The 60948-nt window shown below is 35.2% G+C and overlaps 1 protein-coding gene across 1 annotated transcript; it reads left to right on the forward strand.

Annotated features, from left to right (window-relative positions):
* Window positions 1-23134: 23134 nt before the first annotated feature.
* On the forward strand, window positions 23135-56594 carry LOC136034753 (ATPase ASNA1 homolog). Its single transcript, XM_065716133.1, has 7 exons — window positions 23135-23332; window positions 30384-30531; window positions 34147-34310; window positions 40489-40639; window positions 42696-42803; window positions 44506-44721; window positions 56160-56594. The coding sequence occupies exons 1-7, from the start codon at window positions 23217-23219 to the stop codon at window positions 56280-56282; spliced, it is 1026 nt and encodes a 341-aa protein (XP_065572205.1). The 5' UTR covers window positions 23135-23216; the 3' UTR covers window positions 56283-56594.
* The last annotated feature ends 4354 nt before the right edge of the window (window positions 56595-60948 follow it).

Below are 60948 nucleotides of genomic sequence, written 5' to 3' on the forward strand. Positions count from 1 at the left end.
TCTTTCTCTTTCTGCCTATTTGTCTAAGCAGCTGCTTGCCGGACTCTCTCTCCTCTCTCTCTCTCTCTCTCTCTCTCTCTCTCTCTCTCCTCTCTCTCTCTCCTCCTCTCTCTCTCTCTCTCCTCTCTCTCTCTCTCTCTCTCTCTCTCTCTATGTCTGTGTGTGAGCGGATGTTTATTGGTCTCCATGTCCATGTTTGTTTGTTTATGTGTCTGACTCTCTGTGTTTGCATGTGCTTCCCCCCCCCTCTTGCTCTCTCTCTCTCTCTCTCTCTCTCTCTCTCTCTCTCTCTCTCTCTCTCTCTCTCTCTCTCTTTCTCTCTCTGGGCCTTTGTGTCTAAGCGACAGTCTGTTTGATTCTCTCTCTCTCCCTGTGTGTTATGTAATTCCTATTTGTACTGAAAACGGTATGTGTTTTGAATAGAATTGGAAAGGACTAATAAAATAAAACTGGATATTTGGTATATAATAATACTAGTTTCTGAAATCTCATCACTTCAATATTTTATTTCACTATATTTTTCTTATTGTCAATGATGCAATTAGCACAAAAGAAAATATTTGTAAAATAATTCGTTTTCAGTAAAGTAACAATGACAAAGTAGGCTTTGGAATTTTATAGTTCGGAAAGTGGGCAGTGACCAAACTCTTACTTTTAGTTATTTCTGTTCCTCTTAAGCTTGATTTTCATATTCAACTTTGGTTTTGCTAGTTTTAAGTTCCATTTTTTAATATACCTGTTGAATGTTTGTTTCCTATGATTGTTTATTTAGTTGTCTCTGTTTGTGGAATTATTCTTGAATAATTTTTTTTTTAATTTCGATTGTATCCCTGAAAATTTGCTTTAGTTCTTGGTCCCTAGAAATCAAAGAAACATTTTCAAACAAAATTCCGATAGAGCCGACGTTAAATCTACAGGTTTGGAATTTTGCTTTAATTTTGCTCAACTTTACTAAATGCTTATCAAGAAGTTCTTTGTACCCTAAATTATATGGGCTTCCTAAGATACATAAGCCAAACCTGCCATTAGGACCAATTGTTACAAGTGCAAAGTCACCAACAAGTGCTCTTAGCAAGTGATTAGTGTTATTATGTAAACCACTCATGTCGGCACAAATTTCTTACATTAAGAATTCGTCAGAACTTGTGAAAAAACTAAAAGGAGGGGAAATTTCTTCGAATTATGTAATCTCAAGTTTCGACACAGTGTCAATATATATGAATATTGATGTAAATGCCGCATAAATTATTTTTGAAAGAAAGATATTCAGAAATTTGGACTTAATTAGTGGTAAAACATGCATTGGAATTTGGTGTAATTATGAATTAATTAGGTTTTCCAAAACGTTCAATATTTTTTTCAGTTTAGAGGGGGCTTTTTCAAAGAAGTAAATGGTTTACAAATGGGGCCCCTTTAAGTCCTTTATTAGCAAATTGTCTTGTAGAAAATATTGAAACAAGAGCGTTAGATTCATATTTTTTAAACACAAATTTTTAAGGAGATATATGGATGACATAATTTCAGTATGGAATTATGGGGAGGAGAAATTAAAGGTTTTTTAAAACATCTTAATTTTTGGGGAAGTGATTTAAAATTTACAATATAATTAGAACAGGATAAGAAACTTCCTTTTCTGGATGTTCTTCTTTTAAGAAATGAAAATAGTCTGGATTTTAAAATTTACAGAAAACCTACTAAGAACAATAGATATTTGTCGTTCCTCTCCGGTCACACTCGCCAAGTAAAAATTGGTTTAATCAAATCCTTAACTGACTGTACTTTTTAGAATTTGTTCTTTAAAATTCACTGAAGAGGAATTATTGTTGTTAAAAGAAATTTTGATAAGTAACCATTACCCAGGTTGGCTAATTGACCCGACTTTTTCAAAAAGAAGGAAAAAATTTCTAGAATTTCCTAACAATATCCTGGAAATAACAGAAAAGAAAGATCTTTTTGTTCTTTACCATAATGTTCCAGGGCTGAGTGAAAAGCTTAAAAGAGTTTTACAAAATAATTGTAGTTGTGTCCCTGTGTACCACCTATGAATATAGATAGATTTATATATGTGTTTTGAACTACGTAAAACTTGCGAATACACAACATTCGTGGCTTTCCCATTGTCTGTGCATATACAAAGCCTTATGTACTTATAATGACGTCATATGCAAACGCTCTTTTTAAAAACAAACAAACATGCATACACACAACTCGTTTTTATATAGATAGATAGATAGATAGATACAATACAAATTAACTGCGTAAAACTTGCGAATATACAACATTCTTCGCTGTCCCATTGTCAGTGCATATAAATAGATTGTCAGGTTTACCGACCCTCGAACATGCAACGTACAATTGTCTATGAGAAAAACAGTCAGTATTAAGATCTATACCACATTTTTCTAATGATAGACCTTGAGCTTTGTTGATGGTGATTGCAAATGCTAATCGAATTGGGAATTGCAATCTTTTAATACGAAATGATGGGAATTGCATTCCACGTGTAATACGAAGGCACTTCAGTATACAGCAGTTTTTTTGCAAAAGAATCATTTTTGCATAGCGAAAAGAAAGCAGTTAACTTTGTATCCGGTGGATTCAGGGCTCTTTGTTGCACGTTGGATTCCAGCCTGATATTGTACGATTTCGTCAATACCTTTGATTTCGGACTGCAAGCTAAAAACTGCCATGTCACTGCCTTTGTTGCCGTATTTACACATGTATTTGATTGCCTTTACGGAGTTACAGTATTCAACGTTTATGTGTGCATTAAAACTTGCGAATATACAACATTCTTGGCTTTCCCATTGTCTGTGCATATACAAAGCCTTATGTACTTATAATGACGTCATATGCAAACGCTCTTTTTACAAACAAACAAACATGCATACACACAACTCGTTTTTATATAGATAGATAGATAGATAGATAGATACAATACAAATTAACTGCGTAAAACTTGCGAATTTACAACATTCTTCGCTGTCCCATTGTCAGTGCATATAAATGGATTGTCAGGTTTACCGACCCTCGAACATGCGATGTACAATTGTCCATGAGAAAAACAGTCAGTATTAAGATCTATACCACATTTTTCTAATGATTGACATTGAGCTTTGTTGATGGTGATTGCAAATACTAATCGAATTGGGAATTGCAATCTTTTAAATTGAAAAGGCAGATCAGTTGGAATCATGGGAATGCGAGGAATAAGAACAGCCTCACCCTCAAAGGCCCTATCAAGATTGTGGCCTCTATTACGTTTTACATTGTTTTTTTTTTTTTTTACGGCAAGTCGCGTGCCATTGCAAAGCTTTGGTGGGTTTATGTTACGTAACAATATTATTGGTCCGCCTATTTTTAGTTGTAGCACGTGTGGTGGAAACCCTGAAAGATCGACGGAATTTAAAAATTCTGATGGATAATTAACCGCCTCATTCGGTTCAAAAACTGTGTCGACTGACTTGTAAAAGACTACCTGGTCTCAAATCTTGGTCAAAACAATATTAATTGAGTCCACTGGGAGCTTTCCGTTTCCAATTGCCAGCAATTGATCTGAAAATGTTTGACCAGAGTCATCGTTTTGCAATCGGACACGCATATTTGTAGTTAATTTTAATGTTTTTACGCGTGCCCATAAATTAGAATTTTTCAGGCAAGCATTCATTTCGTCTGCAGGGGTTGATCTAGCTAATATAGGTAATGTTTGCCTGAAATCTCCCGCAAGCAATATTAATGTGCTGCCAAAGGGTTTCGAATTCCCATGCAAATCTTTCAAACAATGATCCAGAGCCTCGAGCGATTTTTTGTGTGCCATTGTGCAATCGTCCCAAATAATAAGTTTGCATTGCTGCAATACTTCACCCATCCCAGGTGATTTGGAAATATTGCACGTGGGAGTTTCTGTAGAATGCAAATTCAGAGGCAATTTCAAAGCGGAATGAGCAGTTCTTCCACCAGGCAGTAACGTTGCGGCTATTCCGGACGACGCAATTGCCAACGCTTTATCATTTTTTGATCAAATTGATGCCAGAATCAGTTTTATCACAAACGTTTTACCAGTACCTCCTGGCGCATTCAAAAAGAAAATTTCTCCAATGTTGTTATCGACACAATGCATTATCGTATCATAAATGTCTTTTTGCTCCGATGTTAAATTGGAAATGTTTTTTTCTACATACGACAGTAGATCACTCGTACTGTAACTTTGTTCACGATCCAATTCTACACATGTCGAAACAGCAGCGGTACGATTAGGTGAAAGCATCCCCAAATCCTGAAGAGGTTTGTTTGCCATACATACGCACAAATTTTCTATAATAACTAAAGTGTAGTTACAAATTTCTGATGTAAAATCAAAAGTCATATCTGACTCTCTAACCGTTTTCGATGGAGTATATCTTCGGTCATTTTCGATTTATATTTTTCCCATAACTCCGTAGGAGTTGAAGGAGAGCAAGTTGTTAGTATGATTCCAAATAATGCACGAATTTGACTTGGAGTTGACGTTTCGCACGCGTCATTGATGCAGTTATCCCAGTGTTGGTCATTCTCCAATAAATTCAGAGCTTGGCATGCACTACGGTAAGTGTCATTCATAGTACCGTTTACAGTTCTTAAATACTCAAAGGACGTCGGACCGGGTACATTCACCAAAAGCAGGCGTAGAAAGAAGTATTCATGTTGATATGGGTGAACGGTGTAGAGTCTTCCTATCGTGGTATCTTTGAAGATGGTAGGTTGGCCGTCGACTGACTTACCCTGTTTTTGACGTTCAAATACTTTATTTTTGAATTCCACGTGTAATACGAAGGCACTTATCCGGTGGCACTTAACACTGTATCCGGTGGATTCAGGGCTCTTTGTTGCACGTTCGATTCCGAAAAATAAACACGTTGACCACTCTGTAAATGTACCGCTAAGTGAACAACAGCTGGAATACGTTCATGAATCGGAAATGAAAGAATTCGCCAAACAGCTTCATTACTGCGTATGTATCTTCCAGCCTGATATTGTACGATTTCGTCGATACCTTTGATTTCGGACTACAAGCCAAAAACTGCCATGTCACTGCCTTTGTTGACGTATTTACACATGTATTTGATTGCCTTTACGAAGTTACAGTATTCAACGTTTATGTGTGTATTAAATGTTTAACCCACTGGTTATCTACTTCGATGGTGGTACCGTTACGCTTCTTTATTATTGCTGTTTTACCACCATCTTCAGTAGATCTTCTTCTATATTGTGGGTAACCATCATTGCCAGTAATTGTGTTGGGTACTAAAAGTCGAGGATATTGCTTTGTGCACCTTTCTTTGGCCATGCATGGTGAATTTTCGTTCAGTGCACCGCAAGGTCCATGTATCATATTTTTTACAACAATATCATATAACCCCTTATCGATATTTTTATCAGGTATTTCAGCGGAAATCACATCATCAATTTCGTTAGAAGTAATTGTATAATGTAGCCAGATTAGTATATGTGCGTGTAGCAATCCTCGTTTTTGCCATTCCACTGAGTACAACCAGCATCGCACTGACCCAAACACTTCAAGTTTTACTATGTAGTTTATCAGTGATTTCAACTTTTGCCGGAAGACACGGGCCGTAATGTCATGTCTATGAACCGCCGATTGTCCTTGAAGTAAAAGCTGCTGTATCTCGTCCCAAGATTGATTACATGTAAATGTAGTAAATAAATCTGGACGACCATAGAGACAAACATACGCAATAGCATCTTGAGCATATTCATGCATTTGACGGGGACTGCCAGCATATGACGAAGGTAAAATCGTTAATCTTCCAACGTTTGTGGTATTAACGTCATTTACAACTGCATCTCACAAATGAATGTATTGTTCAGAGCGGAGCTTGGTCTGATTCAGACGGATAAATAGCAAACGTTCTGATTCAATTTTTGCATACATATCAACGACGTATTGGTGAAACAATTGACGGCATTTTAAATATAATTGTCTTCATCCTGCCGAATCATTAGTCTATAGGAATAATAATACATTGCACTACATTTCTTATTCATTTCTTTGTTAGTGGCTGGATTTATCAATTTAATATTAAAGTGATAGCCGTCGGCTCCATCCCAAAAAATGATAGGATATTGTAGGGCATCGTAGCATCGATGAGTTTCAGCAATTCTTACCAACTCATCGTTTCGCTTATGAAGAATAATATTTCGAGGTAAAAACTGATCACCGACTATAACGATTGCCACTTTGTCGATAGTTGGAGCATTGTATCTACGCACATGTTGGCCAGGAGGCGTTTTGTCAGCGGAAATAACAATTTTATGCGTATCAGTAGGCATCAAATCGATGGCTATTTTGAACAGACGCACTAAATTATTATTTTCGTGGAAAAGATGTTGCAATTGGGAAACGATTGTCCTTTCAATGTGGGAAAAAATTCGCAACGTGCATTCAATTCAGAATTTCTATCACTGATGAAGTACAGTTGTAAAAATTTATGATTCTCGCCTGAGAATGGTAGAAGGACCCTGCTCTATGATAAATTTGCCCTCTTACTTTGAAAATAGACATTTGTTGATCTGGATTTTCGATTTGGGCACCAAACGACGTCATTAGGAAACATGAGTTATATTTTCTGATCTGTGATAAAAAAAAAACGCTTAGATTCTGACATAGTTCCAGTAAGCAAAGTCTTCAATGGCTCTGGTGAAGAGCCATTAGAGGAAGTTTAACTTTTCCTGAGGCGCAACACATTCCCATTGTTTCACCATTGAATTTCAAGGCCTTGCAATAGGGACAAATTTTAGACATAGTCCCGATTCGAACACATCTACTCAAGCTATAATCATCGACTGGGCTGTACCTGAATGACAGGCGATAATTTTCTTGCTGTTCTTGTGATTCCTGGACACGCCTTCTTTTTTCACTTTCTCTTTTAGCAGCAAGTCTGGTTTCGCGTTGCTCTGGTAGTTCCTCGACACGCCTTCGTCGACGGAAATTGCACATTCCTAATCTGGCATTATCTCTTGAAGCAGCAAGCCTGTTTTCACGTTGCTCTTGTGATTCCTTGGCACGCTTTCTGTTCTTACTTTCTCTATCAGCCGCAAGTTTTTTGGCATAGACTCTTTGAGCAGCTTCCTCGGCTGTTGCCATTGTAGGTTCTTCAGTCATTTTACAATTAAACATTTTTCCGACCACGATCATCTAAGAATTAAAAATTTGTCTTTGAACGAATGTCTTAAATACCTTTAATGACGTCATCGTCATAACAAACATGACGACAACTAACTTCATGACGACATGAGATGATGACATGACGTCACTCGACAGAAATATATATATATATATATATATATATATATATATATATATATATATATATATATATATATATATATATATATATATATATATATATATATATATATATATATATATATATATATATATATACTAGCTGTTGGGGTAAAACTACGTAAAACTTGCGAATATGCAACATTCTTTGCTGTCCCATTGTCTGTGCATATAAATAGAATGTCAGGTTTAACGACTCTTGAACATGCAACATATAATGGTCCATGGGAAAACAATCCGTATTCAGATCTATACCTCACGATTCTAATGATTGCCCTTGAGCTTTGTTGATGGTGATTGCTAATCGACGATTTCCTTTGTCGCCATCATCATTTATATATCCCCCTGAGCCCCCCGGCGTCCCTGTTGTAGTTGTGTCCCTGTGTCCCGGTCGTCATGTCCCGGTGTCCCGGTCGTCATTTGTGTCCCGGTCTGTATATACTTTCGTTTTTGAATTGGTCTTTTTTTAGGTTTTAGTTTTTTACCTTTTTTTAGTTTTTTTTTCTTTTTTTTAGTTTTGTTTTTCTCCTTTATTTTTCATTTTTTTTTCCTTTTTCATTTTATTTTCTTTTTTAGTTTTTTTTAGCTTTTTTAGTTTTTTATTAGTTTTTAGTTTTTTTTTCTTTTTGGTTTTTTTGTAGTTTTTACCTTTTTTTTAGTTTTTAATTTTTTTTAACTTATGTCCTGGTCGTCATTTATACTCCCTGTGTCCCGGTCGTCATTTGTGTCCCGGTGCTTTGTTGATGTTGATTGCTAATCGAACATTCCTTGTGTCCCGGTCTTCATTTATATTCCCTATGTGCCGGTGTCCCGGTCGTCATTTGTGTCCCGATGTCCCGGTCTGTAATTTCGTCAGTCGAAAACATGACGTCAGTCGACACAGAAACATGACGTCACCTGACAGACACACAGACAGACAACTTATTTTTATATATATATATATATATATATATATATATATATATATATATATATATATATATATATATATATATATATATATATATATATATATATATATATATATATATATATATATATATATATATATATTCTTTTTAGTTTTTTTGTAGTTTTTACCTTTTTTAGTTTTTTTCTTCTTTTGTATTAATGCTAAAGCCAAGGTTCAAACCTGGAGCCTCTCGGACCTAGAACCTGAAACATAACGCTTTAACAACTCAGCTACTTCGGCTTGAATACATTCGTTTTGAGCAGCTTCCTCGGGTGTTGCCATTGTAGGTTCTTCAGTCATTTTACAATTAGAAATTTCTCTTTTAACGGTCTTCTTGCAATTAAAAATTTGTCTTTGAACGATATTCTTAAATACCTGTGTCCTGGTCGTCATTTATATTCCCTGTGTCCCGGTCGTCATTTGTGTCCCGGTATCCCAGTCTGTAATTTCTCTTTGAGTGTCCCGGTCGTTATTTATATTCCCTCTGTCCCGGTAGTCATTTGTGTCCCGGTCTGTAATTTCTCTTTGAGTGTTTTTTCTTTTTAGTATTTTTTAGTTTTTTACATTTTTTCTTTTTTCAGTTTTCTTTTTCTTCTTTATTTTTCAGCTTCACTATGAAATACATATCGCCGAACCTTTGTTTTTTTAACTAAAATCTGGTAGGCATTGATGACCTTATCCAAGTCAAAATCCCAAACCCAATCATCATCGCTATCATTTTCAGTTTTGATATGTTTTGACTCATCTAACTGCGCGGTTTTGCGTTCTTTAGCCTCAAGCCTGTTTCCTTGCTGTTCTTTTCTGACTTTCTCTATCAGCAGCAAGTTTTTTGGCATAGACTCTTTGAGCATCTTCATCGGCTTTTGCCATTGTAAGTTCATAAGTCATTTTAAACTTAAACATTAATAGATTTCTACGTGAACATATATGTCTTAAATATCTTTAATGACGTCACCGTCATAGCAAAAATGACGACAACTAACTTCATGACGTCAGTCGACACAGAAACATGACGTCACCTGACAGACAGACACACAGACAGACAACTTATTTTTATATATATAGATATATATATATATATATATATATATATATATATATATATATATATATATATATACTAGCTGTTGGGGTGGCGCTTCGCGCCACCCCAACACCTAGTTGGTGGGGGCGCTTCGCGCCCCCCCCCAAGCCCCCCCGCGCGCGTAAGTCGTTACGCGCCATATTAGTTACGCGCCATTGTAGTTGTGTCCCTATGTCCCACCTGTGAATATAGATATATATATATATATATGTTTTTAACTACGTAAAACTTGCGAATATACAACATTCTTTGCTGTCCCATTGTCTGTGCATATAAATAGATTGTTTACCGACTCTTGAAAATGCAACATATAATGGTCCATGGGAAAACAATCCGTATTCAGATCTATACCTCATGATTCTAATGATTGCCCTTGAGCTTTGTTGATGGTGATTGCTAATCTACCATTCCCTGTGTCGCCATCGTCATTTATATATCCCCTTGTGCCCCCCGGCATCCCCTTTGTAGTTTTGTCCCTGTGTCCCGGTCGTCATTTGTGTCCCGGTGTCCCAGTCTGTGATTTCTCTTTGAGTGTCCCGGGCGTCATTTATATTCCATGTGTCCCGGTGTCTCGGTCGTCATTTATATCCCCCTGTGCCCCCCGGCGTCCCCGTTGTAGTTGTGTCCCTGTGTCCCGGTCGTCATTTATATTCCCTGTGTCCCGGTCGTCATTTGTATCCCGGTGTCTCGGTCTGTATATACATTCGTTTTTTAGTTTTGTTTTTCTCCTTTATTTTTTTCCTTTTTTATTTTTTTTATTTTTTAGTTTATTTAGATTTTTAGATTTTTTAGTTTTTTTATTAGTTTTAATTTTTTTTTCTTTTTAGTTTTTTTGTAGTTTTTACCTTTTTTTTAGTTTTTTTAGTTTTTTTTTACTTATATCCTGGTCGTCATTTATACTCCCTGTGTCCCGGTCGTCATTTGTGTCCCGGTGCTTTGTTGATTGCTAATCGAACATTCCTTTTGTCCCGGTCGCTTTCTCTTTGAGTGTCGTCATTCATATTCCCTATGTGCCGGTGTCCCGGTCGTCATTTGTGTCCCGATGTCCCGGTCTGTAATTTCGTCAGTTGAAAACTTATGATGAAATAAATTTTTAATTTTTTCCCTTTTTTTGTTTTTAGTTTTTTTTATTGGTTTTTACCTTTTTTTAGGTTTTTTAGTTTTTTTCTTTTTTCTTTTTAGTTTTTTTTGAAGTTTTTATCTTTTTAGTTTTTTTATTTTTATTTATATTTTTTTAGTTTTCTTTTTCTCCTTTATTTTTCACTTTTTTCCTTTTTTTAGTTTTTTTTCATTTTTAGTTCTTTTAGTTTTTACCTTTTTTAGTTTTATTTAGTTTTTTTAGTTTTTTAGCTTTTTTTATTTTTTTTTATTAGTTTTTAGTTTATTTTATAGTTTTTTCCTTTTTTTAGTTTTTTTTTTAGTTTTTTATCTTTTTTTAGTTTCTTTTTTAGTTTTTAAGCTTTTTTAGATTTTTTTATTTTGTTTTCTTTTTTTTTGTAGTTTTTACCTTCTTTAGATTTTTGCTTCTTTTATTTTTTTAGCTTTTTTAGTTTTTTATCGTTTTTTCTTTTTAGTTTTTTTGTAGTTTTTATCTTTTTTATTTTTTTGTATTTTTATTCATATTTTTTTAGTTTTCTTTTTCTCTTTTATTTTTCAGTCTTTTCCTTTTTTTATTTTTTTTCTTTTTTAGTTTTTAATTTTTGTTTAGTTTTTTACCTTTTTTTAGTTTTTTTAGTTTTTTTAGTTTTTTAGTTTTTTTAGTTTTTTTATTAGTTTTTAGTTTTTTTTGTAGTTTTTGCCTTTTTTTAGTTTTTTCAGTTTTTTTTAGTTTTTAGTTTTTTACCTTTTTTTAGTTTTTTTTAGTTTTTTAGCTTTTTTAGTTTTTTTTTTCTTTTTAGTTTTTTTGTAGTTTTTACCTTTTTTAGTTTTTTTTCTTATTTTGTATTAGTGTGAAATAATTCAGACGTCATATGCGGACAAACATGACGTCACCTGATCCATCCACAGATCCACACACAGACAACTTATTTTTATATATATAGATATATACATATGTATATATTAATATCTTTATAAGAGACTTTATAACTATATATATAAGTGAGCAATAATTTTATATGTTTATTTGTTAATTTTATTTATTTATTTTTTTGACTAATAATTATAAATATAACTTTGTATACACACAACTGCCTGGGGAAGGCTCGAAAAGTATGATGATGGCCGGCTGCTATCTTCTAATTTTCAACCAATAAGAACAAATTGTTCAAAAAAAACCTAAAAAAGTAACAAAAGCACGCTCAACTAACAAGTAATACCGAAATCTTAAAAAAAAAAGAAAATTAACAACCCTCTCCAAATAAATGTTTCTTCAACTTTACTTTAAATCACCCAATGTGTTCGCAAATCTGACCAATGCTAAGCACTCGTAATTTCTCCAAAAATGACACGGTATTGTTCACATTTTCTACATAAATACCAAGAACACATGCTGTTTTATTTAGAAGAATCTGTACTCTTTTTAAAATTTGGATAAAAATTACTAAGCCCTAAGAACAAAACCATAAGAAACATAAGACGCAACAATAATGTGGTGCAGTAATAGAAGAACTGATAATTGTAAAACCTGCCTTTAATCGGCAAAAATCTTCAGAACTCTAGCAACTTTAGCCGCAACAAGATCACAATGGGGCCTCCCATAGAATTAATATCAAGCTGGAAGCCCAAATAACCTACTTCATGCACCTGTGACAAAGCTCTAGCATTAGCAAACATCTCCTCATCAACACTTGGCTGCTTACCAACTCTTCTAAATATCATAAAACTAGTTTTCTCAACATTCTCTGACAAAAGGCTCAAACTTGTAAATACAAAAAAAGACTTTGAGACCCTATTTGCTTTCAATACAAACTGTCAGTGGAACGACTAGACACAGTTAAAGCAGTATCATCTGCAAAAGCCTCAAGTAAACCCTCAAGTAAGTAGAAACGTATTGAACCAATACACACAAGATTAAAGACACATCACATTAAAAGGAAAGGAAAAACAGCATTTAATACAACTTGAAGAGATCTGACAATAAAAAAATATCAAACCACTTCAGATAGTTACCATGAACTCCGAGGGAATGTAGACGTTTCAGTAAAATTTCCAATTTCACTTTATCAAACGCTTTTCTAAAATCAATAAAAATACTCAAAGGAATTTGACCCTGCTCAAAGCATTTATTCACAGTATCACAGGGAGAGGCACAGCGCCCAAAGTTGAGTGACCTTTCCCTAAGCCAAACTGGGTGTAACTTAACATCCCAATTTTCGTATGGTAATCATAAAGCCTTTTATTCCCAATTTTTACAAATAATTTTGAAAACAGTGGTGGGATTGTAATGGGTCTAAACTTTTCAATGTCCAGCTTAGAGCCACTTTTGTGATGGGGGATGACATTTGGCCTTTTAAGTGCATCAAGGAATGCGCTGGTTTGGAGGGAAAGATAGATTATGAGGACGAGGCATGGTAGTAAATAACACATCACTGATTCAAAATCCTTAAAATTATTGTCATCTGCCTCTGCTGAATTAGATTTGATTGTTTTCACAACCTTCAGAATTTCGTCCCTAGTACACGGCTGAAATTCAATTTCACTTCCAGTTCCTCTACCATCCACAAATTCATAATCGAGGAAATCCCCATTAAAATTCATTAGGTACAGTAAATGTCTGTTCTGCCAAACCTATCTAATCCGTTCAATTTGCATAATTTTTAGTTCATTCTACATAATTTATACATCAAATATTGCATGTTTAGAATATTTTCCATCATTACTTTCGATATTAAAACAGGTCCTTAGAAATCAAACTTGGTCTCATTTTTATATCTTTTTACAATGTGATCACGGGTTCAGGGCTCCACTTGATCACCTCATCAATTCTTCCTATTCCTGATGGAATTCACAACATTTTGAATTAAAATTTCCCATATTTTTACAATTTCTCATTCTGAACTTAAAGATCAAAACAGCTTTTGTGAAATAAGAATTTAATAAGTATGTTAATTAAAGGTTCAATTATGTTACATTGTTCCTATACTACTGATAAAACATGAAAATTTATTATGATTCAATATTTAGTATCTATCCGTATCTAAATAATTGCTATTATCTTTCCCTTTTCTTTCTTTAACCTTTAAAATCATATCTTTATCTAATTTTTTTAATTTCCGCATCTAAATAATTGTTATTAACTTTTCCTTTTCTTTCTTTATCCTTTAAAATCATATTTCTATCTAATTTTTTTAATTTTATTTTCAAGATAAGTTGCTTTAGAATCAAAACACTTAGTTGCAAATAGATCATCCGTTTCACCTTTAAAATAAATAATAATAACAATTTTCTATCCTAAAAGTTCTATTATATTTATTTTCCATTTTCATTTCGCTTAAAAGTTTCTCCGTTCATTAGTAAATAATTTTATTAAACAAATTTCCAAATCGAAAACTAACTTATATATTAAGATATAATCAAAAGTTCGAGGTAACAAACTGTAGTAAGGAGCGACCCGTCTCAATAGTAAACGAAACTCTAAAAAACGGAATTTTGATTCTAAAAGATACATCAAAAGAATCGAATTTCCATGCTGGTTTTAAATATATCAAATATAAAAAAACAAGTTTTCTGAAATGAAAGTAAGGAGCGACATTAAAACTTAAAACAAACAGAAATTACTCCGTATATGAAAGGGGCTTTTCCTCCTCGACACCCCGCTCTTTACGCTAAAGTTTTTTATTGTTTTAAAAAGTAGAGTTGAGAGAAAGAATCAAACTTTAGCGCAAGGAGCGGGGTGTCAAGGAGGAAAAGCCCCTTTCATATACGGAGTAATTTCTGTTCGTTTTAAGTTTTAATGTCGCTCCTTACTTTCATTTCAGAAAACTTGTTTTTTTATATTTAATTTCTGAAAGTTTTTGAATTAATGCATGTCTGATTTTGGCTCTCCGTACATAAATTAATAAAATGAAATTTGCATATTAATTCTTTTTTGGCTAAATGGCTTTCTCTTAGTTCTGATCAGACGATTTTGAGAAATAAGGGGTGGGGAAGGAGGCCTAGTTGCACTCCAAATTTTTGATTACTTAAGAAGGCAACTAGATCTTTTAATTTTTAACGAACGTTTTTATTAGTAAAAAATATACATAACTTAAGAATTAACTTACGTAACAAACTTTTATATTCTTATATTTTTGATTATATATATGAGGGGGTTGGTACCCTCGTTAATACCTCGCTCTTCATACTAAACCTTGTTTTGTCCCAATTCTTTAAGAAGGACCCCTGAATCAGAAAGACCGTAGAATAAATAGTTTAAATTACTTAAAAAATTTTTAGCATAAAGAGCGAAGTATTTATCTCCTCCTAAATACCTCGCTCTTTATGCTAAAGTATTTTTAGAGCCCCTCATATGCGTAATAATCTCTGTTCGTTTTAAGTTTTAATGCTTCTCCTTACTTTCAATTGAAAAAACTTTTTCATGTTTATATTTTCATTGTTATTTTTTTTAATAGTAATGCTATAAAATCCTGCGCCCTTTTCATTGAATTTCTCTTCCCCCATGAAATATTCCTCCAAGGAAAGATCCTCCCATATAGCCCCCTCCAATGAACCCCACACCCAAACCAAAAAAATCCCCCTGATAACGTCGGTACACTTCCCAGTAACCATTACTGTATGTAAACATTGGTCAAAGTTTGTAACTTGCAGCCCCTCCCCCAGGGACTGTGGTGGGTAAGTCACCCCCAAAGACGTAGTTATTATGTTTTTCGACTATGCGGAACAAAATGGCTATCTCAAAATTTCGATCCGTTAACTTTGGGATAAAATGAGCGTGGGAGGGGGCCTAGGTGCCCTCCAATTTTTTTGTCACTTAAAAAGGGCACTAGAACTTTTCATTTCCGTTAGAATGAGCCCTCTTGCAACACTCTAGGACCACTTGGTCGATACGATGACCCCTGGGAAAAAAAACAAACAAACAAACAAATAAACACGCACCCGTGATTTGTCTTCTGGCAAAAAATACGAAATTCCACATTTTTGTAGATTGGACCTTAAAATTTTTCTATAGGGTTCTCTGACACGCTGAATGCGATGGTGTAATTTTCGTTAAGATCCTAGTACTTTTAGGGGGTGTTACCCCCTATTTTCCAAAATAAGGCAAACTTTCTCAGGCTCGTAACTTTTGATGACAGAGACTAAATTTGATGAAACTTATATATTTAAAATCAGTATAAAAATCCGATTCTTTTGATATATCTTTTAGCATCGAAATTCCGTTTTTTAAAGTTTCGTTTACTATTGAGCCGGGTCGCTCCTTACTACAGTTCGTTACCACGAACTGTTTGATAAATTTCATCAAATTTAGTCCTTGTCATCAAAAGTTACGAGCCTGAGAAAATTTGCCTTATTTTGGAAAATAGAGGGAAACACCCCCTAAAAGTCACAGAATCTTAACGAAAATCACACCATCGCATTGAGCGTATGAGAGAACCCTACAGCAAAAATTTCAAGCTCCTGTCTACAAAAATGTGGAATTTCGTATTTTTTGCCAGAAGACAGATCACGGGTGCGTGTTTATTTGTTTTTTTTCCCAGGGGTCATCGTATCGACCAAGTGGTCCTAGAATGTCGCAAGAGGGCTCATTCTAACGGAAATGAAAAGTTCTAGTGCCTTTTTAAGTGACCAAAAAATTGGAGGGCACCTAGGCCCCCTCCCACGCTCATTTTTCCCAAAGTCAACGGATCAAAATTTTGAGATAGTCATTTTGTTCCGCATAATTGAAAACCATAATAACTATGTCTTTGGGGATTAATTACTCCCACACAATCCCTGGGGGAGGGGCTACAAGTTACAAACTTTGACCAGTGTTTACATACAGTAATGGTTATCAGGAAGTGTACAGACGTTTTCAGGGGATTTTTTTGGTTTGTGGATCGGATTGAAGGGAGGGGGATATATGAGAGAATCTTTCCTTGGAGGATAATGTCATGGGGGAAGAGAAATTCAATGAACAGGGCGCGGGATTTTCTAGCATTACTATAAAAAAAACAATGAAAAAATAAACATGAAAAGTTTTTTCAATTGAAAGTAAGGAGTAGCATTAAAACCTGAAACGAACAGAGATTATTACGCATATGCGGGGTCCTAAAAATACTTTAGCATGAAGAACGAGGTATTTAGGAGGAGATAAACACCTCGCTCTTTATGCTAAAGTCTTTCTAGTAATTTTAACTATTTATTCTACGACCTTTCTGATTTAGGGATCATTCTTAAAGAATTGGGACAAAACTCAAGATTTAGTGTAAAGAGCGAGGTTTTAACGAGGGGACAAACTCCCTCATATTCATAATAAAAATATAGGAATATAAAAGTTTGTTACGTAAGTTAATTCTTAAGTTACATACATTTTTACTGATAAAAACGTTCGTTAAAAATTAAAAGTTCTAGCTGCCTTTTTAAGTAACCGAAAAATTGGAGGGTAACTAGGTCCCCTTCTCCACCCCTTAGTTCTCAAAATCGTCTGATCAAAATTAAGAGAAGGCTATTTAGCCAAAAAAAAGAAGCCTCCGCAATCCCTCGCTCTTTACGCTGAAGTTTGACTCTTTGCCACAATTCTACTTTTTAAAACAATTAAAAAGTTTAGCATAAAGAGGGAGGGATTGCGAAGAGGACAACCCATTTCATATACGGAGTAATTTCTGTTCGTTTTAAGTTTCAATGTCGCTCCTTACTTTCAGTTAAAAAACTAGTTTTTTTTATATTTAATTTACCATCAATGGCTTCCATCATTTCTTTTCTTTCTGCAATTATAACGGAATAGATGTTATAAGAATTAGCAGGTACTTTGATCTAATAAAAGTTTAATTTTTCTATCAGCAGTTGATCGACTTCGATCAATATTCGATTCATGCCTATATAAAGGCAATATCTTCTAATCAAGCGAACGAATATATCAACGCGATAAAAATGACTCAATTATCAATTAGATATTTTAATTTATGTGAATGGAGAGAATACTGAATATATTTTGGATTTGAAAAAAAGTTTAATGAAGTTATCAATAAAATTTATCTATAATAAATGTTGATCAATATTATTTTAAACAAGAAAGTTTGGTAGTGGGATTGGTAGTTTCTTTTAAAATATCGCCAATTCTCAAATATTTCAGACGTCCATAAAATATATAAAAATGAGTCATATGGTGTCGCAGTGGGTATGACCCTAGCTGGGTAATACGGGACCCAGAGATTGAATCATGCTGCAGCAATGCACTGCAGGGCCGACGCAGGGACCTTAGTAGTCAAGAAGTGTCGTTGATCTGATACAATACAATATATAAAAATGAAGCTCATGTCATGTATAACACAATGATTAAACCTCAACTAGAGTTATTTAAAAATGGAGTGGTTGAATATGGAAAATATTGGGTAGCTTATAATCATGAGAGTGAATTATGTGTAATCGTTTAAGGATACAGTCTCAAATAATGAGCCATTCTTCAATATACATCTTTGTGAATTAGCATTAATTGGATCCTTTAGACCAGGTCTCCTTAGTTACATGACCTTTTTCAAAGAAAGAACTATATGGCAAGAAAAATAGCGTTTTTTTTACATTTGTACTCTCATGACCTCCATTCCTCTTCTCTGGATTTTTGGAAGTCATATTCTTCCCCAACAAATTACAGATGAAATGAAGTTTGGCTTCTTCATTGCATTTTATCCTTTTTTTTAGGATATTTTCTTACTCAAACAAGCTTTTTAAAAGGAAAACATACGAAAATTAAATTATTTTGTGTTTAATTTTAAAAGTTTCTACCGCAGAGCAACCAACAATTTGGATTTTGCCGCCTTCACAATTCTTTTGAAATAATGTATAACACTTTATAACACTTGATATAATATTGAATAATGTATAACATGTATAACACAATGATTAAACCTCAACTAGAGTTATTTAAAAATGGAGTGGTTGAATATGGAAAATATTGGGTAGCTTATAATCATGAGAGTGAATTATGTGTAATCGTTTAAGGATACAGTCTCAAATAATAAGCCATTCTTCAATATACATCTTTGTGAATTAGCATTAATTGGATCCTTTAGACCAGGTCTCCTTAGTTACATGACCTTTTTCAAAGAAAGAACTATATGGCAAGAAAAATAGCGTTTTTTTACATTTGTACTCTCATGACCTCCATTCCTCTTCTCTGGATTTTTGGAAGTCATATTCTTCCCCAACAAATTACAGATGAAATGAAGTTTGGCTTCTTCATTGCATTTTATCCTTTTTTTTAGGATATTTTCTTACTCAAACAAGCTTTTTAAAAGGAAAACATACGAAAATTAAATTATTTTGTGTTTAATTTTAAAAGTTTCTGCCGCAGAGCGACCAACAATTTGGATTTTGCCGCCTTCACAATTCTTTTGAAATAATGCATCTGAAAAAAGCTATTTACCGAAAAACTATTTGATCATTCGAGTTAATCAGTTTATACCCATTAGCCAATCAAATCCACTTCATCAAAAGTTAGTTTAAACTCAACGGGGAAGGGGTCTATGCCCCATTCTTATCCTCCCACTTTGAATTGGTATCACGCAGTCTTAAGCGACGATGGATAAGTGGTGGATCACTGACAGTACCTTTAACTTCCTATAATGCACTGATAATCTAATAAATAGTAATATAATTTAATAAGAGTAGTCTCGTAACTGATTGCTAAAATCATAGCTACAAATATTTTTTATCTGATATTAACAAGTGTAATCATGTGAAACAAATGGATATTAGTGAATATGAGAAGTGACGAACAAATCGAAAGAATGAAGAACGGTCAAAAATCGGCTGGAGATGATGGAAACACTGCTGTATTGATGCTCACGCAAGGAAATGTCAAACTTGTTTAACCCCTTAAGAGACATCTAGGTTAAAACTCTGGTCAATCCATATTGCAATAAAAAGAAATTTCGTGCCTAAAATACTGATTGTAAGCCAGTATCTCCACTCGCTATGGTGTCATAAGTTAGCGGCAGGGCCTTAGGAATTGGTGAGGCAGTTATAATCACAATAATACTTTCACTGACAAAAGCTGTAGTGACTATAATACTGTCATCTTGCTTTCTTTTGATGTACACTGTAAGGTTTTTAAACAACGGCACAATCGCATAATATGGTGCCTCATCAAGATCTTTGCGAATACAACGAACATGATCTTTAAAGCAGTCCTTAAATATTTTGGCGTCACAACCACAGCATTCGACGGTTAGATGATTTGGACTGGTTAAAGCACCATTACGGCTCTTATCGGCACTTAAAATTCAAAGCAAATGCCAGAAAATCTGCTGTCTAAGCTAAGGGGTTTGTATAAGAATTATCTGAGCGATAGGTCGTATGAAAACAAAAGGAATGTAAAGAAAGTGGAGAAAGCATTAAAATATGAACTAAGGAGATGTGAAATGGAGGCGATGGATAAAATTGCTGAGGATCTGGAAGATGCGGCTAGACGGCATAATAGTAAAATATTATACTGGCATGTTAATAAATTGAAAGGGAGTAGCCGATCCGGACTAGTCCCAGTTAAAGATAGAAATGGGGCCACAATTAGTGATAAGGAAAAAGTTAAAGAAAGATGGGTGGAACATTTTGAGAATGTGCTAAACCGAGATACAGTTGCAGGAGAAGATATAGATGAAAATGAAAAAGTTTGTGATACCTTGGATGTGAAGGAAGATTTGTTTAGTGAGGAAGAATTAGCGACAGTACTAGAAGGATTAAAAAATAATAAGGCCCCAGGTGCTGATAGTATGATTAATGAGTTCCTTAAATATGGTGGCTCTGAGGTTAGGAATAAGCTACTGAAGATTATGAACATGATTTTTGAAAAAGGGGAAGTACCCAATGATTTTAGGAAAACCTTAATTAAACCACTGTATAAGAAAGGTGACAAGAGTGAATGTCGGAATTATCGAGGCATTAGTCTGGTCTCTGTAGGTAGCAAATTACTGAGTAATATGATACTTTTTAGACTGAGACATGCTGTAGACAAAGTTTTAAGGGAAGAACAATGCGGTTTTAGAAAAGGTAGAGGATGTGTCGACCATGTTTTCACTCTTAGGTTAATAATTGAGAAGTCCCTTCGTTGTCAAACACCTTTGGTCCTTAGTTTTATCGATTATGAGCAAGCTTTCGATTCTGTTGATAGAACAGCGTTAACAAAGGTCTTATCGTTATATGGTATACCAGAAAAATACATTAAAGTTATTTGCGCTATGTACGAGAATAATACTGCTGCGGTTAAGGTAGGAAATGAGGTTAGCAACTGGTTTTGTATTAAATCAGGAGTTAAGCAGGGTTGTGTTCTATCTTCCTTTATATGGATCATTTTGATGGACTTCGTCTTAAGGAGCACAGGAAAGGCAATTGGAGACCATGGAATCAAATGGGGAGGAAGAACGCTCCTGGACTTAGATTATGCTGATGATTTAAGCATTTTAGATGAAAGTGTGAGCAAAATGAATGGATTTTTAGAGGTTTTACGAGTTCAGGGTGCTAAAATAGGCTTGAAAATTAATGTTAAGAAGACTAAGTCACTAAGGTTAGGAATAAGTGAAGATGAACAGGTGACCTTAGGTAACGAAAAGATTGATCAGGTTGGGAGTTTCAGTTACCTTGGTAGTATTATTAGTAAAGATGGTGGGAGCAGTGAAGATGTTAAAAGTAGAATAGCTAAAGCTCAGGGTGTTTTTTCACAGTTAAAAAAAGTTTGGAAGAATAGAAAGATAAGCCTACAAACCAAGATTAGAATATTGGAAGCTACAGTGATGACAGTGGTCAAATATGGCTCTGAAGCATGGACACTCCGAAAAGCAGATGAAAATTTACTTGATGTTTTCCAGAGAAATTGCCTACGGATTGTTCTGGGTACCCGGCTGACTGACCGTATTTCAAACAGTAGGTTGTACGAAAAGTGTGGTTCAATCCCGCTTTCTGGGGCTATAATGAAAGAAAGGTTGAGATGGCTAGGCCACGTTCTACGGATGAAGGATGACAGATTACCGAAGATTGTCCTTTTTGGCCAACCGTCTGGGGCTACACGGAAAGCAGGTCGTCCTTGTCTGGGTTGGGAGGATGTCATAAATAAGGATTTAAAGGAAATGGGAACTTCCTGGGAGGGTGTAAAGAGGGAGGCTTTAAATAGATTAGGTTGGAGGAGGAGCGTGCGTAGCTGTGTTGGCCTCAGGCGGCTTGGTGCTGCAGTGAGTTATTAGTAGTAGTAGTAGTAGTAGTAAGCTAACTTCACAAGACCACAAGTACGTTATTCGGAAGAATTATAGCCGGCTGCTAAATTCTATTTCGCCTTTCCTTTCATACCACATCATAAGTATATATGCGAACAGTAGCGAAAAGTTCCTTAAAGAATTATACAGATTAAGACACTCGGAAACAGAAAAATGTTTGTGTCACAGCAATATTTTCAGTTGCTTCTTGGCATTCAGGATCTTATGCTTTCCAGAAGCCCGTCATATTACGCTAAACATTTTTCTTTGCGCCTGACCCAAGGTGGAGTCGTGAAGAGAGGTTTCTAGATTGATATTTCCAAAATTCTTTTATGGAGAGTAAAGGACTTTTCACTATTGTTCTAATATATACTTATGCTGTGCTTCAGACTGGCCGATTGACTGACAAAAGTACAGTCTCATAAAATGATTTTTTTTTCTTGTTTCCGAAGGCACTGAACACCTAACTTGGTTAAGATAAAGGAATAGTAACTCCAAATCGCAGGAAGCTTCAAAAGCAGAGCGGGGAAAATTTACACAACAGACTAAATGGGAGATGTTATAAAAGTTAGATTGAATGATAAAAATTCACAACAAGTTGGAGTAAAGTCACGTTAGGATTGTTTTCCTTATCAACTAAATGTAGAAACGTTCGATTTGACAAGTTGTTTGTCAGTCGAGTGAAAGTCATCTTTAGAATCTATTAAAAAATGTGTAATTCCCTCTTAATTTAACAAAAAATTTCCATCTGAAAGCTTAAAATTTTCGGTCATTTATGTTTACAAAATTAAAATTTATTTTAAGAAATGAGGACTTCTATCTGGATAGTCTCAAGCTCGGATGACTTTCGTGAAAAGTCAATTGCTTAATTGATTAAAGTTTTAGTGCAAAATGCAAGATTTTGCTTTTTTAAAGATTTTATTCGTAATATTATATTTTCAATTCTCTGCCGTTTAATCAAATCGTCTACAATTCCCTGTTAACCTTCTCTTTTGGCTTTCTAACTAATAACCAAACTTCACAGTTAAGCGTTGAATATGAACCACCTGACAATTTGAATCTTGTAAGGGGAAGTACGAAACCGTTGCAACTCAATACCCGGATGGACAAAATGTTCAAATTCTACAAGTTGGATCAGTTAAATCAGTGGAGAAGTAATGGATCAGATACGGGTAAAAAAAACAAAAACTCTGACAAATTTGGCGACAAACCAGGACCAGCAGAACAACCGAATTCGGTTGTTTTTTATCTACCTACAACAACAAAAATTGTGAATGTGTAATAAATTACAATGCGAGTCTAATGGACTATAATGAACATGTAAAACTACCCAATTTCAAAATGGGCGGAACTACCGCGATAGAACTACCGAATTCAACTAGTTTGGTAACGAATGGAAGCGGAGTGAATATGTCATTTGTAGATGCACAGGAAAGCACTGCGTAAACATTCATCATCATCATCAACAACATTAGTCATCACGAATTGTTTCAAAAATTTGGTTTGCTCTTCAGAGATATGGCAAGTTTAAGCAGTGAAGATTTGGAACCGTCTTTAAAAAACATTATTGACCAGGAGTCATTAAAGTGGATTTTTGTTGGAGGAAAAGGTGGTGTGGGAAAAACAACTTGTAGGTAAGACATTAATCATGGGCTAACATTGCCCACTTAACTTGAAACCGAAAAACCCAGAACAGAGAAGGGATTAGACCTTACTATGCCATTTGAAGTTCTATGCATGTAATCTGAAACCCAAGGTAAAATTCTTTATTGGCTCATTCATCTAACCCAGCCACTTTCCAAGATAGCCAGAAACCCCTCAACTAGCCTACATTTTGAGCAATATATGGTAAAACTTTAGAAACACTACCTTTTTCAATCTTATGGAGGTTAAGTTAGAAAAATGAATTTTTTAGGGATGGATCTATAGACTAAAGTATCTTCTAGGAAAATATTTTGAAGTAGCCTAACTACATCTATTACTTCTACCTGATAAGGTTTATATTAACAGACTATTCAGTTAGCTAAGAAATAAACTTTATAGTTTGAATTGCATCCTTAATCCAAACTTAACATGCATTTACATTAGAAACAAACTGGGAAAATTCTAGTTTAGTGACTTATGGCTATCTTGGAAAGGGGTTAGGTTAGGAAAATGAAACTTTCAGGGATGGGTCTACAGGCTAAAGTGTAACCTGGGAAGGTATTTTAAAATACTCACCTCCACCCCTTCTCCCTCTAGAGGGCCCTGAAATTTGCTACATGACAGGTCTATACCTAATGAAATTCTGACAAAACAACATTTCACCTTAATTTTCATTTGCCATTGGTTTTTTCTCTGCCTTTAGTTCTAAAAATGCAATTCCTGTTATTCAAGTAAAATTCTGAGCCATGCCAATGATTTTTTCAAAATTTAGGAAATGTATTTGCATATCTTTAAAACCTTATAAATTGTGATTTAGCAAAGTTGTGAAGCTGAAAACAATTTTGTTATACTTCATTCAAACAGAAGATCTATTTTTCTAGATTTTACTTTTATAACATGCATATTTTAAAGCTCATCAAAGATCAGGACCCTCTAGAGAGAGAGGCAATAGAGGTAGGTACTTTAAAATACCTTCCCAGGACATATTTTAGCATTTAGACCCATCCCTGAAAGTTTCATTTTCCTGACCTAACCCCTTTCTGAGATAGCAAAAGTCACTAAACTAGAATTTTGCTTCAATTGCAAATTCAGATTTAAGCACTTTTTGAGCTCTTCAAAATAAGGAATTTTCAATTAGAGTATGACTTATTGCTTATTTTCTACAAAATAATACTATGGAAAAGTTGGCACTAAGAAAACCTAGTATTATTTTACAGAAAATGAGCAATAAGTCATACTCTAATTGAAAATTTGTCATTTGGACAAGCCCAAAAAGTGCTTAAATCTGAATTTCCAGTAGAAGCATATTTGTAAAGAGCATAAAAAAGCATTGAGTGGTATATTCACTTTATATGAAAGCCAGTTATACTGTTTGCTATAAATTTACCTTCACAGCATATACACATTAAGGGGGAAGGGTAAAGTTCGAACTTACTTATATAGTCAAAATTGCTTTCTGAATCCAAACTTGACATTCATTTGCCTCAGAAATGAACTTTACCCCCACCTCCCAAATGTGCAAACATAAATCTACCCTGAATTGGTATATATAGGGGTGGGGTAAAGTTCATTTTCAACACAAATATATGTTAAATTTGGATTTAGGATGCAATTTTGACTATGTTGGTAAGTTTATTTCTTAGCTAGGCTAACTGAATAGTCTGTTAATATAAACATCACCCCTCTACCTCTAGAGGGCACTGACCTTTAAAAATCTTTGTTATAAAAGTGAAACTTTGCAAAATAGATCTTTTGCTTGAAGGAAGTACAAGAAAAGTATTTTCAGATTTAGCAATTTACTCAAACCCAAACTTATGAGGTTTCAAAGATCTGCCAATACATTTCTTAAATTTAGAAAAAAAAAGATACATTGATATGGCTTAAATTCTGCTCAAATAACAGGAATTACATTTTCAAACTAAAACTAGAGGAATAGAAACTGAAAATTAAGCTGAACTACTGTTTTGTCAAAATTCCAATAGGTAAAGACCAGTCAAGTAGGCAAACTTCCAAGACTTGGAAATCAGAAGGGTTAACATACTAGCTTGGCAATACCTTCCCAGAGGGTTTTTTTGGCCCTGGATTCATTACTGAAGGTTTCATTTTCCTAACCTAACCCCTTTCCAAGATAACAAAAAGTGGCTTGCCCTGATAAATTTATTTATTGTCCATTCAAAAAACAGTACAAGACCTTAAACATAGTAAATAAAAAAAGGAACAAAAACCTAGGTACTATAGAAATACACAAAGAAACTGAATGACAAATTAACACAAAACTGACATGACACAAATGCATTTCTTGTTCATGGTCTTAAATTGAGCTGAAATTTTGCATATTTATAATAATCTGAGTGCAGCTGTATTTTGTCACTCATGGAAAAGATATTCCAAAATGGAGACATAGCTAGAAAATGAGGTATAACCAAGGCATTGTATAGCCAGACTTGAATCTGCTGGTATTTTTTTTGTGACAGAATGCCATAAGCTTTTCTCACCTTTTCTCCAAAAGGATTTATCTGTAGAGAACCTGTAAAAACAATATTGGACCCAACAGCCATTCCTAAATAAACAATAGAATTGTATAAAACAACATCATCATCATCAAATTTGACAACATAGTTCTATGAATTTAGTCAACCCCAGTTTGCCCCCTTCAAAAATCTTGTCAAAATTAAAATAAGCCTGCATAATTCAAGCATTCACAGAAATGGGTAAGTTTTTTCTTGTATATTTGCCTTGTGGCTTGTGAGTTATTGCAGCTGTGTTTCTCCCAATAAAGGGTGTAGAATTAGTGTTCAATATATAGTTATAGCATAGTATAAGATCAAAACTCAGGAGGAACTAAACAGTTTTTCTGTCAAGTGGAGCATCAGAACAACTGTCTTTTAGCTAAATGTTTATATTATTTTAAACTTTAGTTTTTTGCTCTTTTTCTCCTTTATGTACCTTTATGGTACTATATGTCTAATTTTCAGTTTCCCACTGCCATTTTCACTTGATTTGGAAAAATTGGCTCCAACTTTCCCCCACCCCCTCCCTAGGATTTTAACAAAATTACACATTGATGTTAAGCAAATAATAGTGGTACTAATAGATTCCATGGTATTTCCAATATCATGGTTGATTTTATGACCATGTATCCTACCCTTAATTGTCCTAGGTACATCTCTAGGAATGTATATAGCCAATATATATATATATATATATATATATATATATATATATATATATATATGATAAAAACTAAAAGAAAACAAGACAATTGAGATATTTATTTTATAATATGCATGATGTTTTTATTATTATGCTATATGTTCAATACTACAATTGATCATAAAAAAATTAAGTTTTGTTAAGTTCAAACAGCAGAAACCCACTTAAACAAATAACTAATGACATATCAGTAGGTTTAATCAAAAGAAAATGATATAATGCATTATCAGAAAAGTTACCATAATATTTAGAAAGAGCATAAAATAATAAATTTAATGTTGCTTCTTTTATTTTGGGCTTTATATGGCCCACTATATAGTTACCAATTACTAAATATTTAGGCTCCCTAATGCAGTTTTAGGAATTAAACAAATAAGTTTTACAAATAGATTTCAGACCTTTTCAATATACTCTTCAAATTTGTCTCTGGACTTAAGTTACACCAAAAATTTGACAAATGTTGGATTGATTTTGGTACTGATCTTGTCAATGAGCACATATAAAAAACAATAGAAATTTTTAAATTAACTTAGTATGTTTTAAAATATCTTTTCTTATATCGCCACTAATGGTTGCTTTACTGCTCTTTAACAATCTCACCCTCCCCCTCCCCCTAATAGAGACATGTATAACCCAAATAATGTATATACAATAGCTCTTTTTATATTTAGTGGTAAGATCTTACTGTTTTCTGCTCAGATTATTGTTTGTGCTTCATCATAGTGCAACAATCTAATAGCTCACTGGTCTTTGCTAAAATCAAACATTTCTGCCAAATAGATTATCAAAGAGAGAATTTTGATGGCAATCTCATCAAGGTCCTTAGACCACTGATCAAAGTAGAATGAAGAATTATGTTTAGAAAAGAAAAAGCCTAAGCAGCAATGTCCTCAGGTTTTTTGTAAAAAGAAAAGAAAAAAAGATGTGAGACCTTAACACATTGATTTGTCTAATGCCCTAAGTTGATCTTGAGATATTGCTGAGACATGTTATTGAGAACCAGTATGTATATGGTGCCTTTTGATTTAGTTTTAAACCAATATAAACTTTCAGTGAAATTCGCTGTTCTTAGAAAGTTTGACTACTGCCCATAGCATTAGTAATAGTAGTTTGAACGGTAGCAGAAATAATGCTATGAGCAATATGAATAGTATTAGTGGTAGCAGTAGTATTATTAGTTGTATGCAGTTCTTTACCCCCTCCTCATGCTGTAGTTTTTGTAGTGGTAGTTTTCGTAGCAGTAGTGGTAGTAACTGTTGTAATAGTAGACCTAGTAGCTGTAGTTGCAGCCTACCAGTTGTAGAAGTAGTATGTAAATTTTGCAATTTGCCTAGTTAATTATCCCCCTTAACATGCCCTGAAAGTTTTAACCTAATATTGTAGACCATATGTGGGATATTATTGATATGCCCTTTTGACAATGTGAATGTATAGAGTTTGCTTTAATTTAGTTAAACATCCCCCTAAACATGTCATTAAAAGCCTCATCTTCCTGTCTTTAGCATCTGTAGTAGTAATTGTAGCAGTAGTAGTAGTAGTAACAGTATGCACAGAGTGCCTCCTGGTTCCTTCAAAATCCCTCCCAACATGCCCTGAAAGTTTCAGCTTAATATTCCAAACACTTCATGAGGGATTGCTCATACACTTATTGGGCAACCTAAATGCAGATAGTGTGTCGTGATTTATTTCAAAATCCCCTAAATATTACCTGAAAGTTTAACCTTAACACCCTTACCCTCAGTAGAAGTAGTAGTCATATCATTTATAATGGTAGCAATAGTGGCAATATGCATATAGTGCCTTTTGAATAGTTCAGTATCCTACTTGACATGCCCTAAAAGCTTCAACTTGATACTCTGATCTACTCCTTGAAAATCTTTTTGCACATAGTTTGTTTTGATTAGTTTGAAACTACCCCTACACGTTCCCTGAAAGTGCATCTTATTACCATTAACCTCATTTGTTGCAGTAATTGTAGTAATATTATCTGCAAATTACCTTTTGAAGTTAGTTTAAAATCCACCTCATTATAGCCTGAAAGCTTCAACTTAATGATCTAAGCTGTTCCTGAGATATTGCTGGTACTCCCTTTGGAAATCTGTATCCTCATGGTGTGTCTTGATTTAGTTTAACATCCCCCTAGACATTCCCTGAAAGCTACATCTTAACACCCTTAGCTTCATTAGTAGCACTAATAATAGTAGCATTGGTAGTAGTATCCACATAAAACCTTTTTTTCTTTTCAATATTCCCCTCAACACATGCTGAAAGATTCAACTTATTTTCCATAAACAGATCCTGGGCCATTGCTTATACATCCTTTTGACAACCTGCATACACATAGTGATTGTTTTAGGAATGCAGAATTTTTACTCCCTTGTGGAGGTTTACATGGTTATCTGTCTTCCTCTATTGATTTGTGAAATTAGCAAAATCTTTAGGTGTCTAATTTTGTTTTTATTTATTCTTGTTAGAAGTATATATATATTGCTGTAGTTTTTATTCAAACATTTAGCTTATAGCCCCAACTATTCTAAATTTGATTACTGCAGGAAATTCGTCGATCTCTAGGGTGTCACAATTAATCATGCATTGTATACGGATTTTGGACAAATAAATGTGAGCAAAATTGCTGTATTATTATTGGCTGACTGATCAGACTGTGGCCACAAAGACCCATTGTCTTCAAAAATTTCAGTATTTGAACTGAATTATATTTGTTATGTCACTTCTTCTAAAATACTGGTATCTACAAAATAGAAATGAATTACAGGGGAAAGAAGGTTAATTTGAAGGACACAGTCCGATTTTTGATACTATTGTTATTTTGAATCATACTTTAGAAACTGCATAGTAAGAGTGGTTTGGAAATTGCTTATGAGGCTGTATTGTCCTGATCAGGAAGATAATTACTTAAGGAATTTAGTTTTTTGTTCTGATTTTAAGGCATAGCTTTACAAATGAATTAAGCAGTTTTTCCATAATATGACTATGGAATTGGTAATGGTAACTCTGATTTCCTTGGGAACAGCCCTACAGAAGAGTGGCATTATAGAAAAAAAATACTGAGAAAGACCTTATCTTCAGCAAAATTTTCCATTAGTCAACTCAATTTAAACATTGTTAAGAGGCACTTGAAAAATACAACTGATGAATAATATTTTGAAAATCAGCAATTTGGCAAGAGCCACGTACTTATGCAAGGAATGCAAACACTTGGTTTTTGATCAGATAGACTTATGGCCAAAGAATTATAAGCAAATTTTGGGGGTCATGTTGGTTTTTATTGGAGCCCTGTCTCCTTGTTTTAAAGGCAATGTTTCAAGGAAACAAAGTCGGCTTTGGATATTGTGTTTTTAAAGATTTTTGTAGCCTGGTTCAGTTGAGCTGGGTTGAAAATTAGTGGGTGCACTGAGTTGGTAAGTGAATGTGGACTATAGAAAAATAAACATCCAGCCGTATTAAACAAATAAAACATACAGGATATAATCTACAAACTGAAATTACAGAATATATGTTGGCTATACCTTGATCAAAGTTATTCTAAATTTTCCATCTTAATCTTTTGCCTTTCAAGGTCTCTATCTGTATTGATAGTGCCTTAAAAATAGTCTCCACTAACAAAATAAATCCTTTAGTAAAGTAGGATAACCATTCACTATTTGGGAATGGTCACTGTTTTGGACTAGATGTGACCAATTTAGAATAACTTACTTAAAATTAATTTGCCTAGTATTAAAATATTTTGATTTGTTATGAGACTTGTTGGTAATTTTTTTTTATTATCCTTCCTACTTTGCTAATCTTAGATTTTCTGTTTTTTAACAGTTGTAGCCTAGCTATTCAGCTTGCTAAAGTTAGAGAGTCGGTTTTGATTATTTCAACAGATCCTGCTCACAATATCTCTGATGCATTTGGCCAGAAGTTCAGCAAAGTCCCAATTAAAGTCAAAGGCTTCACTAACCTTTCTGCAATGGTAAGTGGAAAACACGATTACTGTTGAAATACACTGGTTCCAAAATTTGAACAGTTAAGTTTTAAGAATTTGAACAATTAAAGCAGTTCCATTTTAACACCAATTTAGTGGTGAACAACTAATTAATCCACTAAAAATTGCTATTTGAGGTAAAAGCAACAAACATAACTCATGTCAGGTGATTGCAATTTGGGAAAGTAATTTTCTGGAGATCTAGCAGTAACTCTTTACTAGCTGTAATTTTGTCATTTAAGGAAATGGGCAAATGAATATATATTAGGAAAAATCAATAGAAAAGATCAGTCTCAGTCTTTGAAAAACAAAAAAATTATGTAATTTTCATAGCAATATTAGACAAATCAGTCGGTAAAAATGACTAGTCAGTCGGTTAAACAATTACACCCCCTCCCCAAACATTATGGCTAGTAATGCCTTTGAACAACAGCAGACTAAGTCCATGGGAAGCAAATGCTTATACTTCTTATTCCCAGCCTGTTATCTCTGTACGCTTCCATCATAGGGTAAACAGTTCCCACTAATTCTATACTTTCGAACTATTTTCTTTAACCTTTGTCTTTAACCTGCTATGATATGTCGCCCCCAAGAACGCACAAAAAAAGGAAAAACACACACAATAGAATATTCTACATCATACATTCTGCCCATATTTTGGAATACCCGTAGAGTATTTCGAAACTCCTTCTTTTCTTCATTATTCTTATTTGTCCTGCTCTTTATTTGACTGCTCAATTTTGCATCTGGTGGGAATTCTCCATTGGGGAGTTTGCCTAGCACCATTTAAAATGTCAATCTTTACCCTCTCCAATAAAGTTCTAATTTCCTATGAAACTTCTTCCTGTTACCTTTTGCCAGAAGGTCTGGGGTGACCTTCTCCCCAAGATTTTTCTGGGCGCCCTCATTCCATTTTTTCTTCTTTTTTTGCTCTATTTTTAAAATAAACTTGTAAATTTGGTTAAGTATAGCTGCCCTTGTGACAATTCCTCTCCTTCCTAATGATTTTGCTCTAGATCCGGCTTCGCCATTTGCCGCCCCATTTGGGGACGACTGTAATTTTGTTTGCCCCTGGCAGATGGCCAAAAAGTGCAATTTTCAGCAATCTGTTATCCTTTGTCCATAAATCATGGACTATCCATCGTAAACCTTTCTTTCAATATTACCCTAGAAAATAGAATCAAGCTATAAATTTTGTATAGTTTATTGTTTGATATACCCTCTGTCAAACGAGTGATTAAAATTATCCATAGCCAGTCTCTTTGGAAAACATGTAACATATCTTTCTAAGCCTTTTGAAGAACACACAACTCAGAACCAGACTTAATCATTATCATTAAGATGGCTTTCAAATGGATAATATTAGTTCTCAAACTTTTCTTCTTGTTGTTCCAAACTTTTTTTCAATTTTGTTATTCTCTTTTTTTTACATCATGACTGCATCCACCATCTTTGCTAATATTACTACCCTGACAAATGAAGGTATCCACTTGGATGATTTTCTTGTTAGCAAGCATCATTTTTTCAAACTCAATTTATTATTTAGCGACTCCTTGACACGATACCAAAAAATATTGCTACTCAGTGGTATCATTTTGGTGCATCAATAATCTGAAAGTATTGATACTTTTGGTGCAGTAGTATAACCCATGGTCTAATATGTCCAGTTTTTCTATGTGAGCCTCCTACTCTTTGCATATATTAATTTTCTTGGATTAACTTGTACATAAGTAATTAAAGAATGGCGGAGAAGTGGAACTCAAATTCAACGTTGAGTTGCTTCTTCAATTGTCCAAAATTCAGTTGTGTCATTTACTAGCACCATAGCAAAACTGTTTTAGCCATAGTACGAAGTAGCCACACTTCAGAGATGATAATTTAACTAAACAATGCCTTGCAAACGGTCTTGAAATTAACGTAGCCAGGAATCGAGTCTTCCTTAGACATGGTATTATTTTTGGATTCATTTGCTGCAGTGATACCACCTTTTGGCATGCCATACTAATTTACTTGATACGCCTCACCAGTTACTACATACTGATAAGCCATGCCAAGGTCTGCTACACCACAGCACATGTAACCACACTGGCAAGTTTGCCATCCTGCGGGATGATCCATCACTTAGCTTTGTCTCACCTGGTGCACACCATTCTCGAAATGAAGTAACCTGTTGAGACTGCCAACGTGGGTATCTGAAAAACTGGTAAAAGTAACACTTTTGGCTTTTATACTAAATAGATTGAAAAAATAAGCCTAAATTAATGCAATTTTCTGTTTATTATTGCAGAAAGGGGTCAGTCTCGAGAAATTCATCATTATTATGCTGCACAGTGTATTGTAATAGTACGTACTTTTAGATTGTCACATCCAGTTCTTCTAAGAATATATTCATCTATTTTAAATTAACCATCAAGATGCTTTTTCATTTCTAAAAGATTTTTGGTGGATCTAAAAGATCTTTTTTTCAAGGTATTTGACAAAAATTAGCCTAATGCTTTTTAGGCTGTCGAAATGGAAAAATGCTGAATGGAATTGACTATGAGACCCAGGATTTACCTTTAAATTGAAACTTCACTGGCTGATCAACTTTAAACTATTTCGTAATCATTGAATATTTGCAATGTCAGCCATTTTTCAATTCATTGAGAAGGGACACAAAAGAAAACAGAAATTATTTCTTCACAATGGATCTCCTATTTGGCTTCTCATCCAAAGCTGCATGCCTAAAATTATCCTTGGACCATTTTTATGAGGCTGGTGTCTCTTACTATTTTTATTATTTTCAATGCCTCTGTGTCATTCCTGGTTACTTATCGCTGGTGCCTTAAATATCTAAGGTCCGACATTGTTTGGATTTGTTTGCCCTCTGATTGGTTTTTGAGTTGAGTGGAGACACCTACTGCTTTTACTATTATATTTTTTCGTCTTCCCTTCAGCTTCTATCCTTAATTTTAATACTTCTCATGTGCAGAAGTTATCTATCAACTGCTTTGGTTTGGTGGAGAATGAGGCCAACTGACCCTAAGATTGTTTGGGGTAAAAAAGGTGACATCAGAAAAACCCTGAGAATTCTTGAAAGAAATGAATTTCTCTATGTGCGTTTGAATGGGACTTCTTGTTTTTACCCCTTTATGGGAAAAAATCTTCAAAGAGCTAATCTTTTTAAGGGTTTACTCCTTTTATCTCTTATTAATTCATAAATTAATTGTAAGAACCACAACTACAATTCGCTTAGGATTTTTTTTTTGTCTTATTTATTACAACTTATGTTAAAAAGGCCCAATTGCTTGCAATTATTCGATCAGTCAGATGGAATAATAAATAAAAATTATTCCTTGTAATGCCTTTACACAGGGGAAGGTAAGAATGAGATTTTAGTCATATCTGAAACTTCTCAAATGAATATCATCCCTTTAGAAAATCGGTATAATTGGATTGAAAATGTGGTTTGTCGAATATCAGTCCGTTCAAAAGGATTCTACGACTCCATCTCCAACCCGGAGAGGTTTATACATTTATTTACTGCCCCTATAGTTTTTTAGCTTTGACTTCTACTCTATAGCTCGGACGTTAATATTGTATACCTGAAATGTTTCTTCCTAGGAAATAGACCCAAATTCAGGGTTTACTGAGCTTCCAGATGAATATTTTGAAAGTGCTGAAGGAAATGAAGCCGATTTTTGGAGAGCTAACCGAGGTATGATGCAGGAGCTTGTTAATGCGGTTCCAGGGATTGATGAGGCTATGACATATGTTGAAGTAATGAGGTATGATTTCATTGTCAATCTTTTTATTTCATTTTTCACGAGCATAAAGGGACAGCAAAGTTTCGGTAAATAGACAATCCTTTTGGGGATAAGATATACTGAATGGACAGGATTGCCATTTGCACTTCCGCCTTTTCTTCTTTTGTTTGTCTTTTATCGTTTTTTTGCCGTGTTTTGTGCTTAGGTTTACCAAAGCAGTGTTCTTAAAATATGGATAGGGGGCTCACTTGACTAGAAAATTAAGATTATGGTCACCCGTTTTAGTAACTAATTTGAAAAGGCGTTTTCCAAAAACGTTTGAAATGCGATTTGTATTTTGGACAGTGTGTTTTTTTCTCATGCCAACAATAATATAAAAAAAGAACACAATGCTATTAAAGGTTTACAAATAAGAGCAGACCTACCACTCCCTCCAACCCTCTAAAAAGCCAGTTTAATTTGTGCTTTACTGAAAACCATATGTATTTCGAACAGTATGTTTTGATTTTTCAAAACCTTGACAAAAAACAAGAAAATTACAATGTTATAGGACTAAGATTACAGCAACGAAAAAGTATATCTGAGAATAATTACATTCGTGACTGCCAATTAAATTTTTTCGTTTTGAAAGCACACTTTTTGTCAAAACTAACTTTTATTTTCTTTAACTCAAATTTACTGGAAATTGATTCCCAGATGGAAGACCAAACTTTCGTTTAAGAACTTATTTTTTATCATGCTTATTTAAATGATATTCTCTGTCCAGATCTTGGAGTACCGATTTTTTTTGTTGTTGTTATAAATGATGATGTTATAAATACAAAATTCAGAATTACTAAGAGCGATATTTAGGAGGAGTATCTATCTTCCAGTTAGTTATGATGTGGATGCAATTATATTGTAGAATCTAGGATGCGAATTGGAGAGGAATTTTCCCAGAACAGTTAAATATGATACTGGAGAATTTAGAATTTTGCAATGTAAAGGACGGTTGAAACAATTTCTCGGAAAATGGTTTCGGAAGTAGCACAGAATGTTTTAGGGAGGGAAGTTGGAAAAGGAGCTAGGAATACTAGCGAAATGTTTGAAGCTTGGTAGCAACGAGAAGGGATTTGCACTGGAAGTTCGTGAGTGATAGATCTTTTAGAAATAAGAGGGATATAATAGAAATAGGGAAGGTATTAATGAAGGAGACGTGAAATGGAAGATATGAATAAAGCTGGCAAGGATATAGAAAATTTTGTCTGACGGCTTGATAATAAGACATTGTTTTGGGATGTTAAGGAATTGAAAGGACTTAGTCCAAACTTCTCCAAGTTAAATATAAGTTGGTAGTTTCGATTAGTGATGAGGAAGGTGTTAAAGAGAAATGGCAGAACTTTTTGAGACTGAGTTAAACTTTGATTCAGCTATAGAAAAAAAACAAAAAAAGTTTTTACAACTTAAAAGTGAGAGAAGATTTATTTTCTTAATACGAGTTAGAGACAATACTAAAGGATTGAAGAACAATTAAGTGTCGTCTGCTGTTAGTGCGGTAATTAAGCTATTGAAATATGGCAGTTGCAAAATGAGGGATAAATTACTGAAGATTATGATTTTCGACAAGGGGCAAGTACTTACCGAGTTTCGGAAACTTCAATTAAAGCTATTTCTAAGAAATATGACAAGACTGACTAGGGTAATTACAGAGGCATCAACTTGATTTATATAGAAAACAAATTACTTGGAATAATAATTTTTATTTGACTAAGGGAAGAAAATCATGGCTTTAGAAACAGGAGAGGATGAGTCAACCAAATTTTCACTCCTAGATAACTCCCTGTACTTATTCACGTTGCATGCCCTTCACTCATTTTGGTGTTTCAGACCAGGTGGCGTGTTTGGTTCGAGGAAGGTTAAGAAAAGTTAAGTTGCTTAGACTGGAAATATATGGGGGTGAAGAGGAGATTTTAGACAACGAACAAATGGATAGCTTTTCTTGCCTGGGTAGTATTGTTAGTAAAGATGGCGGATGCAATGAAAGTGTAAAACCTAAAGTAGCTAAGGAGCAGGGTATATTTTTGATATTGAAGATAAGTTTTGAAGGATAGAAAGATGACTGAGCAGCTGAGATTTGAATATTGGAAGCTATGATAATGGTAGTGGTGAAGTATGGCTCTGAAGTGTGGGTGCTTTGACAAGCTGGGTACTAAATGTTTTCTAGAGGAATTGTCTAAGAATAGTTTTATGTGCTTGTTTTACTATGTATCAAATAATAATTTGTACGAAAAATGGGGTTCAATCACTCTTTCTACGGCTATAATGAGAGAAACGTTTAGATTGCTAGGCCCCGTCTTACAAATGAAGGGTAATTGATTGCTGAAGGTTGTGCTTTTTTTTGTAATCCATCTGGGATCAAAAGAAAGGTAGGCTGTTCCTGAATATTGTGGGGAAAAGTCATAATGGAGGATTTGAAGAGAATTTTAACTTTACAGACGGGGGGGGGGGGGGGGGGGGGTAAAGAGTAAAGTTTTAAATATATTGGGCGAATGAGGAGGCTGCGTTAAATTCAAGTGACTTTCTGCTCCAGTGGGTGGTTTTCTAACAGTAGTTAAATATAAATGGGACTAAAATAGGTTTCCCTAGTATCTTAAATACTAGAAATCTTCTATGGCAAAGCTTTGTTCAAAGAAATCTCTCATTTAAAAGCTTTTGAATTATAACTTAAATTCGTTTTTGATGTTTAAACCACCACCACCACCCCTGACATATATTTGGAGGGGTACAAGGTTCTTCAGTGAGAATTGTCATTCTCAAAGTATCAGACAGAATTTAAAAAGGAATTGGGCTAAATAAATATTACTTTACTTCCAAACAATGGAAAATTTTCTAGTTGTTTTCTATATCCTTTGCCACAAGATTATCATTGTTTATAACAGTCTCAAAATGATCTGCTAATCTCTTAAACACTTTTTTTATCATTAAAGAATGGCCATTCCGATCTTCAGCTGGAACAAATCATCTTGTTAGTTTCTTAACATTCCAGTATATTCTTTTACTATTATGTAAAGCATCTCTAAGGTCATCCCCAATTTTATTCATTTTTTCCACTTTATATCTCTAACTCAAACTTTAACATCTCTTCTACTTTCCGTACTTAGCTCTTATTCTCGTAAGATCTATCATTCAAAAACCTCTTATTAAAATTACATCTCTTCTCTACTCAGATTGAAGCCCTATCAGTGATGTTCCTACCTGATTTTCTAACCTCCCTTTGTAAAACATTTTGGCAACTTTGTAAACTATTCTTCTATAAACGTTCTACCCTGCCCAAATTCTAAGCCTCTTCAGTTCCAAATCCAACTGTTCTTCTTGTAGAATGCTCTTCTGATATTTTCATTCTAGAGTCAGTCAACGTCATAACTACCGGGAGAGTAACTTTCGTTTCTGTTTTTCAGCTTTGATTAACTTTCAATACTACTGAACAGGGGTCTCTAATTTAGCATTAATAACAGTACCTTTGTATATCCTGCTCTAGCGTTTCTCCAAGTCTAGGTCATGACCCGTGACATGGTTATTCAAAAATCTTTCTGGTTCGAAATTTTTTTTTATGAAGTCATAATTTGTTTACATTAGTTAAACAGTAGTAATTGGGGCATTTTGGCTATTTGTACTATTTCATGCTGCTCTGTCGCCTCCGTACTTTGTGCTTCTGACGTTGATGTGTTGCGATTGCCATGTATGCCTCTTCCCAAGTGTTATCTATGTTTATCGTCTGGTTTTTTGCTTTTTCAGCATTGAAAAAAAAAAAAAAACTAATTTGTTTTGGAAAAAACAAAGGATAAACAAATTACTTTATTTAATGAAGTTTTAAATCAAGATATTTGTTAACTTTTAATTGTTTATGTTTTGTTACATAATTACTTTGAGGCTTTTGTGCATGAGAGCAAACTAATAACTTGATTTGTTTTAGAAAAAGGATTTGTTTTGTAGTTAAGTTTTTTTTTTGTTTGTTTTTTTTTGTGTGTGTAAAGGCGGATTGCCAAGAATTTTAAAGCTTAGTCTCTGGGCACAGTAAAAAAAAAGTCTGGGGAATGCTGCCCTGGTGCCATTTATCAATTTTGTCCGTCTTCTAGTAATGACAACGCAACATGCCTACCCCTCCCTGGCGGCGTCTATGGTTATTGCCTCATTTTTCTGCACTGGGGATAACAGGAAAAAACAAAGTATATTTCATGTACTAAAGTTTGACCTGAATATAATGGTTAATTTTTATGGCACTTGATATTAACCAAGTGATATATAGCAATCGCAAATTCTGTCGGTCCCGGTTTTGCTACTGTAGGCTTTTCCAGGTAAGCTAGGACGATGAAATTTGGCAGGCGTATCAGGGACCGGACCAGATTAAATTAGAAATACTCTTTTTCCCGATTTGACCATCTGGAGGGGGGAGTGGGGGCCGGTTAATTTGGAAAAAATAGAAAAAATGAAGTATTTTTAACTTATGAACGTTTGATCAGATCTTAATGAATTTTGATATTTACAAGGACATCGTGACTCAGAGCTCTTATTTTAAATCCTGACCGGCATTAAGCCTCTGATTTTCCTTTTAAATCAATCTATTGATTTTTAGAATTTTGTTAGAGCTCATACCATATGAGTTCTTGGCTCTTAGCTCTTCTTGCCTCGTCACAAGTGCCTTATTAGCTCTTAGCTCTTATTTAATTATTTACGTTTTTTTTGTTACCATAATTTGAGTACCATTTTAATTTATATGGCGATCTTATGGCCAAATACCATATTGATTGTAACTAGATTATTGCACTCACAAATTTATAGCAGTCTTTTATCATTGCTATTTTTCTTAGCGACAGCAAATCCGCCTAAGCTAAGGTACCGGCTATCTAATGCGTCCTGGACAATAACATCTCCAAATAAAAATGACTTGTTCTACCTGAGATCTTGTCTATTTGTTCCTGTAGTTGCATACAAAATTAATCAGTCGACTCTGCCATGATATATATCACCGTGACTGGTTATTTTGTCGTTAATATATAGTCATGTACGGGGGTACGCGCCGCTGCACGATTGACGGACACTACTAGCTCAACACTCTCCGACCTGAACAAGACCTGGAAGCTTTCTGATTCGTCATGGGTCGGACTATTGGCCTATATACCTCATCCTTCCTGCCTTAAGAAGTAAATTGTTATATGTTCTAATTTCATGTTTTTTAAACCTAAGTCTCTGAAACTTCCAACAATTATACTTCAAAGCGTCTTGATTCGTCTATTTCGTCTTAATTCATCTGTGGTATCGGGTAGCTATGATAGATGTCCTTCAACGTCATAACGTTCTAGGTCGGTTCTATTTTAGTCAAACCGTTGAGAATGTTATGGCCTCAAGAGAAGCAACGGGTCACAAAATCTTTTTGATGAGAGCTAACAGCTAATGTCCCATTTTGTTTTGTCGGGAATTCAGGACTTGCATGATCTCTGTTTGGGAGGGAAAGGTGATGGGTGACAAAAACATAACCATCAGGGTGGTTGTTGTTGAATCAGCAGCATGGAAAAGTGGTTGTTGAATCTCAAACCTATTTTAGTGAAAAATAGAGTAACATTCCTGTTTATGATTATATAGAGTCCAGGATTGATTTAATCTCAGTGAGGGATGGGGAAGGGGGGGTTCAAATTTCTCGTCGTAAGTAATTCTACCTGAAGAGAACGTCAGATCCCAGACAAAGTTGCAGAAACTAAGGGCTCATGTTTTTTTTTTGTATACAAATGATCTGCTGTCTGTGGAAGGGAGAGGGGTGTCAAAATTTCTTTTTGTAAGGCTGTTACTAGACGGACCGTTAAAATTCTTTCAACAAAACCTGGCTAGTAGGTGTAATTGTGGTATGAGGTGACTAGATGTTGTACCTCTGTAAGGGGAGGCCTATATTCTTCTCACCGACATCCATCAGAATGTTGGTATGCCTCTGGGATTGGATATTCACAGATAGACATGGTAAGTTTTGTTGCTCCACTCGGTCCTGGATACTAGAGTACTACTTCATACTGCTATTTATTTCTTCACTGATATCAATGTATTACTCTAAAAAAAGTGCTGTTTTTCTTTTATAAAGTGTTCCAAAAAAGTACTATTGAAAGCATAATTTTATTGTTTTTTTTTTCTAATGCTATAATTGTCAAATTTCAAGTTGAGTTATCACTTGCAGACTAATTGAGGGATATCAATTTACTGTCGTTGTATTTGATACTGCTCCTACAGGACACACGCTTCGTCTTTTATCTTTTCCCAAGCTAATGGAAAAGGGCCTTGGCAAGATTATAGGAATCAAATCCAGGATCGCACCTTTTCTAAATCAAGTATGCCTTTTTATTTTATAAGCAGTCCTTCTTTAGCTTCATTTTAAATCCATAAAAAGTGCTTAGTAATCATATTATAATTTTCTATCATTTAGGTCTTTGACTATTATATAACTTTTTTAGGTCTTTGACTATTAATTCCTATTGGAAGGACACGTTTTATTATTTGTTTTTTTTTAGCTTAAGTGTATATTCTCTTTGAAAGGTGTAATTTTAAAAGAAGCATACAGCATTGTCCTTTTTGGCTAACCGTCTGGGGCAGCACGGAAAGCAGGTCGTCCTTGTCTGGGCTGGGAGGATGTCATAACTAAAGATTTAAAGGAAATGGGAACTTCCTGGGAGGGTGTAAAGAGGGAGGCTTTAAATAGATTAGGTTGAAGGAGGAGCTTGCGTAGCTGTGTTGGCCTCAGGCGGCTTGGTGCTGCAGTGAGTTGTTATTATTATTAGTAGTAGTAGTATACAGCTATAAGCTGCATCAAAATGACAAGATATTTACATCGTTGGATCAACCAGTTTCAGATCTATCTATTCTTTGAGCCAGATATATAGCTCCTGACTGTTTCTTAGAGAATGGTCTAAACTAGCATAAAGAATAAAAAAACTGCCTTTTTAATGATTTGCTACAACTTTCAGTTGGAAAAAAAATTACAGAGCTGATTTAAAAATGAGAGAGAGAGAGATATCTATTAAACCAAAAAACAACATCGCTATTGTCAGCAACCCCAAGAAAAGCCACCCTGAGATGCAATATGGTAGATGGATAAAATGGCATCTTAGCTATCGAATGATAGCCAAATTGCCATCTTACGCTGAACCATTAGGACATTAGGACTGCAGAAAAATAATATATGGAGAAATTGCATAGGAAGCATTGACCGTAACTCTGTCTCACTCTCCCCCCTAAAAAACTTTTGATTTTAACTCTTAAGATCGATATACTACCCAGCAAAGCATAAAATTTTATCTAAATTTTCAAATTTCATTTTTCTCAATCTGCAGTTGTTAAAGAGTCAATCGACCTCATTTAGTCTGACTTATCTAGGATCTTCAATGCATGGTATCAAAGCAACATGTGCGTTAGTGGTAGGTGGCGTGATTATACGGTAATTGTCAGAGGTTAGTGGCTGATTATGGCGTATTATCCCTGTGAAATATGCGATTTTTCGACTGCTCTACGGCTGTAACTTGCACTTAAAGATCAAGGTACTTACATCTCTGGATTCGTTAGTTTTAGCTCTATTCATTCAACAAAAATTATGATTTAGATTGACGTCTTCTAAGCGAATGATATAAGAATGCTTTAAAAAATTATGAAGATTTCTATTTTCAGACGTTTTTGACACATTTTGCTACGTATTTTTCACTGTAAAATGCAATGCAAAGCAAATATCAAAATATAATTTGGTAAGTGGGTGAAGCTAAAATTCGACTATCGAATGATAGCGTAAATTGCTGATCTACGTTGAAGCATCAAAACTAAAGGACCGCAGAGAAATTATCTACCAAAAACTGTCACAGGGAATGCAAATCTTGAGAAATGCTTTTTCAGAATCCTTAATTTTACTTCTTGATGAATCTACGACTAAGAAAAAAAGTAAAATTTAAAACAGTGTCGAAAGTCATTGGAAGTTTCGAAATATGAATTTATCACGAAGGGTGCTTCTGTAATATTTTACTTAATTGTTATGTTAATAGGTCATACTATATATTTTAATCTAATGTAATATACATTAAAATAAACTTTAATATACTGTACTATTAAATTTTGCATAAAAATGAGTCAGCTTGAAAAAATTACAAATAGTTTTTGTTGCATTAGAATGTACGACTTGTTAGAATCTTTTTTGTTTTGCTTTATTTACATTATTAAACGTATATTATCCTCTTAGGACATTTAATATGTTTTGTACACTTGCATAATATATTGTGTGCTATGATACATCATTAAACGTAGACTATCCTCTTTGGACACTTAATGTGTTTTGTGTACTTGTATAATATATAGTGTACTATGAACTTTATTTGGCTGCTATATCTCAGTTATTATTTTTTTTAGGTCAGCTCTATGATGGGTAGTAATAGCTTAAACGCTGATGCCTTGAGCGCAAAATTAGAGGGCATGCTTCCAGTGATAAAAAAAATTAATCAACAGTTCAAGAATCCGGTAAGTATTTAATCTCATTCCTTTTTATTTTCTCTTTCGGTATTGGCCTCTGTTTCTATTATTTTTACGTTATGTTTAAGACACGCTTTGTTGAACAGAGATTTTGAGATGTTAAGTATTGGTTTTCTTAATATGTATAGCACCTTTTATCTAGGGTAATGAAAATTTGCAAATATTTTCTTAGAAGTCGTTAAGTCTTCAATAGAACGATCTTATTGGTATCAGGTCTTGGGATAAGAAATATTTACCTATTTCCCTTATTCCCCTTTTTTGAAAGATAGATTTGAATAGTGAGCATATTTTCCTTCTCTGTATTTTATGAATCCTGTGGAACTTCGATAGATCGAGTTCCTTGATAACTTGAATTTGTGTCCTATTCTGCTAAACTTTGCCAATACTTGATGTTTCAGATACGTCTAGAAATTGAGAGTTACGTATGAGAGACACCATTGTACTGAGCTTTTGACATTTCAAAGCAAAAAATAATCCTCATAAGCTTACTCGTACACAAGAGGGGTTGGGGTGGTGGAGAGGAAGATAATCTCTCTCCAAACTTTGTCTTAAGAACCACTTGGTAAAATTTGTGATTTATTGAATCAGGGATTACCCAGCGCCCTCTTGGCATTTAATGTATGCGTATTGGACAAGACTTGTTAACAGCAGAGTTATCAAATTTAAGATGTTATTGATACACATCTTAAATGAGATTGTTTCTAAAGTAGATTCTGCCATCGCTATCAATGGTCAATTTATTTCAAGAACGGCTCTTTCAGTCTCCACCTAAAGTGTTAGTAATCTGTCTGAAATTTTCAGTTTTATTTCCTGATCCATGTCGAAGTCCTCTTTTCTGTCCAGAATTAATGTGGCACCATTTTAGTTGTAATAGAATATAAATACCGTCAATTATAACTTTTGGCGTATCTTCTTCACCATCTTGAGGGCTGCTAGTGGGGACAAGTACAACCAATAGCTTTGTTTTCCCGAGTTTTATTCCAAAATATTCCCTTGCTTTCACAAGAGAATATGTCTCGATTTTTATCCTTGTTTTTAGTCACTTTTTGTTTCCCAAGAAGATTAACGCCTCTTTCGCTATCGGGCTCATGACCTTCAAACCTAACAATGTAGTTTTAAGTCTAAGAGCCAAATTATATTGAGAAGTTCCATGTAGAATTTTATCCGATTCCTTGCATTTACATAGAGCTTATTTGCGTGTTAAATATCAGTAAAAAAATAAGAAACAAAGAAACCTTATTAACAGTCATAAGATATTATAAGCTAGTTGGATTTTAGCATTTGATGTCAAGATTTTGCGAAACTTCAAGTGTGTTTTGAAAATTAACTCTTTTCGACGCATTTGTTAAATTCATTTTGTTAACTCCTCCAAAAGTTTGATCACGTTTACAGACTCGTTTGTGGTAATGAAAAATAAAGAGACAATTGTTTGTAAATTGTCCCGTCAAGTAAGTAAATCTTTGAGTAAATAAAAAGCTCAGATTGCTTTTAGAGCTTTTAGATAGTAACTTGTTTTAAAGGTTTCTCATAATTATAAAGATGTGAACTATTTTTGGTTGAATTACGTCGTGGAATAAACTCCTACTGCATAGTTTCACTGTTAAACACATATGGTAATTTCTCTTTTTCTCCTTTTAAATGAAAGTCTAAATATAAAATGTCTATTATAACGAGATCTATTTTTTTGTAGGACTTGACAACATTTGTGTGTGTTTGCATTGCAGAGTTTTTATCGCTTTATGAGACCGAGCGCCTAGTTCAAGAATTAGCTAAAGCAGAAATTGATACACACAACATAGTCGTCAATCAACTCTTGTTCCCTTTGGCAAGTCCCAGTGAAGATTTGTCGACTGGATGCAAAATGTGCAATGCTCGTCGCAAGGTCCAGGCCAAATATTTAGACCAGGTAAGGATTGAAAAGACTGATTTTAGAAGTAGTTTTTATAACAAAAAATTATCAAAAGTCATAGAGGGTAAACTAAATAAGATAGCAATTTAAGGATAGAACTTTAGTAAGTGATGAAAATGCTTGTAAGAAGATGATACTGAACTCTTTTGAAAAAAGAAGAAATTTCAAGTGGAATAGAGTAGCTAACAGCATAATTTATTAAAATCAAGCAGTATAATTTATAGTAATTCAGCACATGATTTATCAGAGCGGTTTCTAAAACCTTGTTTCTCAGAACTTCAATCGTTTTATGGCACTTGATATTTACCAAGTGACATATAGCAATCGCAAATACTGTTGTTCTGTCGTTCTGTCTGTCCCAGTTTTGCTAGTTTGGGCGCTTCCAGATAAGCTAGGACGATGAAATTTGGCATATGTATCAGGGACCAGACCAGATTAAATTAGAAGTAGTCGTTTTCCCGATTCGAACATCTGGGGGGGGGGGAGTGGGGGACGGTTAATTCGAAAAAATTAGGAAAAAATGAGGTTATTTTTAACTTACGAACGGGTGATCAGATCTTAATGAAATTTGATATTTAGAAGGATATCGTGTCTCAAAGCTCTTTTTTTAAATCCCGACCGGATCCGGTGACATTGGGGGGAGTTGGAGTGCGGAAACCGGAAATCTTGGAAAACGCTTAGAGTGCAGAGATCAGGATGAAACTTTATGGGAAGAATAAGCACATGTTGTAGGTACGTTATTGACATAACCGAACCGGATCCGCTCTCTTTGGGGGAGTTGGGGGGATTTGCTAGTTTGGGTACTTCCAGATAAGCTAGGATGATGAAAGTTGGCAGGCGTATCAGGGACCAGACTAGATTAAATTAGAAATAGTCCCTTCCCCGATTCGACCATCTGAGGGGGAACGAGCGAACAGGATATTTGAGAAGAATTTTATTTGCCAATAAAACAAATGATTGTTCTTCTTTAGTATGGCTTGTTGTCTAGGGGTATGATTCTTGCTGAAGGTGCGAGAGGTCTCAGGTTTGAATCCTAGACCACCCTAATGTTTACATGAAGAAGATCTAAAACTAGATACGTCATCGATCGCTGTAAGTTGACAGGCATATCAGGGACCCAACCAGATTAAAGTAGAAATAGTCACTTCCCTGATTTGAGCATCTGGGGGGGGGAGGACGTTTAATTCAGAAAAATTAGATTAAATGAGGTATTTTAACTTACGAACGGGTTATCGGATCTTAATGAAATTTAATATTTAGAAGGACCTCGTGTCTCAGAGCTCTTATCTGAAATCCTGACCGGATCCGGTGACATAGGGGGGAGTTGGAGGGGGTAACCTAAGATCTTGGAAAACGCTTAGAGTAGAGAGTTCGTAATGAAAGTCGGTAGGAAGAAGCTCTTGGCTCTTCCGACCTCGTCACAAGTGCCTTATGAGCTCTTGGCTCTTGTTAACTTTGAGTTTTCGCTAAATCCAATGAGCACTTGTCTGCGATAGAATACCCCACATACAAGAAATGTGCCGTGTATACAAAGAGGAAGAAAAAAGGGAGGAGCTTTTCACATTAGGCATATATGCGGTAAGTTTTCGAGACTAGGGGGCATTAATAAAAAACATATTTTGTTTAATAATCAAACAGTGCGTGGTAACGACTGCAAGTAAGGAGCGACCAGGTTCAGTAGTAACCAGAATCTCTAAAAAAACGGAATTTTGATACCAAAAGATATATAATAAGAATCAGCTTGTTATGCTGATTTCAAATATATAAGTTTTCAATAAATTTAATCTTACCCATTAAAAGCTACGAGCCTGAGAAAATAGCCTGATTTTCGAAAAAAGAGGGTACATCCCCGAAAATTCATAGAATCTGAATGAAAATCACACCATCAGATTCAGAGTATTAGAAAACCCTACTGTAGAGGTTTCAAGCTCTTATATGCAGAAATGTAGAATTTTCGATTTTTGGCCAGAAGAAAGATCATGGATGCGTGTTATTTTTTTTCCAGGGGTGATCGTGTCGACCCAGTGGCCCTAGAATATCGCGAGAGGGCTTATTTGAACATAAATTAAAAGTTCTAGTGCCCTTTTTAAATGACCAAAAAGATTGGAGGGCAATTAAGCCCCCTCCCCACTCCTTTTTTCCAAAATCGTCCGATCAAAATTTTGAGATAGCCATTTTGTTCATCATAGTTAAAAGACCTAATAACTCTGCCTTTGGATACAACATACCCTCCCCCCCACAGCCCTAGGGGAAAGGTATTTAAGTTATTGTTTACGCATGTTTTTTTGTTATTGGGAAGTATGCATTCATTTTCGGATGTGGGGATGAATTTTCTGCTGGGTTTTTTTCCACGGTGGAATTATCAATGGGGAGGGAAGTTTCCAGTGGGTGAACTTGTCAGGGGAAATCATACACTGGGGGAATTTGCCGGAATTCTTATACCAAATTATTTTTATATGTATTACTTTCGCTTTTCCGTCTCAATTTTAAGCGTTGAGTGGTTAAGAGTAATTGCCTGGGATAAATCTCCACCGGGATTGAATTGTCTAGAGGATATTTTCGTGGGGAGGGGGATTCCCTGTGGAGATGGGGCCAGATTTCCTGGCATTATTTAAAAGAACGATCAGAAAAATAAAAAAAGACTAGTTTCTTCAACTGAAAGTAAGGAGCAATATTAAAAGTTGAAACGAACAGAAATTATTTTGAATGTGATAATTTTATTTGTTTTAAGTTTAAATATTACCCCTTACTTTTAGTGGTAAAAGTAGTTTTTCTAGTTTTAATTTCTGATCGTTTTTCAAATCATGCCCAGGCTTAACCAGGATATGATGTGGGCTACCAGCCCAATATACACACGATTTATTGCTGTTAAAGTATGTGTACCAATAAATGTAAATTGGTTGTTAAGAAATTTAGGTGGATAGAGACGGGATGGTATGTGGACGAGATGAGAGATGTGGATGGTAGTTTTTCATGACTTGGTCTTTTACGTGGCTGAAGTCATCACGACATTCACAATAGTGTTCTCCGATGATTAAATACATTGTATACGTATGTTTAAATGAATTTAAACATTGCGTAGAAGAACAGGAAAATTACCATTTAAAATTGGCGAAAACAAAGCTCCTGGTAGTACTTGTGACCCCCACCCCTTACAGCCCATGGCCTAAGGGCTGTGGTAGGTGTTTGACATCCCCAAAGGTATAGTTACTGGACCTTTTTACTAAGCTGAACAAAATGGCTATTACAAAATTTTGATTGGATGTGCATGGAGAAATGATGGGTGTGGCGAGGGGGGGGAAGGCTGTTGCAAGTTTGTGGCCCTCCAATCGCTTTTGACTCTTGAGAAGGGCACTAGAAAATTCAGTTGTGCTAGAAAATTCATTTTCAGATCGAATGAACTTTTTAAGTTTTTACGACAACTCCTTCTATACGAAGTGCCTTGGTCAGTGAAAAACAAAAAATAATATATTGTGCCCCCTTCCATCCTGCATGTAAAAATGGTAATTTACATAATTTACAATCCTTACCCTGGAGGTTGTGGGGGGGGGGGCATTTTTTCCGGAGGCATAGTTATCAGACCTTTTAATTGTTTTAAACCAACATTTTTGAAATTTTTACCAATGATGAGATGAGGGAGCATCTAAAAAGAGGCAAGGGGGGTTGGTTACCCTCCGATAGCTCTTCTACTTCCCTCAAATTTTTAACCTAATGCCCTTAGTCGTTCCTGTCCTTTTAACAAACAGCACGCACACATTGTGTTTTAATGTGTAGAGCATCCTCCTTCAAAGCTATTGGGGTTTATGTCTATTCCATATGCATAATTAATTGAGCTTTTGACTATATTCAACAAGATATCTTTTTTAACATTTTGATCAAAGATTTTTGGAGGGATGACAATTAAAAAGGAATGAAAGGGAGCTGGTTGCCCTCTAACTGCTTTTCAAGATACCCCGGACATATCCTGAAAGTTTCAACTCAATACCCTCAGCTGTTGTTAAAATATTGTAGAACCTCCTTTTTTGATAAATTTGATGCGCATAGTGCCTTTTTATTCAGTATAACATAACCCTCAACACTCTTCAAGGTGTCACCTGGCCCTTAGCCATTCTAAATATAAACAGAATCAAATATATCCCTTTTTCCAAATGATTAACTAAAAAAAAAACTTTTTCTAAAAAGCAAGTTTTTCAATGAAAAATTAAAAGTTCCATTAAGCCAAAAATGACTAGAAATAAAGTCAAATGATCTTCCTAGCGTGAAACTACCACAAATCACTATCAATAAATAAATGAAACTCAAAACGAGCAAAAATTGACATGAGTAGGGCTGATAACCCCAATTTCTTCTCAAGATCAGAACATAATTTGTGCTTTATAGAAAAAAAAGAAGAAAAACAAATGATCGTGGATTGTCAGTTTAATTGACATATACTGATATTTATTCCTTAAAGTTTGGATAATTTTTTATTTATGAAAATAAAAAAAAGTGAAAACATTTAAAATGTGTTTTGTTTTTGATAAAGCACAAATTATTTTCTGGTCTTGAGAAGACATTGGGGTTATCAGCCCTACTCATGCTAATTTTTGCTCGTTTTGAGTTTGACTCGACTATTTATTCTAATTTCTGTTCGTTTTGAGTTTCATTTATTTATTGATAGTGATTTGTGGTAGTTTTACGCTTGGCAGGTTATTTGACTTTATTTCTGCTCACTTTGGCTTAATGGAACTCTTTACTTTTCTTTAAAAAACTTGCTTAGTGGAAAAAGATTTTTAAGTTAATTTCTGTTTGTTTTTTTTTATAGATAGTCTTTTTTATGGAAAAAATATGTTATTCTTTTTTGGCTTTTTTCTACAAAATCCATCGTTTGGGTTGCTATTTGTATGTTGAAGAAACTTTTCCAACAATATTTAATCCAGACACAATAAGTATTTTTTAATATAATTTCACAAGTCCTGAAGTTGACGTGAAAGATAAAACTTAATATCATTCCCAAAAGATTCTATCTATGCTCTTTGACAACCTAGATACATTTACACTCTTTATATTGATTCAAATTGTAAGAGCGGAAGTAGTAATAGTAGTAGCCCCAAAAATTTCAACTTAATACCCCCAATCGTTCTCGGTATTTTGCTATGGTGTCTTTTTGGTAACCATAAACACGAGCCTTTTGATTTAATCTAACTCAACATTCAGTTTTAAAGCACAATGGGCGAATTGCATTATTATGGAAGGGGGGGGGGGCATGCTCAATATCCCTGAAGACATAGTTTCTGGACCCTTCTACTATGCTGAAAAAAATGGCTGTTTCGAAATTGTTAATGGATGTGTTTGGAAAATGAATGGGCTTTGGAGAAGGACTGCTTGCCCTCCAATCTCTTCTTACTCTTAAAAAGGGCTTAAAAAGGGCCCTCCAATCTCTTCTTACTCTTAAAAAGGGCGCCAGATCTTTTACTTTTGAATTGAACTTAGCTCCTTTAAAAGTTTCAATGATATTTCTAGCTATTATAGAGTGGTATTGCCTATGATATTGCTTATATGCCCTTTTGAAAACCTACATGCATACAGTTTTTTTTTTGTCTAATGGAAACTCCTAAACGTTCCTGAAAAGTTTCACCTTGATACCCTTAGCGTCATTAGTTACATTAATTGTAGTGGTAGTATTAAAAGTATACACATAGTGCATTCTGGCTAGTTTAAAATCCCCCACAACTTACCCTTAAAGGTCTAACTTAATAATATAAGTTGTTCTTCAGATATTGCTTTGTCAACTTTTTGAAAGTCCACATGCTCATGCTCATTGTGTGTTTTGATTTAGTTCAACATCCGCCTAAATATCCCTTAAAAGCTTCACCTTAATACCCTTAGCTTACATAGTAGCAATAGTTTTAGCAGCATTAGAAATAGTATGCGCATAGTACCCTTGGTTTCTTCAACATCGCCTTCAACACAGGCTGAAAGTTGACGTACCCAAAGCCAACACAGGCTGAGGTTGATATACCCAAAGTCATAACTACTGGACATTTGCTGAACAAAAATGCTGAACAAAGTATACTTTTGAGAAGTAATTTAGGCTAGCTAGCTGACATGAGGATCCAGAAAAGGATTTTCCGGACAAAAGCAGCTCCTAGTTTACAATGGGGTCCTGAGGTTTGGGGTTTTGCTAAAGAAGCTAATCTAGAAGTAGTTAAGCTAAGTTATCTTAAGAGAATTTTAGGCTTGAAGGATTCTTTTGGTTCAGGGGTACTGAAAGAATATTCGGGGCTTTTTACTTCAAGGAGTGTTAGATTGGTTAAAATGGTGAATTTTCGGGAGAAAATAATTAGGCTACCTAGAATTCGACTTCTTAGGTCAGCTTTTTTGGAGAGCTTAAAGTACGGTAGATGTGATTCGTGGCCAAATCAGGTCAAGAAAACGCTGGACCTTTGTGGTCTTTCGGAGATGTGGAATGAAGGAAAGGGCCCAATGTATGAAAGCGTGTCAGTATGGAAGGAAGTCCAGCGAACCCTGAATAACCAAGAAATCCAAGAATGGTAAGCTCATAAGGACCAATCTACGTCTTTTAGGTTTTCACTTCCAAGCTATAGAGTTTTGGGGGGAGGAGGTTTATTTTAAATTTAGGGTGAATAAAGAGGATTTGATGAATGCGTTGTTGGTAAGAGGGGATAGTTTGGATTTAGGTGAGAGAAGGGATTTTTGGGAAAGTTTAGGCTGGCGGCCGGCCCCTATTTCATTTTGTATCCGAGTGTGAAGAGCTGTCTGAGATGCGGAATGAATGTTTTGGACGAGTATTTGGGAGTGAATGGTGGTTAATTCAGTGGATGGTTGAGTGGAACGCACTTGCTATTAAATAATTGTGCAAGTTTCTTCGTTTAGGGATTAAACAAAGGGAACCATGTTTGAGGGGGTAGCTTGTTACGGTTTTTAGGATTAAAATTTTATTATGATTGGTATTTGTCTGTTAAAATATTGAACCTTGATGTGTTTCTTTTTTTGTCTTTTTGTTATTTTTTTTTCTTTTTTCTTTTTTTGAGTTATATTATCTAAAATTGTATTTTGTTCCTGAGCTTTTTTGTAGACTATATTCTGTGTTGCTATGGGCAGCCTTTTTGCTATCTATCTTATCTGTATACCATGTGTAAACAATGAACAAACTGCCTAACTTACAGCTTTTGTCCCGAGGACTGTGAGGAGGTTGACATACCCAAAGTCATAATTACTGGACCTTTCAATAATACTGAACAAAATAGCTCTCTTAAAATTTCAGTCGGATATGTTTTGTGGAATTATAGGCTGGGGTGCTGATTGCCCTCCATTCCTTTATGACTCTTTAAAAAGGGCACTTAAACTTCCAAATTCAAATCAAATGAACTCCATTCGATCCAAAGTTTGTACGACCACCCGTTCCATAAAAACCTTAAATGCCCTGGGGTATAACTTACAACCCTTACCCCCATACTCTGGGGGATTCTGTCAACCCCAAAGGCTTTTTTATATGATCTTTGGACTATTTTGAACAACTGACCATCTCAAGTTTCTATTGGATGTACTTGGGGAAAATACGACGTCGGGGGAGATGGCTGCTTCTGATCACTTTGACTTTTAAAAGGGCACTAGGAAATCTTATTTCCAGTCCAATGAGTCCCCTTCGGTGTTTATACGACCACCCTTTTCCATAAAAAACCTTATATGCCCTCAAAGCATTACTTACAACCCTTGCGCTGAGGGCTCTGTGGGGGGGGGTGTCCCCCTTGAAAGACGTAATTTCTAGACCTTCCAACTACATTGAACAAAATGGTTGTCTAAAACTTTTTGTTAGATGTGTGTTGGAAACTTAAGGGCATGGGGGGTTCTTGTTTCCCTCCAATCACTTCTATCTATTAAAAAAGGCACTAGTCCTTTCAATTTCCAATCGAATGAGCCTTTTTCGAAGTTTCTGCGACAACAAATGACCATCTCAAAATTTCTGTCCGATGCATTTCGGCAAAATACAAGGTGTGGGGGGTATCTGCCCTCCGATCACTTCGAATCTTAAAAAGGGCGCTAGAACTTCTGATTACCAATCCAATGAATCCCCTCCAAAGTTCATACAACCACACTTTCTGTAAAAACCTTATATGCCCCTAGAGGGTAACTTACAATCCTTGCCGGGGGGATTTAGGGGGGGCGTGTGTCTACCTCAAAGACATGATTTCCGGACCTTTTAACTACACCGTCCTAGCTAAGTGGATTGGAGCGCTGGATTTAAGATCTTTTATCCGAGAGGTTGAGGGTTTGAATCCTAGTGTACCCAATTATTTGGTTTGGGACGGTCAATGGCGTGACTCTGTAAGCTTAGCCAGAGTTGACCCTGCTCTAAATGGTAAAGGTAAGGTAAAGGATACGGCATTAGACTTTACAGTCCGTACCGGCGGTGCTGATCTCCGTTTCTTGGCCCTTCAGCCAGGAAGTGCAATGGGGGGATGGGGGCCAGCTATCCTGTGCTTTCGCACACCCTTCCTGTTTACCTTCCCCAGATTTCTCCAGGTACCCATTTAGAGCTGGGTCGACTCTGGCTAAGCTTACAGAGTCACGCCACTGACCCCCGTCCCAAACTGAAGAATTGGGTACAATGGGATTCGAACCCGCGTCCTCTCAGACAAGGGATCCCGAATCCAGCGCACCAACCCACTCGGCCACTCGGCCACTCGGCCTGCTCTAAATGGGTATATGGATAAATTTAGGGAAGGTAAACAGGAAGGGTGTGCAAAAGCACAGGATTGTTGCCCCCCCCCCATTGCAATTCCTGGCTGAAGGGCCAAAAACGGAGATCAGCACCGCCGGTATGGACTGTAAAATCCAATGCCGTATTCTTTACCTTTTTTTTAGTTGGTTTACCCTTTTTTTTGGTGAGCAAAATGGCTATTTCAAAATTTTGATTGGATGTGTTTGGGGAAATGACGGGTGTGGGAGGGGATTGGTTGCCCTCCAATCACTTTCGACTATTGTAAAGGGCACTAGCTCTTTCAATTTCCTATCGAATCAGCCCTTTTTGAAGTTTTTACGACAACTTCATCCATACGAAGCGCCCTGGTCTAAAACATAAATAAATTATACATTGTGCGCACATTGCTCTTTACTTAAGCTGCGCTATTGCCCTGCCTATGAAAGGTAAAGAACACTGTATTGGATTTTTGCAATCCTAATCGGCGGTGCTGATCTCGCTTAAACAGTCCTCCAGCCGGGAAGTACAATGGGGGGGGGGAGGCTGGGGGCCAGCCATATTGTGCTTTCGCACACCCGTCCTGTTTACCTTCTCCAGGTTTCTCTAGGTACCTATTTAGAACTGGGTCGACTCTGGCTGAGCTTACTGTGTCAAGCCATTGACCTCCGTTTAAACCAAATAACCAACGACACCAGGATTCGACCCTTGTCCTCTCGGACAAACGGTCTCAAGTCTAGCGTGCTATCCGCGTGGCTTGGACGGCTCCAAAATTATCGAGATCGCGAGTTTTTCTCAAGATTTTCTGATACACATGGGGCTGAACAAGGAAACCTTTAATTAAGAGGCACGGTTTTCTCCACCGCTCTGTCACAACGTTTATTTCGCTAAATAGACTATTTGCATAGTTTGGGGCCCTTGTCGCTAGAGCCAAACGGGTTTTGTCAACTCAAATTTTTGAATGCTACTCCAAACTTCGGTAAATGTTCTTGGCTTCGTTTGGTTTGGAATGTCAATATTAGCCTCATTAACAATCAACAACTCGAAGATCCACAATTACCGTGACCGGTAAAACAAATAAACATTATGTGTGAAAGCATCCTTGGTTGTAAGATACGCCTTGCAAAATTAAAGTGAATTTCAGCACATCTGGTTTTTCTGTCACTTACCCGTGTAACCATGGAAGTGACCAATGTTCTGCCATAAACCCCAGGCGAGTCAGTCAAAATGTTGCATGTATCCAAATTTGTTAACTGCACCAATGTTTACCACCTTTTTGATCGGCACCTTACTGTCTTGCACCTAGGCCCAAATTTGTATATTTTCTTTCCTGTGTATGTGTCCTTACAGCTGAACCTTGTCATCAGTGTACTGTATGTTGTGAGTTATAAAACGGACTTTTGGCCCCTCTTAACCACTCCCATCCTTTCCCTCCAAACCACTTTTTATCAGAAAACTAGTCATCTTGTATCTTGGTTGAAAGATTCTCTGCAGTGATTTATTTGATTGAGTGTTTGATTGAGCAGCAAGGGGATTCATGGCCAACACCCGTCCAACTTTTTCTCCTTCCCACTCCGACTTTTTCATGGAAAGGAAGGCATGTCACAACTTCTTTGAAGTTAATTATGTAAGCATTTCAATCTGCACTTTTTAGACCACTAGTTCTGTTTTTGCAAACCATTATCTGCTTTCTAATGGATAGTGTCGTTCTAGTTTGGAAGTTGCCATCCCTTTTCAGGATCTGAAAAATGATTATTTTGAAAAATTTATCTTTTATTTCTCAATGCAGATATTTTGACTACGTGACCAAATAAAGTGTCAGCAAATTTATGTTTCCTCCCTAAAAGAAGCATCTGGCTCACCTGGCATTGTTCTCTGCTAAAATTGAGCTTATCGTTGAAAATTGCAATTGCAATTAATATAAGCACATCAGATTAAGTTTGTCTTTGGGGCACTTTTGCGGATAAGACATTCAATTAAGAGAATAAAATAACAATAACTTCCTAACTGCTAAGCAACTATTATTTAATATGACTAAGATAAGAATTTATTGCAAAAGTTTTCGGGCCTTAGCAACACACGAAACACTAACAAAAAAGCCCGAAGAACAAAAAACCTAACAAAACAAAAACCTAACAAAAAAGCCCGAAGAACAAAACACGACTTCAAATAATTCAAACCAAAAAGAGAGAAAAAAAGAAAAAAATGTAGTGGATGAATTGGTTAATGAATTACATCCATGTTCAGTGTTATTATGTGAAAATACTATCTGGTGATCACAAAATCTCAGAATCTACGTGTTCCAAATTTGCGTACATTTCAATGCCTTTGTCTCTAAATATTACTAACCGTCTTAAGTGTTGCTAACTTCTACTTTTTGTGAGAAGTGCGTTTTAGAAATAATTTGTCCTAATTTTGGTGCATTTGTGTTTGTGGCATACGTAAGTTGCATAAAATGATTTAGAGGCACAAACATTTAATTCCCCTCGGTCACGGCTGCTCTTGCCTTATATAGAGTAAATCTGGACAATGTAAGTAGTGGGTAAAAACCTATTAGGGGTGAGGTTAGTGCAAAGGCTCATTTTAAGAAGCATGCGCACTCAGAATAAGGGGGTTTTGAGCGTACATGGTATTTAGGTTTGGGCCATAGCTCCTCTTCTGTATTTCTGTTTTATCCTGAATTTATAAGGGGTCCTGAATTTGATGCATGTGAAAAGTGTTCTTCTTTTTCTAGATTGCTGATCTATATGAGGACTTCCATATCACAAAACTTCCACTTTTGGAAAACGAAGTGCGAGGAGTAGAAGAAGTTAAAAGATTCTCTGAAAACTTAGTGAAGCCATATCAACATAAATGAATTATTAATTCTTCGTGTCTAGCTTTGTTAAAATCTTGCATTCAACTATTGTCTGTTTTGGGCTCTTGCTTTATAATTATGTGTCGAACTTTCGTCGTAGAAAGAAACGGCTTGTGTAGCTTACAATGAATTTAGTCAGCAAGATGTGGCGTTGGCTATATCTAAAATGAAAAATCAGTGCAGACATAATTAATGTTTTTGAAAAAACAAGTTTTAGAAGCCTTAAATTTGTATCAAGTTTCTAATTTTTAGTTGATTATGTTAAATGCAATATTGTTGCACATATTAATAAAGGTTTCATGCAAAAAGTTATTTTTAGTTATGAGTAAAATTTAAGCAAAGGTTTATTTATGCAAATGGTTTCTCTCTTATCTCAAGTTTCATTATACCCTATGAAAATTTAAATATACCCGGACTATACACATCTAGGTGTGCATTTGGCTCATTCCACTCCAAAGAGAAAATATAAAAAATACACGCTTAATGGCTATTTAATAAAACTGTTTAAGGTAATGAACGAGTAAGTTTGGAGATATCTTTGGTAAGGGAAGTGAAACCGTAAAAAATAGACGTTTACATTCACTAGTGAATGTCCAAAATGCCTTCTTTTTTTTTCTCCTTGGTTTTAGTCAGCGTTGCCAGTCAAATTTTTCAATTTAATGCAAGGTTTGATGGTGACAGATTAGGCTAGATTAGCTTAGGTTTTTCACCCATTTATGACAAATTAGTGGATTGGTACGCTGGATTTAGGATTCTTTTGTCCGAGAGGGCGAGGGTTCGAATCCTAATGTACCCAATTATTTGGTTTGTGACGGGGGTCAGTGACGTGACTCTGTAAGCTCAGCCAGTGTCGACCTAGCTCTAAATGGGTACCTGGAGAAATATGGGGAAGGTGAACACAAAGAGTAGGCGAAAGCACAGGATGACTGGTCCCCAACCCCTCATTGCATTTGTAAAAGTCCAATACCGTAATCTTTACCTTTACCTTATCTGCCAATTAATACCAATCTAACCTAAACTAATATAACCTAACCTATCGTAGCTTTTACCATCGTAGCTTGCATAAGACTGAAAAAGCTGACTTACGAAGCTGATTAAATCCAAGCAGAGAAAAGGGAATTTTGAATGTCAACATTAACTTTGGACATTAATGTGCAAAGTTAATGTTACATTCACGGACATTTGGACATTCACGGTAACACACACACACACACAAACTACACACACACACATATATATATATATATATATATATATATATATATATATATATATATATATATATATATATATATATATATATATATATATATATATATATATATATATATAGCAATTCCGATTGAATTAAGAAATTTTGGCATGAATTTAATTCCTCCTTCCTGTTAATGCATCAAAGAATCTTTTGTTTTACAGGATTTGTTTTCTCCTAGGACTCATTGCGATTCTCAGTGTTGCTTCTTATCTAACCACAGACTTTGTTCGCGATTTGTTGTGATTATCCCTGTCACTTTTCTTCCAACCGCAGATTTGTTTGTCCATTATTTTCATTGGGGGTTTGCTGTGATGCTTGTCGCGTATCTTCTAATTGCAGATCTCGTTGCTTAAGCAATCCAATGTGATTTTGCTGTTTCTTGTTCAGTGCCTGTTTCTTTAGCTGTTTAGAGTCCTTTGTCATCTTTTTTAGTTTTGCATGTGTGATTGATAGTAAAAACGATACGACCACTCCTGGGGGGGGGGGGTGACGTAATTTATGCTCTTGAAATGTGTATAATATGGGGTCATTCATATGATTTTGTCTCTCAAAATTTAAGGCTCTAAACGAATTTTTTTCGAACTCTTGACCTATCTTGATCGTTTTTCAGGACAGAAAAATCAAAGGGTGCCAAATAAAAAAAAAAAATACAAGTCGTTTTCAAGAAACTATAGTTGTTCGTTTAAAGAGAGTAGTGTAAATAAACAGTTGCTCGTTTGAAGAAAGTAGATTTAAGGAAAAAACACGTATTTAATTGGCTTTTTTGTTGTTGTTCTTTTTCTTTTTTGTGTCACCGGAGTTGGTACTGAACCAGTGGCTGTAGAATAAAAGAAGAGGTACCATTCGAACGGAAATACTTTGCAATACTTGTAGGATAGTTTCTTTGCAATTTTAGTTTTAGAGTTTTTCTGTCATTTCAATTGAAGACACTTTTCAGTCTTCAATCTGTTATCTATTCATCTATTAGCCAAAATATCTCAAATGGCCTTCTGTTTCAGAATTCTCTGTACGAAAATCTTAGGTATGGCACTGAATATACTGTCCCACTTGACCCATTGAAAATATCAAAACCCATGATTTAGTTTCACCAGACTCAAAACAGAATTATATTTTTTGGGAAGGGGGGGCTGTAGACAATTCTTTGTTTGGGTATTTACCCATTTCATAAGTTGAAGCAAGAATTTTGAAGTAATTTATTACAACAACTTTATTTTGGGGTTTGAACCTAAACCCCTCTCCGCTGGATACAGAATTTTCTCCCTGGTATTTCAGTGACAAGTCTATGCTAAAAAATGAACATTGATAGAAATGTTTTCTGTCGTTCGAAAGCTGACATAGTTATAAATAAAAAAATAAGGTTTTTCTAAATAAAAGTAGAGGATAACATAAAGTTTAAAACGGACAGAAATTATTCTGTGCATGTGTTTTGTTTACCGATCGCCTTTTAAAACATTTGAACTGGATATTTGATTGTTTAAAGCTCTTCCATTCTTGAGACATTATGAAAGATACCTTTTTTCATTTTAGTTGCTTAGTATTTGAGCAGTTGCTCTTCAGGTGTTGGGTGCTAAAAGTCAAACTTTTACATAAAAGAATTGGGAGTTAAAGAGGAGGTAACCCAAACCCCCCACCTCCCTCATATATGGAGGGATATTCGTTCGTTTTAAGATTTAATGTCGCTCTTTTCTTTCATTTGGAAATACTTATCTGTTCTTTACTTGGTTTCTGTTCTTTCTAATACCATACCCGGGTATAACCCAAATATTAGGTGGGCCACCGCCTTCCTCAAACCCCAATCTTTAAATCAAAGTTTTACTTTTTCACAACTATGTTTCGTGAAAGAGAGTTTGTTCAGTACCTTTGGTCTTTGAAATCAAGTCTAATTTTCCAAAATGGACTAATGTCTCTACATTAAGAGGTAAACTTTTGTTTCCTTCAGTGCACCCCTCAGTGCCCTCAAAGTGCAAATATCTTTTATTGGAAGTATGGGTTTAAGACGGCTTTCATGCTTAGGTACCCTACTCCCCATAAGAGAAAGAATTAGCTAACGCCCTAACAGATGATGTTTAACGCTGCGATGCTCTGTAGCCGTTAGTTTTATCAATTAAAGGTTTATAGTAAGGGTCATTTTTTATAGACAGCATGTATGTTTAGAGGCGACTGGTTCGCGCGCCAGTATGACTTCTGACATTGGGAGGCTATATAATTACTCTTTCAATAGTTCTCAAGAATTTTCGCTCGGTAACATTTCAACCTTACCCTGGCAAAAACTGCTGTTTCACGTGTCAAAATGCTAGAACGCAGCAGTTTCCTATGGTGGGATCTATAGAGCTACTGAAGTACCATTTCAAATAACCCTTTTTCAACAGCGTAGAACTACCGGGGAAAAGTAAGGGCTCTAGGATTTTCGTATATTGGACTATCTGCCCCTCCTCCAAACCTCTTTCTGTTCTTGTCTGAAGATTCACTGAGAGTGAGAAAGTGTATGTCTAAAATGAACTTTTGCAGTTTCAGGCACGCTTATCTTACCCTACCTAAACAAAGATCTACCAGCCCTCCTCCATAATAGCTGATATGGAATTATGCACCACTGTACATAATTCTATCAAGTATCAAATAAATCAACCTAGTTAAAAGAAGCTTTAAAATCATTGTCTATATTAACCTTTTTTTTCTTTTTTTTTCGTAGTCTGCTTGCATTTTTCTGGAACGAATACGCCACCGTGCAGGATTATAGCTTCTGAAACTGGGAGGTTAAGCATACCTTTTAATTTTAATTCGTCTGGTTATCTTTGAATTTTCGCTCGATACCATTTTTGCCCTCTTTAGTCCACAATTGTTGTTTCATGCTATACAATGTCACTTTCCTGTTTGCTCCATAATGAGCATTACATAAAAAAAAAACTAGTTTTTTTAACTGAAAGTAAGGAGCGACATTAAAACTTAAAACGAACAGAAATTACTCCGTATATGAAATAGGTTGTCCCCTCCGCAATCCCTTGCTATTTACGCTAAAGCTTTTAATTGTTTTAAAAAGCAGAATTGTGGCAAAAAGTCAAACTTTAGCGTAAAGAGCGAGTGATTGCGGAGGGGACAACCCATTTCATATACGGAGTAATTTCTGTTCGTTTTAAGTTTTAATGTCGCTCCTTACTTTCAGTTAAAAAAACTAGTTTTTTTCAAGTAATTTCTGAACGTTTTTGAATTAATGCATGTTTGATTTTGGCTCTCCACACATAAATTATTAAAATGAAATTTGCATATTAATTCCTTTTTTGGCTAAATGTCTTTCTCTTAGTTTTGATCTGACGATTTTGAGAAATAAGGGATGGGGAAGGAGGCCTAGTTGCCCTGCAATTTTTCGGTTACATAAAAAGGCAACTATAAATTTTAATTTTTAACGAATCTTTT

The sequence above is a fragment of the Artemia franciscana genome, chromosome 13, assembly GCF_032884065.1.
Source record: "Artemia franciscana chromosome 13, ASM3288406v1, whole genome shotgun sequence".
NCBI classification, from domain to species: domain Eukaryota; kingdom Metazoa; phylum Arthropoda; class Branchiopoda; order Anostraca; family Artemiidae; genus Artemia; species Artemia franciscana.

Excerpts from the sequence above, each read along its gene's own strand:
- LOC136034753 (XM_065716133.1), top strand. The coding sequence starts at position 23,217 with ATGGCAAGTTTAAGCAGTGAAGATTTGGAACCGTCTTTAAAAAACATT. Across the intron at positions 23,333-30,383 it reads GTGGGAAAAACAACTTGTAG|TTGTAGCCTAGCTATTCAGC; the intron begins GTAAGACATTAA and ends GTTTTTTAACAG. Across the intron at positions 30,532-34,146 it reads TCACTAACCTTTCTGCAATG|GAAATAGACCCAAATTCAGG; the intron begins GTAAGTGGAAAA and ends GTTTCTTCCTAG.